Raw genomic sequence first — 72,089 nt, forward strand, 5'->3', positions numbered from 1 at the left:
CAGTAGATGTTTGAGCAAGCTACCCAAAAATCAGTATGTTAGTACAGCACAGCAGAGTGAGTCAACTTGGATACCGAACCAGAATCAGGTTTAGTATTACCAGCATGCTGTCATGAAATTTGTTAACTTAGCAGCAGTAGTACAATGCAATACATGATAATAGAAAAAGGAAAAAAATAAGTAAATCAATTAAAGTATATATAAGGCAGTTTCCCAGAGCAAATAGCTTTCACAACATTGCGTCCAGATATAATCGTATGTTCTGACACCAGTAGAGAAGTGGTTATTGGTGAACTCACAGTCCCCTGGGAAGATAACATCGATGAAGCCCATGAGCGTAAGTTAACCAAGTATGCAGAATTAAGATCAGAGTGCAGAGACAGAGGGTGGAAGGTCTCATGCTATCCATTCGAAGTGGGTTTATTGCGTTCACTCTCCAGAAGTGGCTGCGTGACCTTGGCTTCACTAGAAGAGAGATCAAGTCAACCAGCAGGGCTGTAGCTGAGGCAGCAGAAAAAGGATCAGCATGGGTGTGGACCAAGTATGTCCAGAGGGGCAGATAATCAGACAGTGTATACATATCTTGCAAACCCTTCAGTAGTTGCATAGACACCTGAACAGCAGACTATCTGTTGGATGGAAGTGACCAACAAGTTTGATAGAGGCAGATGCCAAGATTTTAAGCTCACCAGTGGGAGGTGGTGCTTTAGCACTGCTGGCCCACCACCTCGAGGGAGTCTTGATCATAAGCGGGCCAAAACTCCTGAAGACAGGTGGCAGATCAACTGATGATCCCACTGGTGATAGCACAGGACAGTTAACATCTTAGTCCACTTGTATTTTGTAACTCTGTATACTAAATAGTTAGATTTTAAAAAGTGCAAAACAGAAATAGTATATTAAAAAATGAGATAGTGTTCATGGGTTCAATGTCCATTTAGGAATCAGATGGCGAGTGTGCCTTCAGGCTTCAGTACCTCCTTCCTGATGGTAACACTGAGAAGAGGGCATGTCCTAGGTGATGGGGGTCCGTAAATAAATGGACACCAACTTTCTGAGACACGGCCCCTTGAAGATGTCTTAGATTCTACAGAGGCTAATTACCAAGATGGAGCTGACTAACTTCACAACTTTCTGTAGCTTCTTTCGGTCTTGTGCAGTAGCCTCACCCCACCCCCATACCAGACAGTGACGCAGACTGTCAGAATGCTCTCCACGGTTCATCTATAGAAGTTTTCGTATACAGGAAACCAATCTACATGTTACACCATCTATACAGATAGAGGCATAAAAATGATGTGAGGTATAGACAGAATAGACAGTAGGTCTCAGGGTAGATGTGTCCGGTACCAGAGAGCGTGGGTCTGAGGTGAGAGAGAGAGTGTTTAAAAAAAGTGCAAGGCAAGATGTGCCTGAACACACTGCGAGGACAGGCACTAGAAATCAGACTGGATAGCAACATTCAAGAAGCATTTAGATAGGCTCATGGACAGGCAGAGAATGGAGGGATGAGGACCAGGTTCAGGGAAAGGAGATCCATTTGATTTGGCATCACGGTCAGCACTGCCATTGTGGGCTGAAGGGCCTCTTTCTGTGCTGTATTGTTCAATGTTTTGATGTTTCCAGTACCTGCAGTGGTGGAAGGTTGGAAGTTGTGCATTTTGACATCAGAGAGCAGCATTTCAAGAAACCAGGTCACCAGCATCTTCTCAAAACCAACTTTTTCGGTCAGTAACTTCTGGCCTAACAATGTCCATAACTGTAAATGAGCAAAGATAGAGAAACAAAGGAGAGAAGATTCAATTTCCATCCACTCTTCAAATGAGGCCATCAATAATGGAGGAATCCTTCAATATCTACACACTCAACGACTTAATTAATTTAAAATCTCTCCTGGATTCCAACCTCCCCACCTTCACTATTCCTCCTTCCCAAAGGAGTGAACATATTGGCATGGATAGAGGACTGAAAGGTCCAGCAAATAAAACAGGCAAATTGGATCTCTTTTTGGTTGGCACGATGCAATGGATTACCACTGACTAGTGCCGAATCCCCAACTTTTGCAGTGTTTATAAATGATAGACGAAGGGATGGGAATCAGAATTATCGAGTTGCGAAGCAGAGAAATATGCGTACAGGCCCAACACATCTATGTTACCCATCATGCCTATCTATACTGATCTCACCTGCCTGCAATAATTCTCATTCAAGTACCTGTCCAGATGCCTCTTAAATGCGCAAACATGAGGAAATCTGCAGACACTGGAATTTCAAGCAACACACACAAAAATTGCTGCTGAACGCAGCAGGCCCAGCAGCATCTATAGGAAGAGGTTCAGTCGCCGTTTCGGGCCGAGACCCTTTGTCAGGACCAACTGAAAGAAGAGATAGTGAGAGATTTGAAAGTGGAAGCCTCTTGAATGTTCTGATTCCACCTCCTCTGGTAGCTCATTCTAGAAAACAACTACTTTTTACAGAAAACATCTATACTAATGATCCCCTTTAAATCTCCATCCTTCCACCGTAAACCAAGGTCTTCTAGTTTTAGACACCCGTACCTTGGGAAACAGCCTCTGGTTATCTATTCTATCTGTGCCCCTCATACTTTTCTATACCTCTATCACATCACCTCTCCGCCTCCTTTTCTCCAAGGAAAATCGACCCAGCCTATCCCCTCTCTCCGGATATCTCAAGTCCTCTAATCTCCATGGCCTGAAGGTATGGTTGCTAAATTTACTGACAACATAATAACAGAGAACTAATTTGTGCACAGTTCATACGAAAGCCACAAAAGGGATACAGATAGGTTAGATGAGTAGATACAGATCTGGTAACTGGAGTACAGTGTGAAAAAGACCTGAAAACCCCCAAATTTGGCAGGAAAAATAAAGAAACATATGGTAAGAGATTGCATAAATCTGCACTGAGGATGTAGGTGTCCCAGTACATCTGGAGTTACTGAGTACAGTATTAGTCTTATTTACTGTAAGTAGAGGATATGTTAATGCAATAGAAGCAATTCAGGGAAGGCACAGTTGGTTAATATTTAGAAAGGGCAGGTGTCTTTTGAAGTAAGGTTGGACAGTCTAGACTTGTATTCTCTGGAGTTTAGAACAGTGAAGAGGAAAATGATTGAAATTTTTAACATTCAAATGAGTCTTGACAGGGCTGGTGTGAAGAGCATGTTTCCTCTTGAATCCTTAGCTAGGGAATTTATCTTCTTCTTATATATCCTATCAAGTATTTTCTCATTGTTCTAAACCTAGAAAATGAACTCCAGCCTTCCTTATCTCACATGACAGACCTAGACTGCAGGTAAGTGGAAAACCTTGTTGAAACGTATCATGATGCAGTGGATCATCAACACAGGAGATTCTGCAGATGCCGGAAATCCAGAGTGACACACAAAAAATGCTGAAGTACCTCAGCAGGGTCAGGCAGCATCTGTGAATAAGCAGTCAACATTTCAGGCTGACACCCTCCATCAGGTCTGGAAAGGCAGGGGGGAGAAGCGAGAGCAAGAGTGGGTGCAGAGGAAGGAGTACAAGCTGGAAGATGATAGGTGGAGCAAGAAGGTGGAAGATGATAGGTGAGGGGGGTGTAGCAAGAAGGTGGGAGATGATAGGTGGAGCAAGAAGGTGGGAGATGATAGGTGGAGCAAGAAGGTGGGAGATGATAGGTGGAAAAGGTGAAGAGCTGGAGAAGTAGAAATCTTCTGGGAGAGGAGTATGGACATGGGAGAAAGGGAATGAGGTGGGGTAGCAGGGGAGGTGATAAGCAGGCCAGAGCAGGGAATTGAAGAAGAGGGAATGGGGGGGGGGGGGAGGAATCATCAGAAGTTGAAGAAATTGTTTCTGTTATCAGGTTAGTGGCTACCCAGATAGAATATGAAGTGTGGCTCTTCCAACCTGAGAGTGGCTTCATTGTGGCAGGAGAGGAGGCCACGGGCTAACATGCTGGAATGGGAATGGGAATGGGAATGGGAATTATAATGTTTGGCCAATGGGAAATCCTGCTTTTTGCGATGGAGCAAAGGTGCTCAACAAAGTGGACCCCGGACTACGTCAGGTCTCACTGGTGTGGCAGTGGCTGGGTCAGGAACACTGGATACAAGAACAACACCAACACCAGCAAGTGCTGCCTCACACTGATAGGACTGTGTGGGGCCTTGAATGGAAGTGAGGGAGGAGGTGAATGGGCAGGGGCAGTACTTCTCCCTTTACACTTCCTCCTTTGTCTCTGCCGCATCTGTTCCCAGGGTGAGCCTTTCCATTCCTGGACATCGGAAATGTCCTCCTTCTTCAAAGAACAGGGATTCCCTTCCTCCACCACTGATGCTGCCCTCACCTGCATCTCCTCCATTTCCCAGGTATAAGCCCGCCGCTTTAACAGGGATAGAGTCCTTGCCACCCCATGAGCCTCTGCATCCAACACAGCATTCTCTGTAGCTTCTACCATCTTCAACGGGCCCCTACCACCAAACATATCTTTACTTCCTCCCCTCCCCATTCTCCGCTTTCCACAGGGATCACTCTCTCCACGATTCCTTTGTCCATTCATCCCTCCCCACTGACCCCCCCTCCTGGCACTTACCCCTGCAAGAAGGAGTAGTGTTACACCTGCCCATTCACCTCCACCCCAAGCCATCCTTCCTGGTGAGGAAACACTTCAACTGCAAATTTGTTGGGATTATCTACTGTATCCGGTGCTCCCAACACGACCTCCACTACTTTGCTGAGACCCGACATAGATTGAGGACCCACTTTGTTGAGCACCTTCCCTCCATCGGCAAAAAGCAGGATTTCCTCGTAACAACGCAGCTGGGTCTAAGCAGCCAAATTACTTCAAACTTTACTTCAACAGTCAGAAAGTCAGAACCACTCAGTACAATTGTCTTGCCACATTCACTTGTTCAGATTCAAACTATAATATACAGGCAATTTAAGAGTTCACTGAGAATATATCAAAAAGGCTTCAGATAGGCTGACTCGCAAAATCCAAGGCTTCAGGAGAAAATCAGGCAAGTCAGTGGACAAAAAAAAAGGGTGGTTTCCACAGGCCAGATCACAGGTAAGTCTCTTCATAGAACCAGCACAGGAGAATGACTAACTTTAGCAGTTGATTCCAACCAGCAGAGCGAGTATCAAGACTGAGCAACTGGCAGCCGCGGCCACCAGCTTTAAAGACCTCTCGATCAGTCTCCGGTGTGTCTCGTAATTCAGTTGTATTCCTCCCAGTGTACAGGGCTGAGGATCTTCTCCCAGAAAGGTGACATCATTGCTCTTGGAGGTGTTGGCGCCGCCTGCTGGCCACTTCAGGTGTTACATTCCTGGTGGCCAACCATTTTAATTCCAGTCCCCATTCCCAGTCTGACATATCTGACCACAGCATCCTCTACTGCCATGATGAGGCCACTCTCAGGTTGCAGGAGCAACATCTCATATTCGGTCCGGCTAGCCTCCAACCTGATGGCACGGACATCAATTTCTCTAACTTCTGATCATTTTCCCCCTCTCACTTCCTGCTTCTTTAATTCCCCATGCTGCCCCCCCCCTTACGTCTTCCCTTTTCCTCACCTGCCTTTCACTTCCACCTGGTGCCCCTCCTCCTTCCCTTTTTCCCATGGTTCATTCTCCTCTTCTATCAGATTCCTTCTTCTCCAGCCTTTTCCACCTATCTCCTCCCAATGTCTTATTTCATTCCCCTCTCCCATCCACCTGGCTTCACCTATCACCTTCCAGCTTGTACTCCTTCGCCTCCCTCCACCTTTTTATTCTGGCTTTTTCTCCCTTCCTTTCCAGTCCTGAGGAAGGGTCTCGGCTGAAACGTCAACTGTTTAATCATTTCCCTAGATGCTGCCTGACCTGCTGAGTTTCTCCAGCATTTTGTGTGTTTTCCAATTCCAACATTTTCGGTGCAGCTGGAGGTGAAAGCTCATCTCCAAAAGAGCAGCACAGAAGCAAATTAACAAGTACAGGACACAATAACTGCTTGTCAAATCAAAGTTGATTTAAATAACCACTGAAGCATGGCTCCTTATTATCGCTTGCATTTGCAAGTCCACAGACGTCAACACTGACACACACTTAACAGTTTAACAGGAGATCATGGCATGTGTGAGAACTGGAGCTGTTTATTCTCTCCTCTGCGCATGGACAGTTCTGTGTTTGAACATACTCTGAATCAGCTCACCAATGCAACTGAACCACTCCATCAGTTCACAGAACACACCATCATTTGTGGGTTCAATCTCAATACATCCATTTACAGTGTTCTTGCAATGGAGTAGATTCCTGTTTAATTCGTCATCTCCTAATTCTACGAACCCCACGTTGCACCATAAATTGAACGCTAAGTTTTCCTCGATCAAGTTTCCTACAAGAATGACGTTCAGGAAGTGTTCTATATCATGTTTTCCATTCGCTGACTTTGTCCACTTGCTCAGTCATCGTGCTGAATTGAGTACCCATTGTTTACCGTTACAACACTGTTTATAATTCCATTCTACAGTATTCTGGGTGAGAGAGCAGGATTCGACTCTGGTCTTTACAGTAGGCTGGGATGTCCAGCTTGCTGTACGACAGCATCCTTTCTGGGGGGAATAGCTTCAACATGCAGTGTTCAGTGACTCTGCTGAGCATCTCACAGAATTCAGTCAACGCCTCACCATACCGGCCTGAAGGTGTTAGTAGGATGTTACATGACTCACCCTCATCTGCACCAGTGATGCCAATCTTCATAATGCACACCCCCAGTAATTTGTTTTCTCAAGTCCAGCGCTCTTCAAACTTCATCTCCTCATTGGGCATACTTAATCATCTCATTCAGTGTTAAGTATATATAAATCTGGGTTAGGCATCTTAATAGCATTAACACAGTCACTGATTTGAAACAATGGCTCTTTTTTTCTCCCTAAAAATGCTGCCTAACTTATTAGGTTTGCCCTGTACCTTCTGCTTTACTTATAATCCTCTCCACCTATTTTTCCTCTGTTTGCTGGACTTAATGAAAGAGCACAACAGCCTGTTTCCAAAGTAAACTACAATAAGAAATACTGGAACCACTCATCAAGTCCCAGGACCAGCGTTTAAGTGCCATTTTAAAGAAGGCACAACAGTGTCTCTACTTCCTTAGAAATTTGCACAGATTCGGCATGTCATCTTAAACTTTGAGAACTTCTATAGATACACGGTACACTGTCTGGTTGCATCATGACCTGGTATGGGAACACCGATGCCCGGAAAAGCCGACAAAAACTGGTGGGTGCAGCCCAGTCCATCGCAGGAGAAACCTTTCCTGGCTTTGAGCACATCTACAAGGAGCCGTGCCACAAGAAAGCAGCAAGGACCCTGTCCATTCAGTACATGCTCTCTTCTCACTACTGCCATCAGGAAGGAGGTACACAGGCCTTAGGTCTCCCACTACCAGGTTTAAGAACAGTTGTTATCCTTCAACCATTGGGCTCCTGAGCCAGTCTGGAACTCCACTCACCTCAGCGCTGAACTGATTCCACAACCTATGGACTCCACCAATCAAGTTCTCAGTGTTATTTATTTACTTAAAGTTCAAAGTTCAAAATGTATTTATTACCAAAGTATGTATCCAGTATACAACCTTGAGATTGGTCTTGTAGACAGACACTAAACAAAGAAACACAGTGGAGCCTATTTTTTTTAAAACACCATACAACGACACCATCACACACACAAATTATGAAAAAAGTGCAAACTGTGCAAACTATAAAAAGTAAACAAATAACGTTAACCGCAGAGTCCGCAGAAGTGAGTCCACGGCCACAGAGCTGCTGAGACTTCGTGACTCTGAGCCACAGAGTCAGTTCAACCTTGATCAAATCATGCAAATAGTAAAAAACAATTAAACAAAAACTTATTATTATTCTATAATAAAACCCATTATTATTACCTTTGTATTTGCACACGTTGTCTTCCTTTGTTCATTGATTGTTGGTCAGTCATTGTGTGTAGTCTGTGTAGTTTTTTATTGATTCTATTGTATTTCTTTGTTCTACTGTGAAGACCATGAAGATAAATCTCAGGGTAGAAAATGGTAACATTTACATACTTTAGTAATAAGTTTGTTTTGAACTTTGAACGTTAAGGTCAGGCGGCATCTGTGAATAAAGGAACAGGGTTAACAATTCGAGTGAAAGCCTCTTCTTCTGGACTGGGAAAAAGAGAAAACAATTCATTTTAAGTAGTAGGGAGAGTGGGGGAGGGTGAATAGGACAAAGTGGATATTTCTGATCAGGTGGCCAGGGATGCCATGCAGATAATTTATTAATAAAGTTATTAGTTATGGCTGAAAGGTTAACAAGGAAGGTTAGAGACAGCAAACACAAATAAAGGATCAGAAAACTCGGGTTGTCAGGGCAAGTCAGTGGGTTATATGTTCTTTTAGTGAGAGATTAATCAATTTTCTCTCAGGGGGATTTAAGAGAACCACTGCACTATTTTGAAGAAGTGTACATTGCTGGCACATTCTCAATCCCTGTCCGATACCTATCACTCAAAAAGCGTCAGTGAATTATCAGTGACCGATATTTTTTTTCTTATTCTCTTTCTGGAACTTTGCCATGCACAAGTGGCAGATTTGTTGCCTGTACAACTGGCTGTGCAGAACTCAGGGATACCCTGAGTCATCACAGAGCAGATAGAAATCTTGTGTAGGTTCTTCTTTATCATGGTAACATGAGCATTGGCATATAGTGTGAACAGTAACATCCCTGAACTTCATTATAACATTATCACAAAATGAAACAATATCATGTTTGAGCAAATTGTTCCACCATGTTGTGATTAACATTCTGACAGACTTACAATTAATTTTCAATTATAACTAATTACCTCATCACACAGAAGATATGATAGCTGATCAATTGTTCTGTGAACATTTAAATGGTGGAGATGGTGTGGGGTGGTGTTAACTGTATTTCCATGACAACATGTACTTTACCTGTAACACAACCTCAACACCTGGCTTCCTCTAATCGTAGATTTCACTTACATTCAAACATCTGTTGGAGCATTTCCTTAAAAATTTAATAATACACTAAACGTGAATGTCAATTTCTCCAGCTTCCGATGATTTCTACCTGCTCTCCCTTTTTCCATTACCCAGTCTGGCTCTCCCCTACTTCCTGCTTGCATATTACCTCTGGACACTGAGGCTGGTAGGTGAAGACAAGAGGAATCCTATCTCTGGTGGAGTGCAGGTGAGGACAAGAGGAACCCTAGTCCCTTGTGGGATGGCGGGTTCCAACACATAATTCTCCATAACTTCCACCATCTCCAACGGGATTCCATCAACTAGCAACTTTCCCTCCCCCTCTCCCTCTCCCACTTTCTGCTTTCCACAGGGATCACTCCCTACATGATTCCCCTGTCCATTCATCCCTCTCCACTGATCTCCCTCCAGGCCTGCACACCTCCTCTCTCACTAACATTCAGGGTCCCAAACAGTCCTTCCAGGTGCGGTGAGACTTCACCTGTGAGTCTGTTGGGGTCATATGCTGTATCCATGCTCCCACTGTGGCCTCGATGTAGATTGAGAGACCGCTTCACCAAGCACCTACACTCCATCTGCCAAAAAAAGCAGGAACTCCCAGTGACCACCCATTTTAATTCCACTTTCCATTCCCATTCCGACATGTCATTCTATGGTCTCCTCTACTGTCGCAATGAGGCCACACTGAGGTTGGAAAAGCAACACCTTATATTCCATCAGGGTAACCTCCAACCTGATGGCATGAACATTGATTTTTTGGACTTCCAGTAATAACCCCCCTTCACCATTCCCCATTCCCATTTCCCTCTCCCACTTTATCACCTTACCTGCTTCTCCCCTTCCCTTTCTTCCAAGGCCTTCTATCCTCTCCTATCAGATTCCCCATTCTCCAGCCCTTTATCTCTTTCACCAATCAACTTCCCAGCTCTTTACTTCATCCCTCCCCCTCCCTCTCACCAACTACCTTGTATTTCTTCCTCGCCTCCCCCCGCCATCTAACTCTGACATCTCAACATTTTTCTCCAGTTCTGATGAAGAGTCTCAGCCTGAAACGCCAACTGATTACTCTTTTCCATAGATGCTGCCTGGCCTGCTGAGTTCCTCCAGAATTTTGTGTGGGTTGCTTGGATTAGCAGCATCTGAAAATTTTCTCTTGTTTCTGAAACTAGCTGTTCCTCTTCTCTCCTCTCCAGTACTCTGCTCACTGTTGTTGCTTAAATCTGGGAGATATCAGGAAGCTGAATGGGTATCTTATCAAGCCCATGCCATGGTTCCCTAGTGCTCAATCATTGTCACCTCCACAGCAAGAGCTGTCAATGACAGATCACGCAGGGTATCGGACTCCACAGAGTTGAACGTGTATCATGCTGAAGTAGGATTTGGCCAGCTGCTTGTCCGGGAACAAGGACACACATGGCCTAAGATTCTCAAAGGTCATAGCAACAAGGTGTTTAGAGTGCAACATTACAGCCAATGGCAATTAAAAAGTACGCGGGAAAGTAATCATGGGAGGGCAATTAGAATGGTAATTTAGGGCCACCGGAAAAACAAGAAAGCAGGGGAGAAAATATGAAGCCATGAAGAAAAGCTCTTAAGAAAAAAAAATTATCATCCTTTAAAAGGCCATATTCACAGGATACAATCAAAAGTCTCTTCTGTTCATTTCTTATCACCTCATTATAGGATGTGGAAGCTTCAGTGAGAGAGCACAGCGGATTTACCAGGATGCTGCCTGGTTTAGAGAGCATGGCTTATGAGGAAAGGTTGAACAAGCTAGGGCTATTCTCTTTGATGACAGGTGACTTGATAGAGGTGTACGAGATGATAAGAGGCATATACGATATACAAGCAGATAGCCAAAGACTTTTTCCCAGGGCAGAAATGGCTAATGCAATGGGGGGGGGGGTAACTTTAAAGTGTTTGGGGGAGAGTATGGGGAATATCAGAGGCAAGTCTTTTTTCCACAGGGAATTGTAGGTGCATGGAACGTGCTGCTGGGGGTGGTGGTGGGTACAGATACATTAGGGACATTTAAGAGACTCTTAGATAGGCACATGGATGACAGAGAGATGGAGGGCTATGCAGGAGGGAAGGGTTAGGTTGATCTTGGAGTAGGTTAAAGGCTTGGCCAATGACCCTGTACCATCTTCTGATGTACTTTGTTCTGTGATGTCAATTTTTATTAGCCAAAATAAATTTTCTTCATATATTAAAAAAAATTACAAGAATAAACTGTGCTTTGCCTTTTCATTCTTACTGTAGCAGTTACTTGACTAAAGACTAAGCACAGGGGTTTGACGCTCCAAAATAACAAAATTCCAAACTTCAAAAGAGTACATTTGATCCTTTATTAAGAAACCACAAAAGACAAACAGCTAATGAAACTAATACTAGCGATATCACCAAATTAGCAGTCTAAGAGGTAGTGTTAGCAATCATAACATTTATAACAACAACAAAAAATATCACCCCAAGCCTACTCCCTGGTTTTAACCAGGCTAAACTGAACTTAGACAAAGCGTGAATACGTAACTATACTCATTTGCTTCTACCACACCCCAAACCATGTGACAAATCACCTATAACAAACGCGCAGAGCAAATTACAATACAGATAGAAAACAAACAATACATGGCTCCTACACTTACATTTGTAAACAATGTAGTGAATATAAAATTACGTTTTTTTAACCCAATACTATTGTTACCACTCATGTGGGCCCCTGACATGGCATACTACTACAATAATTGAGAGGCTTCATCACCCAACTGAGCACCTCCCTGCCAGAAGCGAAAGAACGCTATACTGCAATCTTTCCCCACCAGGTCCTTACAGTGTCTGCACCAAGCTGCAGAGCATTCCTCAGCACCTGCTCCACTGGCCTGGAATGTGCCAGTGGCTGCCCTCCTCCACCGACATCTCCTTGTGCTGGTAGGCCACAAGTTTCAGGCAGATCAAAGGGCGTCTTTCACTGAGATGATGATGATCTGCCAGCAGCATTTGATGCCCATTTCTATGTGTGTCCTTTGGGAACAGGTAGATCAGAGAGTCCTCGGTCACGCACCTGCTCGGGATGAACCCTGACACAGGCTGTTGCACCCTCCTTCACACCCCCTTCACAAACAACGGCCTGAAAAGAGGTGAGCACCCAGCTCATCCCCAGTACAGTCATCCCACGGGTAGTATGCAGTGGAAGTCATGGTCCAAGCATGCAGGACGGATCTGACTGGGTCAGCTACCATGGACCTCTGAGCCTCACTTGACCCAAGTCCCAGTCAGAAAACCCTTGAGGGCTGATCTTCAATAGTAAGCTTCTTTACATATGCAATGAGCTGAATGGCTCACTTCTGTGACTTCTGATTCAAATGACGCTCTGCACACTTCATCATGTGACCCAATTTGCACCTCAATGAGACCGCAGCACAGCGCAGCCCTGATGCCATTGGGCTTTGAATTTAACCTGATAATTCCTCTTTATGAACTGCCCTCCAGAGGGAACTTGAAACTGTCAGTTGCTTCTCAGCTACCTGATCTCCTTCATGGCATTTGCCAAATTAAGTCTTCCTTTCACCAGCTATTTTCTCTCAAATGAGCTTCGGGAATGACACCTCATATACCGCCTGGGTAGTCTCCAGCCCTTTGGCATGAACATTGAGTTCTCCATCTTCCAGTAATTCCCTCGCCCTCCTTTCCCCCATCCCAGTTTCATTCTGCCCCCTTCTCCAGCTGCCTATCACCTCCCTCTTGGTTCCGCCTCCTTCCACGACCCATTGTGTTTTCCCCTATTCCTTCTTCACCTTTCCTGCCTATCACCTCCCTGCCTCCCCTCCCCCACCCCTTCATCTTTCCCCTTACTGGTTTTTCTCCTGGAACCTACCAGCCTTCTCCTTCCCACCCTCCCCCCACCATCTTTACAGGGCCTCTGCCCCTTCCCTCTTCAGTCCTGACAAAGGGTTCCGGCCTGAAACGTTAACTGTTCATTTCCACTGATGCTGCCCGACCTTCTGAGTTCCTCTAGTGTGTTGCTTCAGGAATGACATGTCAGCCCTTTGCCATTCGTTTTATTTAATTATTTCAGGCACAAGGATAAGCCCTGGGACAATTCTGAATGACGTATCCTGTCTTCCCTCAATGCCCTTGCGTGTCAGCGGTAATGATCAGCTGGTGAATCACCTCATTAACTTCAGCTATTCGCCTCTTTTAAATACTACTCCAAATGCCGACAATCTTGCCGATGTTGCTAATGGGCTTCAGCTGCTAACAGCCACCATCGTATTCAGAAAGACGTGCACAGTGAGCAGATCCCATTCCTAATTTGCTGAAGTGCTGATGAAGGGTCTCCACTCGAGATGTTGACTGTTCATCCTCTCCATAGATGTTGCCTGACTTGTTGAGTTCCTCCAGCAATTTTGTGCATATTTCTATTTTGCCGTGCTTTTACACTTGGATTTCTGGAGGACCAACTACAAATCCAATTCAAACATTCTTGGAAGAAGTTGAAATAGCATTGGAAAGTGTTTGTTGGAAGTTGGGAGAACACACAGCTGTTCACATTGAGGGGTGAGCAGCTTCAAGTTCTGAAGATCTATCCTGGCCCAATGTATTGATGCAATTATGAAGGAGACACACTAGCGGCTAAGTTTCACTCAGAGTTTGAGGAGATGTACTGCAGGTGCTTGTGATGCAATTACTCTTGTAGTAATTGTAATTGTAAATAGTCATGCAGTTAGGACATTATGGATTTGAGGACAGCTATATTTCTAAATGATGCATGCATTACAGTGAACTTACAATTGACGGTGTAATACACTCCTCTGCCTCGGGTTGCAAAGACTTTACGTTCAGTAGAGAGTGTTAAAGAATCCATGATGAGTTATTGCCATGCATTCTGTAGGAGAGACACAGCCCACCAGTGGAAGAAAGTGGAAACAAGGCAGTTAATGGGATACTCAGTGAAGTAGGCTGCTATGCTCTGGTTGGGAATGAGCTACTATACTGCTGTTGGGGCTCCACTTATCGAAGCAATTGAGTATTCAATCACATTTCTGACTAACAGATGGTGGGAAGTTCTCTATATTATTTAATATTTATTATTATCAGTTTCATTTTCTTTTCGTATTTGCACAAGTTATATTTTGCATTTTGGTTATTTGTCTATATTTGTCTGTAGTTTTTCATCGGTTCTATTGTGTTTCTTTGTATTACTGTGAGTGCCCACATGATAGTATGTGGTGACTCTCATTGTACCAGAACACATTATACAGAGTCAGAAAAGCTCACTGATGTCTCTATTTTCTGAGGAGACTGAAGAGAATTAGACTATGCACAACAATGCTGATGTCATTCTACAGATGTAGAGTGGGGAATATCCTAACAAGCTACACCACTACTTGGTACAGAAGCTCTACAACAGGTAGTCAAAACTGCCCAATGCATCACCGGCACCAGCCTACCTGCCATCAAGAGATATACACAGAAAAATGTTCAAAAAGGGCCAGTAACATCATGAAGGATCCCACTCACCCTGCCCATGGACTGTTTGTTCCACTCCCATCAGGGAGGAGGCTACGTAGCATCCACACCAGGACCACCAGACTCAAAAAAGTCACTTTCCCCAAGCAGTATGGGTGATCAGCACCTCCACCCACTAACCCACCCCTCCACACCCCCAAAATATACCAGTTTCTGTCAGTCATTTTATGTACAAACGTTCGTGTGTCTAATATCACTTTATGGACATACAATCAATCTATGTATATAAGCTATCTTTAATGACATTAAACAATTTTGAATCTCGATTATAAACTTACTTTGAACTTTGAAAAGTTGTGTGGGTCAGAAGATGAATTTGCATTAAACTTACCTGATTAATGCAATGTTAGCAGGTACTTATTAGCGGTCAGAAGGCGAACTTGCTGCATCAAGGTTTAATATAATCACTGGTGGTGTAAAAGTGTGGTAGACACAGCTAACTACAAAAAGGAGCAATTCATGAACCTTTGTATCCCCTATGTTCTGAATCAGACACTACTCCCACCTAGTGTCTGTTTTCTTTTATTTCCCTGAATGTAGACTGAGAAAACTCTGCAAAACAAGCTCACAATTTATTGAGCTGTTTAATTTCCCAGCCAAATAATATACAAATGGGGCAGCTATATTCAGGACTCCACTTTCTCTGTTAAAATAAAAAGAGACACTTCAAGAAATTATTAAATGTGCAAAGTACTTTCACTAACCTTTGTGATGTGCCTGGAGCCCAGTGGAACTTGAGCCTTTAAGCCTAATAAACATGCAAGTTCATTTTAAGCTGATTTATGAGGGAGAGTTGGAGAGGCACTTAGTTCCTTGGGCCAGAAAAATGTTAACTCTCACACCTCAACTAGAGCTGAAACTGGAGGAGGTGGGAAAATGAGGAGCAGGCTTTGGTAGCTGGAAGCATCATCGGTCGGCTCACAGTCAGAGAGCTGGTCCTGGGAAGGAGGTGATCATGATTTTGTGGGATACAGTGGAGCACCTCTGACAGATCTCACACATTCAGTCCATCTCTGTCAACAGCTGGCTCAGGTTAGAACAGCACAGGGACCAACTCAGTAAGCCAGGACCCCAATCTACACAGAATTGCTTGGCTCCTACCTGGTTTACACATATGCCTTGGTCACCAGTGGAACCAGAACTGCAAGCTTGTAGGTCAGGGGCAAGGATGAACTAAGTTGGGTAACTGTCTTGTTTGGTTCCAAGTTCAAAGTAAATTTATTATCAAAGTACATACATGTCACCATATACAACCCTGAGATTTATCTTCTTGCATGCATTCGCAGTAGAACAAACACATACAATAGAATCAATGAAAAACTGCACATATACAAAGACTGATCAGCACCCGATGTGCAAAAGACAAACTGTGCAAATACAAACAAACAATACTTAGAAAGTCAGTTGTAGAGTCATTAAAAGTGAGTCCATAGTTTGTGTTCAGTGATCAATGCGGTGTTGAGGTGAATGAATTGCTGGTTCAGGAGCTGATCGGTTGAAGGGTAATAACTGTTAGTGCTGGTTTCTTATGCTCATGTAAGGTAACCATGCTGCTTGGTCAATAAGGATATTGGAACAAAGTATTAATTGCATAAGCACAGTAGAAATCTGTCAAACATCCCTTTGATCTTGCTCCAGCTCATTCCCTCAATTCCTCTATTTGTTTTTTTCCAGCCTTGATCTAGGATACTGAATTCCAAATATTCATTCCTCTGCCTTTGGTCTGTCTAAGATCGATGCCCCTAATTTAGAAGAAACAAAATCTTAGGAGGAAGATCCCAGCATCTGCAGACTCTTGTTCCTTCTGATTCTGAAACCTTGCCCCCTTCGTCCAGACGTCCCATGTGGAAAAACCCCCTCTCAGCAACCACTCCATTGATCCCCTTCAGATTCATGGATATCCCCTCGTACTCCTGAACTGAAAAGGGAACAGACTGAATCAGTTCAATCATTTCTCACAAGGCAACCCTTCATCACAGAAATCAATCTAATGAATGCCCTCTGAACCAACTCCAATGCAAATTTATCCCTTCTTGATAAGGCAGCCAGGCTGTCCTCCCTTTACAAAAAACCTGATCGGAAGTGAAATTTTAAAAAGAAACATCAAAGCAACGGCACAAAACAGAACTGATCTCCAAATATTTTAAAAATTTTTTTTAAATCGTGAACTTTGAGAACCGTGACATTTGACTTCATTTTTTCATACATTTATATTTAAAATAACAAATTTGGGAAGTAACTTTGAACTTTGAACATCCTTTACACTCAACACTGTGAAATCAATTTTAGCAGAATTAACTGGCGAGTCTTTAGAATGTATCTCACAGCAGGGCTGGAATCTTGGTCGTTGAATATGATTAATTCTTAGATACATATTGTTTGGATCAAATTGCTAGTTTGCAATATAGTTTATGCTCATTTAAGATGACAATGTTGCACTAATACAAGATTAGTGCAGGGTCATGGTGAAAAGGCAAAAGGTCTGCCAGGATTATATTGAAAGACAGTAGCTGTAAAGGAATGTTCCTACTTCTATATCTTGGGTAGAATTTTTAGGTTCTTGCAAGTTTAATTCATGTTTATTTTGAATGCATCACTTGAAATAAAAATGATAAAGAAAGCTTCCTTTGAGAGCAATTTTATTTATTGTGACAATTTTATTTATTGTGGCAATGTTTTCAGATGCCTGAAGCAGGATTTGCTGATACAGAAAAGTCAAATTCAAGCTGAACTACAGCAGTCAGCTGAAATTCGAAATGTCATATCAATGAAACACTTTGTTCATACTAACCTGAGTGACAAATTCTATTTTTTTTAAAGGGACAAGAGCATCTTAGTCACTTGGAAATGAACATAAACTTCCCATCTTTCATCACACAAGTCTTGTGCTCCCTCTCCAGGTGAGGAAAGGTATTACTGCTCAAAATAACAAAGGGAATTTATTGCAACACACATCAAAGTTGCTGGTGAACGCAGCAGGCCAGGCAGCATCTCTAGACGAAGGGTCTCGGCCTGAAACGTCAAATGTACCTCTTCCTAGAGATGCTGCCTGGCCTGCTGCGTTCACCAGCAACTTTGATGTGTGTTGCTTGAATTTCCAGCATCTGCAGAGTTCCTGTTGTAAGGGAAATTATTCCAACAGCAACAAGGGTTCACAGTTGGGCCGACATACACTTCTGTTGTTACCTGGGCAGGAGGGCAGGAGATTGAGCAAAACATCCTTCCATCAGAACTCAATCCTCTGGAAAGAAGTCTTTAATGCAGGAAGGTACCCAACAATGTTTCACAAAGGTATTAATTAAACAAAAGCAATTTATATCCTGCTAAGCAATTCATATAAAAGTACTATGTGGAACACGTACCTTGTTCACCCATGATCTACTATTATGTGCAGTATCCCTCACCTGTATGATTTACCAAGATGCTGCCTGGATTAAGGAACAACTCTTATGAGGATGGGTTGAGTAAGCTTTGGAGCAAAATAGGGTGAGAGGTGACTTGATGGATTGGTACAAGTTGATAAGAGGCATAGTTGGAGAAGACAGCCAGAGACATTTTCCCAAGGCCAGAAATAGATAATACTAGACAACGGGGTGACCCATTGGGGCACCCTTTGAAAGAAGGGTAGTGCAGTCTGATGTGACCAGAATGAACATTAAATTTTCCTGAATTTTATTGGTATCGCTTTGCTTTGGAAACTGAAGTAGAAAACCTCAGTTTATCAAAGAAGAACGACGTGTAGCAAAGCAAATATAGCTCCTCCGCGTTTAACGAAGGACACTTTTGATGGCATCATTTCTGGTTTATCTGCCACCCTCATGCCTCTTGTTGTCATTCTGGAGACGTGCAGACCTTTCATCCCCCGTCTCTTAATCTCTTCTGCTGTTTGCTGTTTGTTCTGATCCTGGAGATGTGCATGCCTCTCCTCCTCTGTCTCTTCTTCTCTCATCTTTTTTTGTCCTGACTCTTTGATTCTGGAGTCGTGCGGCCCCGGCCTCATCCGATTCTTGTTCTCTCCCTCTCCTTGCTGCTTCTGAATGATGTTTGGCGTCATCTGTTGACCCTAATGTCCCCCTTCCCTTTCCACGCGACATAATTAGGCCGACCACTTTTTTTTTACCCTAATGCTGGATAGAAGATACGAAGCACTAACACCAAAGGATGCTGATTATTCTTGATGATGTTGTTGGCGCTCTCCTAAATGGATGTGATATAGTCACCACTGTCCTTTGACTGCAGCAAAGGGTTTTATGGGTGTCTTGAAGTAGGTCATTACAATAAGATTTAATTATCTCTTATTGATGGGTGGCAGTTAGATCTGTCCCAATCCTGCACATGCTGATGGTGATTAGCAAAATGTGACCCCTCGAAATAGAGCTGCCCTGCCCTTTTGTTCCGGTAGGTGCCGCTGCTGAGGCTGGCTGTGCGCATGCGTCGGGCTGTCCGCGTCCCGATTTCCATGATGGTCGTTTGTGTTTCGGGTGAAAGCCAGCCTGTTGATTTTGGCGAATGAGCAATTTTATACGAATATATAACCCTGAACTTTGCCTGAATTCTGTAAGTTAGCGCATTTTAATTCTATTTAGCCAAAAAAAAGTGCCGCTGTAATGCACCGTTTGCGCTCATTGGAGGTCCCAAACAGACAGAGCCTGAGAGCTTTAGTAGTATACTAGACCAGATAAGGGAGCATATCTTTCAGGTGATTGGAGGAAAGTACAGAGGGTGGTGTCGAGGTTAGATTATTTTTTACAGAGAGGTGGGTGCATGGAATGTGCTGCCGGGGTGGTGATAGGGACAGGCACATCCGGAAGATTTATGAGACTTAGATGGGCAGAAGGATGAAAGGAAAATGGAAGCATTATCGATCTTAGGGTAGGCTAAAGGGTTGGCACAACTTTGTAGGCCATAGGGCCTGTACTGTACTGTTCAGCGTTCTGACCAGTAATAACATTGTCCAGCACCAACACTTAACCCTCATTTGCAAATGTTTGCTCACTGATAGGACTAAACCCAGCAACCAAGCCCTTCTCAGAGCTGATTTATCAGTATATGCAAAGTATTAGTACATGCCCCAGGTTCACTCTTGATCAAGTGTCTGCACTGAACAGAGATTAAAACGTTAATCTTCAATTACAAATGGCAGTTTAGCCTTTAATCTCCACTAATATATCAGAGTGGCTAAACACTCCTCAGTATTTTCTCTGAATTTCATTGCTGATTCTGAGCAACAGTCTTTGTGCATTTTATGCAAACTCACTGTCTTTTTGGTCTACATTGGCAATGAAAGAAGTTTAGATCGAGGTATGCACATTCAATAAACTGTAAAATTGCATAAAGGCAACAGGATAAACACCACAAACAAAGTGCTGGAGGAAATCATCAGGTCAGGCAACACCAATGGAGGGGAATAAACATTTCATGCTTCAGGCTGAAACCCTTCATCAGATTCATTAGCAAGGCAGTGACTGTCACTGAATTACACAGCATGACTATGCTTCCTAAAGTTCAGGTCTGTGGTGTCCACCCTGGACCAGTTATTATGAGGCATGGATTTAGATCTTTGCTGCTTCATCTTATGCAACTAGTTTAAAAGCAACGCCTAAGTTATTTTCCTCAAGTACGTACTTTACATTTCCAGTAATGTCAAAACAGTTCTTAAATCATATTGTCTGGTACAACAATATGCAGAAATATTGCAATAGAAACCACAAAAGGGAGGGAAATTATGTTTCCATTTTAATGTGTCCATGAAAAACTGATTCTCAGGTCATATTTTAATCTAAAGGAATGAAATACTATTTCTACAGTGAATGAACATATGTACTCACAGTGGACTCTTTGGGAGCTTGTTTCTATGTGCACGTGTCTGTAGGTCAGGCAATACCCAGAAAAGGCCTGTAACTTTAACATTACTTGTGCTGGAAACTGAAACCTCTGTGATCCTAAGGTTCTTTGGAAATTAAGAATGAGGCATAAAACTTAATGCTTACGATTGTTTTTTACTAAGTGCTACAACAGCAGAAAACAAACAAGGAAAAGATGCAGAGAAAACAAAGAAAAGGGAAACAGCAGTTATTGTCGTCTTATACTCAGACTGGAGATAACACAAATTTCAGTGATAATGGTTAATCTACAAAATAGCTAGGTTCAAGTGGTGACACTTGCTACTCAAAACCAAGAAGTTACTAGAAAAATGCAGAAGCAACTGTGCCACAATTACTCTGAAATTTACTGAACAATTACATGTATATCAGTGATCATATAAAAATACAAGCAAGCACAGGAAAGTTATAACTACAGGAAAAACAGCAATTCTTCACACCATTCCAACACTTGCATCAAATGTAGAAAAGTAATTTGGAAGTCATCCCAATGATCTAAAGATTTTTCAGAGTTTTTCCATTTGCATTTGTAAAGGCAAGTTATGTTCTTTAAAATTCCAAGTATGTGCCTGCACTATTTTCTTCTCATTAAATGAGATGATAATTTCTTTGCTTCAGTCAAGATTTAGTCAATTACCTTCATGCTCATATTTTTTATTTTAACTACTTCTCATTTCCATTTCAGTCCCTCAGTTCTGCATCAATTTCCATTTCTCATTTATGTGCTCTTCTGGTTGTGGACACCACTGATGTTGAGATTTATTTCAATTGCTCTCTACTAAAAGAAAGAGCCGTCCCAGATTATAAGAAGACTGAATCAAGCATTATGGAGCTTCATTAAAATTGTAGATCCAGTAATTAGAAGCATAAAATACACACACACACACACACACCCCTACCTCCTGGTTATTACCGGCTGCATACATAAAAACCTACTCTGAGGATCATCACCTTGCTGTGGCAAACAGGCTTGCGAGTTCCTGAGATCCCAAGAGCTGAAGGTTCTTGGGTGCCATGCCACTGGACTCCAACCCCAATCTGTCAAAGACCATGTGACCCTACCTGTGCATCAGCTTCCCCCATGTTAACGAAAGTCATGCACAAGCATTCTCCACTAAGGGAATAAACCCTTGGGAAAACATCATACTTGACTCAAAGTTTAAGCATTAGTATCACTACTACATAAGATCTTAAGAAATATTTGAAGTAGAAGTAAGAGTAGGCCAGATGCTTGTACCCCTCTGCTGGTCAACAAGATAATGGCTAGTATTTCACTTTGGTGCCTTTCCAGCATTAATAACATTTTCTTCAATGTTCTCAGTCACAAAAGTGTATCAGTCACTGCCTTGAAATTCCTAGTGATAGAACCTACATGGCCCTCTTGCATTGAAAATTCTGCAGATTATAATCTGGTTGAAGCATTAAGAGAGGGCTGATCACATTGCTAGGGTCATACCATAGGCCCCCAATAGTATTGGCAGGAATGAGAGGAATAGATATGCAAGCAAATCACAGAAAGGTGCTAGAGCATTAGGGTTACAATAGTGGGGGATTTTAATTTTTCTGACATTGACTGGAATTCCTTTGTGCAGGGGATTGAGTTAGGATGAAATTTGTTCAATGCATTCAAAAGAGATTTTTGACATAATATGCAGAAATAAATAAAGACAATGTAGTACTAGACCTCCGGTGCTGTAGAGCTTCTGTGATTGTTGGTGACTGAAGCTGGAAGAGCTCAAAGCATCAGACTGATTCAAGGTTTCAAGTTTATTTGTCACATGCACATCGGACCTACAGTGAAATGCCAACAGACACCATCTTCTCCATTGACCAGTACTGCTGTTCATTCTCAGCTGACCAGATCACAAACAAGGCTAACAATAAACTTCAGAAGTTTGCTCTGGAAGTCTCGCATAGAGCACTTCTTCAACCCCACTCCCAATATATTCAGTTCCTCCTGTGGTTGGAAATGGACTGTTGGTGCCCAAAGATTCTCAGATGACTCAGTAGGATGTGAGGTCATGTCTCAAAATCACCACAGTCACATCACCATCTGAAGCCACACTTGTGATAATGGAGAGCTAGTTACAGATCTCTTAGCAACCATGGAGGGAGCCAGGATTGTGTATTTTAGTTCAATGCCTGAAATCACATTGTATACAGCTATGAAATCAGTTAAATAACCTGATAAATGCATTTTGTTTATCAAAATATAGCAACTCTGTGGGGGTAGTCTCCTTTCAGAATTAGATCACTGAGCATACAACTTGGAATTTGGCCAGGAAATTTGTTTCCTTCCACCTTGGAATCTTTCCATTGATGATCAACAAGATAAAAAGAGGGAAGTGAGAGGATGTTAGTGTGAGATGCAAGAGTAAAGGGGAACCACCAGAATTTGGAAATCAAAAAAAAAAGCACTGCAGATGCTAGAGATAAAAGCAGTAAACAGCCCAGTCCTGATGAAGGGTCTCAACCTGAAACACCGGCTGTCCGCTTTCCTCTATAGATGCTGTCTAGCCTCTGCTGCAGTTCTTTGGTGTTTTTTTTGGCGTGTGCCTGTGTGCATGCGAGTCTGTGCGTCTGCGTGCGTGTGTCCGTGATGATGTCTTTTCCATGGCTTTTACAAGGCGCAGAGCGAGAGAGAGACTGTGTGGCGCGCCACTCCTCACACAGACATTTTCGCAGTATTTTTCCCTTTATTTTACGAGGTCAAGTTGCGATCTCGACACTCAACCCTACACAGATGGAAAGCATACTCGGGAGTGGACCTGACTGGTTTCAAACCCGGGACCGGCGCCAATGTCATTGCACCACCTGCTGGCCCAATCGTTCTTTGGTTTTAAAGCAAAGTTTAAGACAGGCTTGAGGGTTTATGGACACCCAGCGAGAAAATGTGACAGAGAAAGGGGGAACAACGACAGTAACAAGAGAAGGCAAAAACAGGCAGAGAAATTAGAAAAAGGAAGTGACAGGAAGGCTTGATGGGTGGGGCGGCATCAGCAGGAGAAGAGCCAATGGCAAAAGAATTGGAAAAGGAATTAATTACCAGTACTTGTACTGAGATACAGTGAAAGGCTTTTATCTGCATGTCATCCATAGAGATCATTTCAAACACAAATACATCCCTGTGATACAGAAGGAAAACAATGCAGAATTTAACATTACAGCTACAGAGAAAACGCAGTGCAGATAAATAAAGCACAAGGCCCACTGTGAGGTAGATCACATGATCAAAGGTTCATCATTTAGCATACAAGAGGTCCATTCAAGATTCTAATTAGAGTGGAATAGAAGCTATCCATGAACCTGGCGATATACACTCTTGAGTTTTTTTTTCTTCTTCCTGGTGAGGGATAGAAGACAGAATGACTTGGCTGGAAGGGGTCCTTAATTATGTTAGCTGCTTTCGTGGGGCATTGGGAAATGTTTATGGAGTCAACGGAAACGAGGCTGGTTTGCATAATAGATTGGACTCTGTAATTTTTGCAGTCTTGGGCAGAGCAGTTGCCATCCATAGCTATAACCCAGAGAGGATGCTTCCTGGGGTGCATCTATAGGAAAATACAGCTAGGTAACAAGAAAATTAAACTGATGAGGATAAAACATACAGAGCACAAGGGAACACAGATCCAAGACCTCCGCACAGCTTCACCCAAAACACTATCTACATCTCCCACCTTCCCGTCAGTCAAAACATCCATTGGTTAAATCCCCCGTATCAAATGCCCAGCAAAACCTGTTTAGGATCAATTGTCTAATCCAGGATTTGTGGTGTGAAGCAATTTGATATTCTATATCCAGTCTAGAGGGTTAGCGCCGTCACTGACTACATTCCTACTGACTAATCCATTAGTTTTTATTATATTGATTAAGTTGTATCAGGAACATGAGCAAACCTGGTATAGCGGGCAGATTTCCCCACTGAAGGGGCTGGAGAACTACAGAAGACTACTCACTACTCGATTTATGAGGAGTTTCAAATTGGACTGCAGTTGATCCAGGAGGTCGGGACTTCTGTGCTTACATGGGAGTTCAAATTTCCAACAATTATGGGAGGTAATTGCAAGCAGTTGTGTCCAAAAAGAGAAAAAAACAAGAGTGAATGGGAAATAGAAATGAAGAGAAGAAGGGAACCAGAACTGAAGGAGGGACAGATGTTTGATCTGACTGTGTTTAACTGCATCTGCAACTAGCGTGAAACACAGGACAGTCAGAAGCAAACAACACACATTCGATGAGAATAATAAAACATCCTGATCAAAAGATTTTTTAAAAATCCTCTGGGGTACTGAGGTAACATGAAGGGGGTGTTCAGAGAACCACCAGATTTACAGCAGAGGTAACCAACAGTTCATCCATTTGAAACATCCAGGTCCCATTTCCTGAAACACTTGAGTTTTCATTCTCCAAAATTTTATCCACTTCCCCTTTTTGTCATAGATTCTGTGCCAACAGAACTGGTGGAAAACTCCAGCTTTTAAACAACTAACAGTGTGAAAAAATGTCCATAGTAGGAATATTGCAAAAACAAAATGAAATGGTAGAGATCTTCAGTGGGTCAGGCTGCATCTGTGGAGGGAAGTTGTCGGAGGGTATTTTGAGTTGAGATGTTCAACGGAACATCTGCAGTCCGTTGTAAAGGTTTTCCTTGGATACTGGTGTTCTCTGCCTGCTGGGTAATTAACCAAAGCAAACAGATACTTCCAAAGGAAGGAATGAAGGACAGGAAAGAGGGGTAGATGTAAACGTTTAATCACGACTAACTCTTTTTATCTTCATAATTTCCAACATTTGGTCACATTTTTAAACCTGTAAATTGTTTTTTTAAGTACATACGCTGGAAGTATAAAATAGAAACAAAAAAATTCTGAAAATACTCAGCTGGACAAGCCGCATCTGTGGAAAGAGAAAAATTAAGCTTTTCAGGTTGATAACATTCATAAGACCTTTTAACCTCCCGTGCATTAGCAAGAGCGACCTTGCACCATGATTAACTGCTTATTTTTGAAGGCACCGCGGAAGATTTCTCATCCACACATAACTGCACGCTGTTATTCTGAGCGTCTTTAGCTCTCTCGGAGACCTCTTCACAATAAAACTATTAGTGCCAAGACACTCCTGCTATTCTGCTCCTTCACTATTCCAGCTGTAGACTCTCGCTTTCGGCGCCCTCTACTTTCCCGGACTGTACTACACTTTCTGCAGCTAGAACTCGGCCCGCAACTGCCAGCACTCGGGAAGAGGGCGAAGAATTCACGAGAGCCAGCCTCCTCGGAAGTGAAAGTTCCAGGAGGGAGCCGGCCTACCTAACACCCAAAGGTGTTGGACCGGGTCGACATGGTCGAACACTAGTTGTCCTGTAAGTAAATATCCTTTCATCTCTGCTGCTCCGTTTCCAGGCATCCTGCGATATACACAGTGCAATCATGTGAAATAAAAGCTGAACGACTCCTGCGTCAGGGGCTAGTGAGCGATGGGTATCACAAATAGCTAACTACTGCTTTTGACTTCCGAAGGCTAATACTTCTGACTGCCTGGGATTGGGATTATAATTAGCAGAGGAAGTTACAATGCTATTATTCTTTACGTTAATTAGTAAAACTCAGGAAGCCTTTTGCATCGTGGCACAAGCCTCGATGTTAAATTTTCTCCTAATGAAAATTAAGAGACATTGATCCAACTCCGTCTGCCCCTCCCGGACCATGCCGTAGGTTTTAGGAAACAACAGCAAAGACAATTAAGAGGGTGTGTCTCCCCTCTCTCAACTGATGCCGCCTGCTGAGTGTTTTCATTTTTTTTCTCTCTGGTAGATGCAGATTTCCAGCATCTGTAGTTCTTTTGTTTCTGTGGGTCCGGCTTTTCTAGCAGAGGGCAAGTGCGAGGTCTTTAGTAACAGGAATCAAAAAGCCGATACTATATGTTTGGAGGGAGACGGCAAATATGCGAGGTACAGGGCGATCTCGGAAGTAGGCAGATCTGGTAAATAGATTAGAGGGAAAGTTGCACTTTGACCTTAATTTCAAAGGGTTGAGAGGAACAGGGAGGTTTGCTTGCAGTTGGATAAGATGTCGGCGAGGCCTTACCTGGAAAACTGTGTTCAGTCTAGTGCCTTTACCGAAACAAAAAGATATTATAGCATTCCTGGGATGAGAGTGCTGACCTATCCAATAAAGGGTCAATATTCTTTGGAGTTCATAAGAGTGAAGATGACATTATTTAAACACGTCGGACTCTAAGGAGCTTGACAGAGTAGATTGGTTTTTAACTAATGCAAACATCACAAACAGGGGACATAGCTACAGAAGACCATAAGAGACAGGAGCAGACTTAAGCCATTCAGTCCATCGAGTTTGCTCTGCCATTTCATCATGGCCAATTTATTTTCCCTCTCAGCCCCATTCTTCTGCCTTCTGTCCGTAACCTTTGACATTCTTACAAGTCAGGAACCTATCAACCTCCACTTTAAATATGCCCAATGACTTGGCCTCCACAACCTCAACTTCTCTTCTGTGCCAACTCCCCGTAAGCCTCAATGTCTAGCTCTAGCATATTGGATATCCTGGCAGGAAGATTTGCTGGAGCTCTTCAGGAGGGTTTAAACTAATTTGGCAGGGAGTGTTACCCAAAGCAGGAGTACAACAGCAAAGTTAATGGTTAGAGATAAGTTTTATTTGTAACACAGTGAAATAGGTGTGGTTTGCGCCAATGATTGACACAGTTTGAGATGTGCTGGGAGAAGCCTGCAAGTGTTGCCATGCTTCTGGCACCAGCATAGCATGCCCGCAACTTACTAAACCTAGCCTAGCTCATAGGACTTTGGAATGAGGGAGGAAACAGGAGCACCAAGAGGAAACATATGGTCAAAGGGAGAACGTACGACCTCCTTACAAACCGCAGCAGGAATGAAACCTAGATCTTGAGAATGTAGATGCATATGTAGGTGTTAAAGCAAGTAAGTAGACAAGGACCGGACAAGGAGTGAGGGAGATGTGCTAAATAAGTTATCAGAGTATATACAATATATGTCACCATATACAACCCTGAGATTCCTGCAGGCATACTCAACAAACCTACAGAATTGTAACTAAAACAGGATCAATGAAAGATGAAGTAGATCATAGAAGACAACAAACTGTGCCTTTGAATGGAACTTCTACAAAAGCTAGTGGATTTGGGTCAGTACATCACGGGTAAAGCCTTCCCAACCGTAGAAAACATCAAAATGAAACACCGCCGTAGTTAACCAACATCCATCATCAGAGTTCCACCACCACTCAGCTCATGCTCTTTTCTTGCTGCTGACACCGGGTAGAGGGTACAATAGCCTCAGCACTGACATAACCAGTTTCAAGAACAGTTACTATCCCTCAACCATCAGACTCTTGAACAAAAGAGGATAACTACACTCATCTATTGAGATATTCTCACAACCAATGTTGTCACTTTAAAGACTCTGTGTCTTGTTATTTCATGCTCTCGTTATTTATTGATATTTATTTCTATTTGCATTTGGGCGGTTTGTTGTCTTCTATGTTCTACTTAATCTCTTATTGATCCTGTTATAGTTACTATTTGATAGGCATACTGAGCATATCCACAGGGAAAAGAACCTCAAAGTTGTATGTGGTGACATATATATACTCTGATAATAAAATTTACTTTGAGGACTTTGAACTTTGGTTTATTATAATGCAAGAAGTTTAACAGGTAAAATGTCCTGCTGAAGGGTCCTGGCCCACAACATCAACTGTACTCTTTTCCATAGATGCTGCCTGGCCTGCAGAGTTCCTCCAGCATTTTGTGTGTGTTGCTTGGATTGCCAGCATCTGCAGATTTTCTCTTGCTTGAAGTAAGATGATTGCAGTTCACGGAGGGCACATACTGTTTTGTAGTTTTTACAGAAACGTGGTTGAGGGATAGCCAGGACTGGCCCCTCAGCGTTCCGGGGTACAGATGATACAAGCCTGATAGAGATGGACGTAAGCAGGAAGGGAATGGTTGCATTTTTGATTAAGGTAAAAGATAGGTCTGCTCCACAAATTAATGTCCTAAATTAAGCCAAGACTAAAAGTGATGGCATCAGACAAAAACTTGCAAAAGTTGATTGAAAATCATAGAGTCATAGAATACTACAGCACAGTGTTCAGCATGGCCTGGTGGCCCATTTCATCAGAGCTGGCCTGATCTCTGTGTACTCCCATCTATCTGCACCTGAACCAATTCCTTCCATACCCTTGTCATCCAGTCAAAACTTTCCTTAAATGTTACAATTGAACACGAATGTACCGCTTTTGCTGGCAGCTCATTCCACACTCACACCACCCTCTGAGTGAAGATGTTCCCCTTAAATATTTCACCTTTCAGGTAAAGGGACATCTGGCAAGTTGGAGCTTTTAAAAGTGAGATAGGGAGAGTTCAGGGCAGCCTGTCCCTGTCTGATTGAAGTCCAAGGCTGGCAGGATTTAGGAACCCCAGCTGACAGGGTTGTTGAGAGATTGGTCAGAGTAAAAAGGAGGGAAAAGTCTGAGTAAGCAGCTAGGATCAAGTAGATCTCTTGAGGAGTATCAGAGGGAATTAAGGAGGACAAAATGAGATAGTAATGGTAGATGTAAAGGAGGATCCTCAGAGATTCTCGAAGTATATTGAGAGCAAAAGGGTAACTAGGGAGAGAGTAGAACTCAGTAATGATTAATATGGTTGTCTGTAAAGCCACTAGGGATAGGCAAGGTCTTAATATTTCTCAACTGCACTTACCGTGAAGAACTTCATGTATGCGCCAGAACTTGGGGAAGAAAACAGTAATGTCTTTAAACATATCCACAATACAAAAGAGGAGAAACTAGTGGCCTTAAAGCACACAAAGATGGATAAGTCCCCAGCACTTGATCAAGTGTGTGCTGGTGCATCATGGGAAGCAAGGGAAGAAATTGCTGGGTTCCTGGCAGAGATGTTTGAGCCATCGTTAGGCACCAGTAGGCTGAAGAATGGCCCATACTGTTGCCTTTTTTGAGGAAGCCAGGTAGCCAGAGGATACAGGCCAGTGAGTCTAACTTCAGTGATGGGGAAGTTACTGGAGAGGATTCTGGCAGACAGGATCTACGTGCATTTGGAAAGTGAGGACAGATTAGGGATAGTCAGCATGGCTTTGAGAATGGGAAATCATGCCTTACAAGTTTGATTGAATTTTTTTTTGAAGAGGTAAGCAAGAGGCTATACCCTGGGGGGTGTTGTAGAGCAGAGAAACAAGAACATATTTCCTTAGAACGAGCCGCACAAGTAGAAAGGGTGGCAACAAAAATATTTGACCTGCTTGCCTTCATTGATCAGGACACAGAGTGCAAGAGATGGGGCATCATGTTGCAGCTATATGAGACAAAGGTAAAACCACGCTTAGGGTGTTGTGTGCAGGTTAGAAGGATATTAAGTGCAAGAATTATTTCTGGGACTGGAGGGCTTGAGTTACAATGAGAAACTGGATAGACTGTGAATTTTCTTTCCCTGGACAGAGGTAAAAGCTTAGCTTTATTTGTCACCTGTACATTGAAACAGTGAAATGCAATATTTGTGTCAATGACCAACACAGTACGAATATGTGCCCGCGAGTGTTGCCATGCTGCTGGTGCCTATAGAGCATGCTCAGAGCTTACGACCCATACGACTTTGCATTATGGGAAGAAAGTGTGGAGCACCCAGAGGAAATCCACACAGTCATGGGGAGAACGTACATATTCCTTACAGACAGTGGTGGTGGGAATTGAGCCCCATTCACTGGTCATTGACGTTGCAATAGCATTATGCATTGCTGTGCTGCCAGAAGCTAAGAGATGACCCTACAGAGCTTTATAAAGTGATAAGGGGCAGAAATGAGGTGAATAGTCTCAACTTTTTCCCAGTGTGAGAGAGTCTGAAACTGGAGGATGTAGTTTGGGTAAGAGGGGAAAGGTTTAAAGGGACCTGAGGGTGGTGATATGCGGAATGAGTTGCCAGAGGAAGCAGTAGAGGTAGGTGCAAATATAGTGTAATTAGAGAGCCAAACACGTGCATATAGGATCTGGTTGGCAATGGACGAGATGGGCTGAAGGATCTCTGTCCACGCTGGATAACTCCATGACAGATCTACAGGAAAAATGCCTTGAATTACCCTACCGCACAGCCCTCTATTTTTCTAAGCTCCATGTACCTATCTAAGAGGCTCTTAAAAGACCTTATTGTATCCGCTTCCACCACCACCACCGGCAGTGCATTCCACGCACCCACCACTCTCTGTGTGAGAAACTTACCCCTGACATCCCCTCAGTCCCTATTTCCAAGCAGCTTAAAACTATGCCCTCTCGTGTTAGCCATTTCAGCTCTGAATTTGGATTCCGACTTGGAGTGATGCATCTTGGTAGCCTTCCCCTTGGCCCACCAAATCCAGGCTGAACATCAACCATGTATTATTACTAATCCTACATCAATTGCAAATGTCCATCTATTGACCAATTGCAAGACAGGATATCTAGGTGAAAACATATATTTTCGTCTGTTTTATTCAGCATCAACCTGTCCTTCAGGATCAAGGATGACCCGTTTCCACTATTCTCCTATGGATTCCGAGGTGGCAAACATTGTTTCAATCTCTGCCACAAGTAGGGAAGGAAGCCCCTAAGTAGTTCTAAGAGCATGTGGAGACTATTTTAGATTGGCCGCCACTTCCTCCCACTGAAGAGACTTTAAGTAATCAATTCCTTTTTGGATGCTCTTTGTTCGCTTTCTGTGGGTTGTCATGAGTCAGTGAAGATCAGAGAGTTGTCAAGTCATGAAGCATGAAAACAGATAACTCAGCCCAACGTGCCCACCATCCTGACCAGTGAGCAGGCATCTGTATCAATCCCATCTTTAAGCACTGGGGTCATAGGATATTCTGTCATTTTTCAAGGAAGCTTTGAAGTGTTGTCTCTTATCTTCAGGGAAGTCTCCCTTGCCAAGACAGAACTCAGGAGTGTATTACCTATTTGTTGTCTGGTGTCAGACTTGAGCACAGTGCAGCTCAAGCCATGGGAGGTGGCCGAACATAATCAGAGCCTCATTACTGGGAATGTTAGAATAGGAATGGACCCTGAGTTGTGTTGGATCCTGACAGTTTTGCGATCCAAAGGTTCTTTGGCAATCGAGAATAAGGCATAAAATTTATTGCTTACGATTATTTTATTAAGCTTTGCAGGAGCAGAAAACGAACAAGAAAGTAGAGCCAAGAAAACAAAGGAGAGACAATAGAAAAAATAGCCATGGTCTTCTCATACTCAAACTAGAGATAAACAAACTTAGTGATAACAATTAACCAATAAAGTAGTCAATAGCCAATATGTATTCACCTGCTACAGAAATCTAAGAAACTTGCACAAAAAAAAACAGAAGCAACTGTACTGTAAAGACTGGAAAATTTACTGAACAAATACATGTACATAGGTGATAATATAAAATTACAAGCAAGCATAGGAAAGATAAACTACAAGAAAAATAACAATTCTACACCCCAGTACAATTGGTGTTTCATTATTTAAAGCATTTTTCCAGAGATTTCATTGGTGATACCATTCCAGTGATCAGAGGTGTCAGTCTGCAGGTCACCCAATCTTCAAATCATAAAGGATGGTGTGAATCATTGCTTCTTGTTAGATCAAAAGCCTGCTTCTGAAATTGGCGTCTTGATCTTCAAGGCCTGCTTCTCACAAACAGCCAGAGGTTGGGCTAGTGCATTAGAGGTGGGGGGTAGATTGTTATCAGTACCTGCCTTCATTGAGAGGTGGCTAACAGGATGTGGGATGAGATCCACGTTTTCCAGTGTCCTCATCACGGATTTCTATCAACAGAGATTACTGTTATCTTATGGTTGTTTGGAGGTAGATCTTGTATGCACACGTTGGGTAAGATTGTCGGATAAAGAATTAAGGGGAAGAAAAGAACATGAATTAAAAGATTGTGAAAAGGAAGGAAACCAAGGGTGGAAGTTAAGATCTGTTTAGGAGTTTTTGGAAATGCATAAGGTTCAGAATTATAATGGTTGAAGCTGTGCACAGTCCTGTGTAAATTTCATTGCTCATCAACTTTATAGTTTATTTCAATGCATGATTAGACAGACCAGGAGACACCTTTGCAGTAGATAAAGTATGAGACACAGTAAAGAATTTGAGAATGAAAAGAAACTGGAGATTGATAGTAATACAACAGGAAAAGGGAAAAACTAGAGGATTGTGATACAATCCAGGGGTTCCACACAGATGCTTATAGATACCTAGAATCTTCTTGAATTTTTAAATGAGGAACCTGATGCCTGTTGGGGTCCAGTTTCAAAAATAGGACTTTGAGGTGTTGAGTCTTGTCCATAAAGTCATCTCAGCAGCTGTAGTTAAATATTTAATTTGTTATGTGTGTTTATCTCTTCTAAAAAAAGGAAAATTGAAGGAGATTGCCCCTTTTTTTGCTGTTAACATAAAGCTTACTTACTGGTAAGGATTGACTAAGTATAAAAAGCTCCTCCAATTCCATGACCAGCTTCCAGTCGATGAACTACCCCAGACTGGTCAGGGAGCTGGGACTGGCGAAGGTTAGCACAGTCTGTGGAGGAGCAAGAAAACAGTGGGTCTGCTGATTGCTTCCAGCCTGAAGCAGGTGCTAGTCCCACAGCCTCCAAAACTCAAATTAGCTTGGGTGATTTCTGTTTTAATCTTGCTCTTGTCTAGCATATTGCCTGCTGCTTTGTTTTACTAATCCGTTATAATAAACTGTTGCTAATCGTTTTAAGTGTTGTCACCACTGAGCAGGCACAGATGCTGCTGACTTGCTCCGCACATAAGTGGCACAAGGCTGCAACTGGGCTTTACTCTTTTGGCAAGAGGAGCAATACAGCCCGCCTCAGGGCTGTGTTCTTCCCTGTGCAGATACGTATCATTTTATATACCACCTGTTTATTTAATATCCAAAATGCTCACACCATTGCTTGCATCTTGATTGCACAACTGTCAGTAACTTTTTAACTGGGCAAAAAGAAACAAAACTTTTTCTGATTTGGAAGCCGGTGTTATAAATGTGAGTTTTCATATAGTCATGTAGCTTGGAACCAGGCCCTTTGGCCCACTAATTAGATGCCCACCATCATTTTACAAGTTCAAGTTTATTCTCATCTGACTGTACATATATACAACCAAAAGAAACAATGATCCTGTGGACCGCAGTGCACACACAAAAACACGTATCACAAAATATTACCGCAAATGAATTAATAAAGTATAATGTAATTCAAGTCCATCAAATAACCATTTACCCCACTCTGACGCTAATCAGGGTCACAAGAGGTTCTGCAAATGGCGGAAATCTTGAGCAACACACAAAATGCTGGAGGAATGCAGCATCTATGGAAGGAAGTAAACAGTTGATGTTTCGGGCCAGGACTCTTTCTCAGAACTGGAAAGGAAGGGGCAGAGCCAGGATAAGAAGGTGGGGGAAGAGGATGATTACAAGCTGGCAGGTGATGGGTGAGACTAGGTGAGGGGGATCATGTGAGAAGCTGAAAGATGATAGGAGGAAGAGGCAGAGGGCTGAAGAAGAAGCAGTCTGATAGGAGAGGACAATGGAATAAATGGAGGGAGGTAGAAAACCAAAGGGAAGTGATGAGTGGGAAGAGAAGTGGCGAGAGAGTAACCTGAATGAGAAACAAAGGAGGGGGGCACAGGGGAGAGTGGTTACCAGGAGTTATAGATATATACAATTCATACATTACTTGAGACATGAAGGATAGTCTCGTCCTGAAACATCAACTGGTTATTCCCCTCCATGGATGTTGCCTGACCTGCTGAGTTTCTCCAGAATTTAGTGTGTGTTTCTCTCTAATCACTTATCGTATTCTCCCCACATTTCCATCAACCTCTGCCCAATTCTACACTTACTTACTGTACACATGGGATAATACTTACAGCGGATGCTTAACCTACCAATCTGTCCATTTATATGGAGGGAAACCTGTGCCTCCGGAGGAAACCCATGTTGTTGCAAGGAGGAGAAAGTCTGTAGGTGCTGGAAATCCGAGCAACACACACAAAATGCTGGAGGAGCTCAACAGGCCAGGCAGCATCTATGGAAAAGAGTACAGTCAATATTTCGGGCCGAGACCCTAAAGCAGGACTGCTGAAGGATCTCGGCCCGAAATGTCGACGGTACTCTTTTCCACAGATGCTGCCTGGCCTGCTGAGCTCCTCCAGCATTTTGTGTGTGTTGCTTGTGACAAGGAGAACAAGGACAAACGACAAGGTCGAGATTGAACCTGGGTTGTTGGAGCTGTGGGGAAGGAGCTGCACTATTCTGCTGCCAGGCTGTATTGTTTCTGAGGTCGTACATTGGATGATCTTTTCCTGCAGAGAACGCTGTGCTGTAGCCCTGAAGCTAGTAGTTGGTGTACTGCTGTCACGTGTACTGAAGTACAGTGAAAGGCTTCTGTTTGCATGCAGTCGAGGCAGACCATTCTACACGTAAGTACATCAAGATAGTACCAACAGTTAACAAGAGTTCAAATTATCAAAGTACATGTATGTCACCATATACAGCCCAGGGATTCTGAGAAAACAGAATGGAGAACATGGTGTTAATTCTACAGAGAAAGTGCAGTGCAGGTAGGCAAATAAAGATAATTAGGCATCAACAGAGTCTGAACAGATGCAGATTACTAATTGTCCATGTCATTTTTCTAGGTGGAAGATTCACAACTCTGCAGGTGAAAATGGGTTTCCGGGCCTTTGTCTTGTGGTTAGTGGTGACTTTATCATATTTTGATACCACATTCTCTGAAAACCAATGTAAGATAAAGGATCTGGTTGCTGATTGCAGTCACTTGAAGCTCTCTGAGATCCCTCCAGACCTGCCTACCAACATAACAGAACTCAATCTCTCCCACAACCAGCTGAAGCGTTTGCCAAGCTCTACACTATCCAGATACAATCAGCTTCAAACCTTGCATGCTGGATACAATGACATTCCAAAACTCGATGAGGGCCTCTGCAAAGTTCTGCCACTCCTGAATGTGTTAGCACTGGAACACAACCAGTTATCAACGTTGGCAGTATGTTACTTCTTGTACTGCAGACACTTGACCGAATTGTATTTACAGTCCAATAGAATTAAGCAGACCTCAGAGGATGTCTTTGGCAGCCTTCAGGTAAGATCCATATCTCAGCTATTATATTTTTTTCATTTTAATACATAGAAGGACCGTATACGCCACCAATCCATTCCAGATCACAGAACAATCCTATTCCCCCACTAATTTTCCCTGTGATCTACCTTAACTCTCCTCTCCCTATGCCCTGTGGATATCATCTCTCGCCCAAGCACACAGTACGATTTGCAACGGCGTATTAACCTACCAGCCAAAAGTGCCGTGGTACTTAGTGCTCTACTTTAGTTTTCTGGCCAAAAAGCAGAAGAACTGTGGCTTCTTTGAAACCACGAGCCAAATTGAAATTTCAGCCTGTTTTTCAGAGCATCTTTCCAATGCTGTTATTAATCTTAATGCTCCATCTTGTGGCTGCAATTTGGAGTTGCAGTGGGGTTCTTTGCCATATTCCTTTCCACCTGATACCACCAGATGGAGATGTAATAACCATTCGTTATTCATTTGTTCACTCCTTTTGTACCATGTTGTATGACGTGGACAATCATGGTCTTTCCACGACCATGATTGTTCTTGGCAAATTTTTCTGCAGAAATAGCTTGTCATTGCCTTCTTCTAGGCAGTGTCTTTACAAGACCGGTGACCCCAGCCATTATCAATGCTCTTCAGAGATTGTCTGCCTAGTGTCAGTGGTTGCATTGCACGATTTGTGAAATGCACCAGCTGCTTATACGACCATCCACCACCTGCTCCCATTTGTTATGAAAACTCTGATAATCTGCTCTCTGAACATTGAAGAATCCTAATGGTTTGGAACATGGCTCAATAGATGATGTTTGCCATGTTCCTTTCTAGGTCCTCAACTTTGTAGGGATCTGCCTCGTACCCTGCAAGCAAAGCTCAGAAAGCAAGGTCCTGGTCTAGTTTGTGTACAAAAGAGACCATAAGATCAAAAGACATAGGAGCAGAATTTAGCCATTCGAACCATCAAGTCTACTCCTCCATTTCATCATGGCTGATTTATTATCACTCTCAGCCCCATTCTCCTGCCTCCTCCACATAACCTTTGACATCCTTACTAACCAAGAACTTACCAGCCTCCACTTTAAATCTACCCAGTGACTTGTCCTTCATTGGTGTCCATGGAAATGAATTCCACAGATTCCCTATACTCTGACTTAACAAATTTCTCCTCATCTCTGTTCTAAAAGGATGTCCCTCTGATCCTAGACTCCTCCATTATAGGAAACATCCTCTCCATATCCACTGTATCTTGGCTTTTTAGTATTCTAAAGGATTCAATGAGATCCCCTCATTCTTCTAAACTCCAGCGAGTACCAGTCTAGAGCTATCAAATGCTCTCGTACATTAAGACCTCCAGGCTTGAGAAGAAGCTCAGAGACCTCGGCCTTCACCCTGCCTTGTGCAGCTGGATCTTGGACTTCCTGTCAGATTGCCGACAGGTGGTAAGAATGGGCTTCCTCACCTCTGCCCCTCTGCCCCTCAACACAGGAGCCCCCCAGGGCTGTGTGCTAAGCCCCCTCCTTTACTCTCTGTATACCCATGACTGTGTCGCCACCCACAGCTCCAATCTGCTAATTAAATTTGCAGATGATACTACATTGATTGGCCTAATCTCAAATAATAACGAGGCAGCCTACAGAGAAGAGGCCATCACCCTGAAACAGTGGTGTCAAGAAAACAACCGCTCCTTGTTGCAATAACAGAGGAGCTGGTTGTGGTCTACAGGAGGAACAGAGACAAGCTCACCACTATTGACATCAGTGGGTCTGGGGTTGAGAGGGTGAACAGCTTTAAAATCCTCGGTATACACATCACCGAGGATCTCATATTGTCTCTACCAGCTGTATGGAATGTACAGACCAGACTCTTTCACCTCAGACAGTTGAAGAAGTTCGGCATGAGTCCCCAAATCCTAAGGACTTTCTACAGGGGCACAACTGAGAGCATTCTGACTGGCTGCATCACTGCCTGGTATGGGAACTGTACTTCCCTCAATCACAGGACTCTGCAGAGAGTGGTGCGGACAGCCCAGTGCATCTGTAGATGTGGACATCCCATGATTCAGGACACTTACAGTGACAGGAGCATAAAAAGGGCTGGAAAGATCACTGGGGACCCAAGTCACCCCAACCACAAACTAATCCAGCTGCTGCCATCCGGGAGATGGTCCTGCAGCGTCAAAGTCAGGACCAACGGGCTCTGGGACGGCTTCTTCCACCAGGCCGTCAGACTAATTAATTCACGTCAACACAATTGTATTTCTAAGCAATATTGACTGTTCTGTTGTATATCTTACTGTACATACCATTTGTTATAAATTTCTATAATTTGCACATTGCACATTTAGACAGAGACATAATGTAAAGATTTTTACTCTTCATGTATGTGAAGGATGTAAGAAATAAAGCCAATTCAATTCAATCTTGTCATTCCTGGGGCCATTCTCGTGAACTTCCTCTGGACCCTTTCCAAAGTCAGCACATCCTTTCTTAGATATGGGGCCCAAAACTGCTCACAATCCTCCGAGTCTGACCAATGCCTTGTAAATCCTCAGCAGTACATCCTCACTTTTATATTGTAGTCCTCTCGACAGGAATGAATGAAAACAGAGTTTCACGATAATGTAGTGAAATTTATGTTGTTCTAACGGGATTGTGTTTGTCCGTCAGGAATTAAAAATCCTGGACTTGTCTCGCAATAAACTGGTCTCTGCCAGTCTGGGAGTCCATCAGCAATTACCGAAGCTGCAAAGACTGGTGTTGTCCGCAAACAAAATTGTGCAGTTGAAATCAAACGATTTTGCCATCCTTAGCAATACCACATTGTACCAGTTGGACCTGTCCTTCAATAAACTAACTCAGGTAGAGTATTCTGTGCTGGCAGTTTATCTATTACCACAATATGCACCTTATAAATTTAATACTACGATGTTTCAGCAATGATGGAAGGAAAGTATACTGCTTTAGATTCATAAGCGTGTTAAAAAGAGAGCAAACATCATGATCTGAGAAGGCAAGCTGTATTTGGTCTTTGCTGCTAGAGAAATTGAGTACAAGAGGACACTAGATTGACATTCCATCTTGAATATATACAATTCTGGTCTCCCTGCTTAGAAGTGATATATTTATGACAGAGTGAGTACAATATTTATCAGATAGGTTCCTAGCATGGGTTATTTGTCCTTAAGGAGAGGTTAAATAGGCTGGCCCTATACTTGATTATTTGTTGTAAATGCCTAATTCTTCTTAACTGCCTAACACCATCCCTGGGCACTGTGCTTTGCGTGATTGAATTCAAAAGAAATAATATCTAAGCTTGCATTCCATACATTGTATGCTGCCACATGTAATTAAGTCTGTGTGCATATCAAAAGAGTAACTTCTTGTCATGATATTTTGCATTTATATTACTGTATAATGGCACTCAAGGTGATTAGGTGTATTTCTATGCATAAAGGATAGATTTGCACTGAGATTTAAAAATATATAACTTTGTACAACAAAGGGAAAACCACATCTGAGATCGTTAATGTGAGAAGTTGGCAAGTAAATTAAAATATCAGCATCAGTTATGAAGATAGGCTGATAGGGCTTTTCTCTTTGGAGTGAAGGAGGATAAGAGGCTACTTGATAGAGGTGTGCACGATTATAAGAGACATAGATCAAGTGGATAGGTAGAGACTTTTCCCCAGGACAGAAATGGCTAATACTAGGGGACATAACTTTAAGGTCATTGGAGGAATGTATAGTGCAGGGGGTGGGGGCGGGGGTGGAATATCAGATAATTTTTTATTACACAGTGGTGAGTGCATGGATGGTAGTAGAGGCAGATATGTTAGGGACATTTAAGAAACTTAAATAGGAACATGGATGATAGCAAAGTGGAGGGCTATGTAAGAGGGAAGGGTTAGATTGATCGTAGAGTACTTTAGAAGGACAGCACAACATTGTGGGCTGAACAGCCTTTACTGTGCTGTATATTCTATGAATACAAATCAAATTAAACATCTTTCTTTTTCTCTTTACCAGTTTGAAGGTAAATGTTTCCGCACAATTGGAAGTCTACGCAGTCTGGTTTTAGACGATGTTACTCTGCAGCACGGTATCACCAAGCAACTTTGTGAAGAATTGTCAGGAACAGATATTGCCACACTTTCTCTGAGGAACACATATCTGAAATTAGAGCAGAATACTTTTGCTGGATTAGCAAAAACTAAGTTAATATCTCTTGACCTGTCCAACAATAAGTTAACCACATTGCCAGGCAACTTGTTTCAATGGTTGCCTCACTTGGAGAACCTTTCTCTTGAAAACAACAACATCAGACATATTGGCAATGAAACTTTTACTGGATTAGGTAATTTAAAAAGTTTGAACCTTAAGAAAAGCCTCAAAGGACAGGACATCTCAGACAAAGTACAATCCAGTATTGATGACTACTCCTTTCAAGGGTTAAGGAATTTAATCTATCTCAATTTAGAAGATAGTACTATTGTAGGTATAAAGAACCATACTTTCTCTGGCTTAGTAAGTTTGAAATACCTGAGCATGTATAACTGTTTGGTGGATTTTAGGACGATAAATAATAAAACTTTTCTGTCCCTTACAAAATCTCCCCTCATTAACTTAAACCTGACAAAAACAAAGATTTCAAGGCTTCAGGCTGGTGCATTTTCCGTCTTCAATAGGCTGAGGAAACTGGACCTAGGCCTCAATTCTATTTCTCAGACCCTTACTGGAGAGGAATTCCAAGGGTTGAATGCAATAGAGGAGATATACCTATCATTTAACTTCAGACTGACTTTAACATCATCGTCCTTTGAGAATGTTCCTTCGATTAAAATCTTAATGCTTAGCAAGTCAAAGATTTCGACACTGAACTTTCAACCTTCACCGTTCCACCTTCTTCAGAATCTCACAGTCCTTGATCTTAGCAACAATAATTTGGCTAATTTACATAAAGATGTTTTCAGTGATCTCCTGCGGCTTCAGGTTTTAAAGTTACAACACAATAACTTGGCACGTCTCTGGAAAAGTATTAATCCCGGTGGTCCAGTTCTTTACCTTCATGGATTGAAGGAGCTTCAGGTACTTGACTTGCAATCAAGTGGTTTAGATGAGATTCCGGAAAAGGCTTTTCAGGGATTATTTAAGCTAGAAACTCTAGATTTAAGTTTGAACAACATAAACTTTCTTCCAGATCATGTACTTGATGACTTAGAATCTCTCAAGTTCCTATATTTGCAGAAAAATCTTATTACCTCTGTTACAAAAGATGTTTTCAACCAAGTGTTTAGCAACTTAGCAGCTCTCTACATGGGATTTAACCCTTTTGATTGCACTTGTGAAAGTATTTCCTGGTTTGTTACTTGGCTCAAGAAGACCAATAGCAGTATCCCTGGCTTGAAAAATCAATATATTTGCAACACTCCTCTGAGTTACCACAACAGTAGTGTTGCAGCTTTTGACACATCTCTCTGCAAAGATCATGTCCCATTTAAGGGTGCTTTCATAATTAGCAGTAGTGCTATATTTATATTTGTATTCACTGTGCTAGTGGTTCATTTCCAAGGCTGGAGGCTGGAATTTTACTGGAACGTTTCTGTTAATCAGATGTTTGGATTTAAAGAGATAGATCATTTAGAAGCCCAATTTGTGTATGATGCTTACATCATCCATGCCAAAAATGACATTGAGTGGGTCAATGATAACTTGATGCCTTTGGAGAAATGTGAGCAATTTGAATTCCAATTTTGCCTAGAGGAGAGGGACTCTGAAGTTGGAATTTCTGAACTGCAGTCCATTGTGGACAATATAAGCCGAAGCAGGAAAATCATCTTTGTCGTGACTGTGGAGCTTCTAAGGGATCCATGGTGCAGAAGGTATGCTCATTTTAATTACTCGTTTTACAGAATGTTACAAAGTACTCACAACACAGCACATTCAGTCCAACTGGTCAGAGCTACTTCATTTAACACCCTCATCAGCTTACTTTTTCCCCCATGTTATTCCCTTCAACTTCTTACTCAAGCGGTGTATTCCACATTCAAACCATTCTCCGCTCCATTCCAGGAAATTTCACTGGAATTTCCTGTTAATTTCATTAGTCAATCTCTTATATTAGTGAGACCTAGTGCAAAGATTTTCTCTAGGTTGATCTTAACAATAAGATGGTGAAGACTTTGATCAGGTAATCACGTAGTTTTACCTTTTCTGCAAGAAGTCCCAATATGTTAAGTAAGGGTGTCAAAGATTACAGGGTTGAGGGAGATAATATATCAAATGGCAGACAGATTCAGAGGTGCCAAATGACCTAATTCTGCTCCAATGTTTTGTGGTCTTAAGTATCAAGGTTATAACCTATCAGGTCTGATTAAATTGTAGTCAGTCTGTTTAGACTTTCTTCTGTGCTTCTTTATCCTTTTAAAAATAAGATCATTCTAGGAAATGCACAAAGCACTGTGTGGTGTTGTCATTAATTACTCTGTTGATGGTGGGATGGGATAGATAGTGAAAGGGTGCTGAGCATATCCCCTAGGACAGGAGTTCCCAACATTTTTTATGCCATGGACCAATACCATTAAGCAAGGGGTCCCTAGACCCTGTTCTAGGAATAGAAACTGAGGAAGAATTAATTCATTTGTGATTGAATGGTACAGAGGAATATTCCACCACTGCCATCTGATGAACATCTGTTTTTTCCTCCCAGGATAGAAATGTCAAATACCAGAAGGATTTTCTTTTAAGATCAGAGGGGAGAGTTTAAAGATGATGTGAGGGGCAATTTTTTATTCAGAGAATGGGTTTACCAGGAGTAGTTGTGGTAGCAAGTAGTTTGGTGGACTTTAAGAGGCTCTTAGATAGACACGGCAGAGGACCGTGTCCAGACATGGTGAAGTCCACCAATGATTACAGAAGAAGAAGAGGACACCCACGATACTAAGGCAAGTCAACATCGATTACGGCCCATTCACCATTGAGGAACTGAAGAAGGCCAAATATGCACTCAAACAGGGCAGGAGCGCTGGACCGGACGGGATACCACCAGATGTCCTGAAGAACTGCGACCTTGACAACATCTTGCTGGACATATGTAATACACACTGATGAAAGGCGACAAACCAGAACAGTGGTCACTCTCAAACATTATCCCAGTCCCCAAGTCTGGATCCCTCACAAAGATAGATAACTACCGCGGTATCAGCTTGACCTGCATCTTAGCAAAGTTATACAATCGGATGATCTTGAACAGGATTTGCACCACCATTGACCCTAAGCTAAGATTCAATCAGAATAGTTTTTGGCAGAAGCGCACAACAGTAATGCAAATACTTGCTCTCCATAGAATCATCGAGGAAGTCAAGAAGAACAACCTACCAGCCGTGCTTACATCGATTTCCGCAAAGCTTTTGACTCCATTCACTGAAGTAAAATGCTGAAGATCCTGAAAGCTTACGGAGCGCCAGACCATCTACTGAGAGCAATAGAGTCCAGCTATACCAAAACCATGGCGAAAGTTGTATCACCAGATGGAGAAACAGCAGTGTTTGAGCTCCTAGCTGCTGTGCTGCAAGGAGACACTCTGGCACCCTATATCTTTATAATCGTCCTTGATTATGCTCTGTGTCAAGCTACCAAACATCAGGACAAGCTTGGTTTTACCATAAAACCAGGACGAACCAAAAGAGTCAAACCAGTTAGGCTCACAGATCTCGATTTTGCAGATGACATAGTCCTGCTCTCTGACCAGATGGAGGAAGCACAGCAGCTACTGACAAAATTGGAAATTGAGTGCAATAAAGTTGGACTTCACCTAAACGCTAAAAAGACGGAGTACATGGCATTTAACTGCGACGAAGGTACTCTCAAGAACGTAAAGAATGATACCATTAAGAAAGTCTTTGACTTCAAGTACCTCGGGTCAAGAATGATGAGTTCAGAGAAGGGCATTGTGACAAGAATACACATAGATTAAGATGTTAGCTGTCCTGTGCTGGCACCGGTGGGATCAGTAGTTGGTCTGCCACCTGTCTTCAGGAGAGAGAGAGATAAGGAAAACAATGGAGCAGCATTTGGAGATGTTAATGAAGGAGAAGGAGAGCTGTCAAGATCGGTTCCCCCTTTGAACCCTGAACTGTTTGAAGTGATGGACAGGCGATACCCCAGCAGGGGTATAAAAAGGGACAGGTTCGCTAAGGCAGGACACACACACGACACCCAAGGTAACAAGACCCTGGAAGTGGTGCGTCTCTCACAAGTCGATGGGAAGTACCGGGCCATAGACGCACAGGGTGGAAAGGTACGATCGGCGGGAACCTGGTGTGTGTCCACCCTTGCTTGAGTGCCAGGTTCACCGCAGGGAAACGATCGTATCTGGAAACGGAGGGGTCACGGTCGGTGACCTCAGATGACATCACAAAGGACTCGCCCAAAAGCTGACTGCGAAGGTCTGTGTGGAAGCCTTGAATATTCATTCGTTTTTGCTCTCTTTCTCCTTCCCCCACACTGTCCATCTCCCACGGCAGCGATTACTGCGAACTAAATTGAACTGAACTTTGCGTCACTTTGAAACTGGTCATTTACCCCTAGACAACAATAGAGCTTGATTGATCCTGTTATCTTAATTCTGTGTACATGTATGTTTATCATTGCTGAACTGTTGCATTCGTTATCCTTTTGATTAGAGTACTGTGTTGCTTGTTTCTTTAATAAAACTTTCTTAGTTCTAGTAATCCAGACTCCAACTGAGTGATCCATTTCTGCTGGTTTGGCAACCCAGTTACGGGGTACGTAACAACATAAAGATACGGAAGGCACTGGCGTGGAGGCTATGAACGACATGAAGGAAATCTGGAAGTTAAACCTGACCAGAGGGCTTAAAAAGAGGATCTTCATAGCAGTCATAGAGTCCATTCTCACGTACGGATGCGAGACGCGGACACTCACCAAGACTATGCAAAAGTCTTTAGGTGGTTGCTATACACGAATGCTCCCGATGGCTCTTGATGTGAGTTGGCAACAGCACATGATGAACGTCGAGCCCTATAACAACCTACCGATGCTCACCACTAAAATCAAGTCAAGAAGACTGCAACTAGCGGGGCACTGTCTACGCCACCCCGAGCTACCTGCCAGCCTAGTCATCATATGGGAGCCCAAGCACGGGAGGATGAACCCTGGGCGCCCTCCCAAGACTATGGTCAACACGCTCCTAGAAGACAGCGGCACGGCTAATGTAGATGAACTGAACACACTGATGAGGGAGAGGAAGAAGTGGAGAGTCCGTCATCATGCCTGTCGCTGGCCTGCTAGGTCTGAGTCGACATAGTAGTAGCAGTGGTTAGATAGACACATTAAAATTAAGGGAATGGAGAGATATGAGTGAAACACAGGACGAAGCTATTTAGTATAATTTGGTATTAAGATGAGCATAACATCATGGGCTAAATGGCCTGCCCAGTGCTGTACTGTCCTATGTTCTACATAATGCATACTCAGTTCACTGCTATCATATAGATGAAGCCCATATTAAATGGAATAACATTTTTCTCACACTGTTGATTGGGGGTGGAGGGTTAGACACAGTTATATAATCTGAGTTTACTATGACTTTCATTCCAACCCCAAATACTCCTTTATCCCTTTTATGAGTAAAATGGGAATTGGCACTCTGTGAAGTTGTCAGAATGTTTATGTGGGTACTGCAACGCATAAATCTTAAATCATAGCAGGTGCTCCTCTTTTAGTGCAAAGACACATTACAATGATTGAGTCAAGAGAGAGTTTACTGTGTGCACTGCTTCCTATGTGAGTTTTCAATTACCAACATTAGCTCCCTGAAAGTGATAATCAATTTGAATGTGTAAGTTAACAATTAGTACTCGTATTTTTCTCAGAAAGGAGAAAATACCCTTATACAATAAAGATTGTGATTACCACTTTGATGAAATTTCTCTGTCTGTTTACTAACTGCAGGTTCAAGGTCCACCATGCAATGCAGCAAGTGATTCAGCAAAGCAGAGATTCCATTATTTTGATCTTTTTGCAAGACATCCCTGATTATAAATTGAACCAGATGCTTTGCCTCCGAAGAGGAATGTTTAAATCACACTGCATTCTTAACTGGCCTGTCCAGAATGACCGAGTATCAGCCTTCTACCAGAAGTTTAAGGTTGCACTGGGCTCAAGCAACCGAGTACAGTAATTTTTTACAAATGTATAAAACCAGTGATGATGGGTCTAAACCTCAGGGTAAAAATTTTAAAAGGTTTGTTTTGGGCAAAATTAGCATCAAATGCAATTGTTTTCCCAATTTGCTTTACAAATTCAGTGATCAAATTTTTTTTCCAGTTACATTGTACCTGCTTGAAACTGTTGTCGAAGTGTCAATGGACGAAGTTTTATTTTGCTGTACAAATGCATTGGAGGTTAACTAAGGAGGTTAATCAGCAAAACATTCTTTGCTTATCTCAACACACAGAAATCTCCATTCAAATTGAACCACCCTACCCCCAGATGGTTAGACATTACATACAATCCTGATCCCTAAAAGTGTCTTGTGGAATGATGTGGAACTGAAGAGAAATCAAGTAAAATTTTCATCATTTCATGAAAGCAGCAAGATTGAATCTTCTGAAACCAAGAAAGAAGAGTTACCTTTGGGAATATAATTTATCTTTTTTCTTGTAAATGGGAAGCAGGCAAGACCAGTATTTATTGTGCAGGTTTAATTGCCTCAAAAAAGGAGATAGAAATAGGTTTATTCAACTGCTCCAGTCATATGGCGAAGGTCCTCTCACAGTGCGGATTTGTAAGAAGTTCCAGTGATGAAGAAGGAACTTTGGTATAGTTCCATGTGTGTGCCTTGGAATGAAGCTGACAGACAGTGGTGTTCTCATATATGCCCTACGGTCACCTGGATTGAAAACTTGCTGTTTCAAGAAATGTCGTAGGAACTTAGGCAAGTTGTCGTAGTCCACCTTGTGGATGGCATATGATGTAGCTAAGGTGCACAGGTGGTGGTGAAAGTGAGTAGTTAAGGTGAATTTGGGTTGGTGATGATAAAATCAACTTCAGCATCAAGCTACTGAAATGGAAGTGAAGTTGCATCTATCCAGCCAAATGTAGAAGTTTTTATTTACAAACCTGAACTTTTGGTTAAATGGGGGTAATGGCTTTGAGAGGGTCAGGGAGAATCATTGATTGTCCGATGCACAATATTTCAGGGGCTGTTTAGTTACGTTTCCAGATTATGATCATCTCTGGGTTGTAGATGGCTAAGGATTCGATAATGATAATGCTATATAATGCCATGAAAAGGTGGTTTTGGTAAAGTTCATTGTTAAAAACAGTTTAAAACATCTCTATATATGTTATGTTTTGGATAAACGTTGATTCATTGTACATAAATGTCTGTGAAAATATCCTCCATTATTAAGGCTGAGCTAATACTTGTTCTAGTGTTTCTGTTTTGAACTTGTGTTTTAACTATTAAGTTCCTCAAATTCCATAATTGTCTGTGATCGTAGAAGAAGCAAACATAACAAGTTTGATTACCCATCCATCACTCTTGTGATGGCTGCTATAAAATTGCTCCATTTTTCTTTCATTTGTACTTAACTGGTTCTGGAACAATCCTTATAAACCACAGAAACACCCAGTGTTTTGTGCCCTGAAATCTGTGCAGCTGATGTCTGAGTATAACCATAAACTGCAAAGATCTGACTGATGTTGACCAGGACTCATGGCTTTGTTAATGTTCTGCTTAGAACAGAAGCTGTGATATTCTTGAATGCTCTGAGATAAGGTTAAGTAAGGTTTGGAGAAATATGTACACTATGAATGACTTTTCCCCTTTAATTTTTGTTCTCTCTCCTTCCTTTCTCTTCTAATAGCTCTTGAGATAAAGTTTTCTTCATTGATGAAGCACAAGAGTTTGAAACAAAGCAATGGCAAGAGGCAGAAGTCAGTTGCCGTGACTTTGTGCTTCAGGCCAGCTGAATCGATGCCTGGCTTTAATTGGTGGACCATCCTTCATATGTCAAACACCATTTTCCTGCTATCTTCCCCAAGTCCTTTGATGCCTTTCATATCCAGCAATGCAACGACCTCTGCTTTGAATGAACTTCATGTACCTCCAGTGCAGAGAATGCCAAAAGTTCATCACCCTTATCAATGAAGAATTTTCTCTTCATTTGAGACCTAAGTGGTCTTCTCTCTATTTTAAAACTGTATCCCTCTAGTCGTTAGAGTCCCTAGCCAGAGGAACGTCCTCCCATATCTACCCTGTCAAGCTATTTCGAAATTTGGACTGCAGTCAGTACTAGTGTTGAAAATAATTCCTAGAGTTCATTAATAAAGTTCATCCAAACTGATTCCACAAAATCACGTTGTTGTATAAGTCTGACTTACTCATCTTGGACAGTCCCTCGGAGCTGAGGGGTGATTTGCTTCCACTCCATTTTGGGAAGATACCCATACGTGTATTATTTTCATGTGGAGTGGCTGTTGTACCCCAACTACCACGTGGTGGTGACAGAGTAAGATATTGCCTCAGTGACAATTGGAGTTGTACTGCACTGAATTTGTACACCTGTACATGGACATAGACACAGCTACAACCATCTGCTCAACCCTCATACTCACCCACCCTAATTTACATTAATTACCTTCATCTCATTCACCACCTTCCCTCTTAACCCCTTCTTTCCTCATTCCCTTCTTGCTTCCTCCACTCTTTCACCTCGTTAAAATGGTTGCCCCCCTGGTGCTCTGTGTATGGGGTGGTGGGTTCCAGAGAATGATTTCCCAGCCCACTGAGATGGATTCAATCCCTTGGAAGTGGGAGCAGCTCACTTCACCACTAGCTTCTCTGATGTCCTGGCAGAGACAAGGGTTCGCTACCAATTAGTTTATAGAACATAGCTGATTACAGAAAGGAATGGGCCCTTTGGCTTTCGATGTCTGTACTGAACAAAATGCCATGCTAAAGAAAATCTCTTCGATCCATATCCCTCCATCCTGCATATTCACGTGGCTTATCTAAAACCTCTCAAAACTTCACACGATCTAAAAGCTGATCCCTGAAAGTCCGTGAGCAAAATAACAATGGCAACAAACACTGTTAGTAATTTAGATTATGAGAACACTCAGTCCTCTTTTATTGTCATTTAGAAATGCATACATTAAGAAATGATACAATGTTCCTCCAGAGTGATAGCACAGAAAACAGGACAAACCAAAGACTAACACTGACAGAGCCACATAATTATAACATACAGTTACAGCAGTGCAAAGCAATGTCATAATTTGACGAAGAACAAACCATGGGCACGGTAAATAAAGCCTCAAAAGTCCCCGAGTCAATCGACTCCCGAGTCCCCGATAACAGGCGGCAAAAGGGAGAAACTCCCTGCCATAAACCTCCAGGCAGCGTCAACTTGCCAATGCCTTGGAAGCAGCCGACACTGAGTCCATCCGTCCAAAAACTTTGAGCTTCCGACCAGCCTCTCCAATACAGCCTCTGGAGCGCCATGCTCTGCCAAGCGCCTTCAACCTTGCCCCGGCTGCTAAAACACGCAAAGCCGAGGATTTCGGGGCCTTCTGCTCCAGAGATTCCGGTTACCACACAGTAGCAGACAAATTTAGCCAAATCTGTCTGCTGAGATGATAAAAACTCATGGGGGAAAATACTCTTTTGTATTTGGTGTAACACCATGCCGTTTGTGGGCTTTGAGAAAATAAAGAATGATTTCAAATGCAATGTAAAAATTTTTTAAAGCAAAAGATTGCAAATGCTGGAAATCTGAAAGCAGCATCTGTTGAAAAGAGAAAAAGAGTTAACGTGAAGCATCTCAAGGTTTTCACTGCCTTTATTTACTGCCCCCTTGTCCCTGAACTTCAGATTCAGATTTATTTACCACATATGCATTGAAACATACAGCGAAATGCGTCCTTTGCATTAACAACCAACATATTCATGGATATGGTGGGTCCAGCCTGCAGGTGTCACTACACATTCCAAAGCAAGCCCATTTTCCAGCCTACCCCCCATTCACACATGCAGGACATGTCTCTGGGCCTCCAGTCTTTGGCTCCAGAACTTGCAGCACTCTTCTCAGCAAGGAATGACTAGAACCAGTATTGCTATCAAATCATTGGTGTCATTGCTGACCTCTATTTATCAGATACTGAACATTAGCTTCTTGCACCTCTAGACCTGTAATGAGCCCTGCAGACCTGTTGGAGTGTTGGGCTCCGAGATTTCTAGAGAACCTGTATTTTGTCAATTGTTAGCTCAACTAGAGTTGTTAAGATCTTGTGCTTTCAGTTTACTGTTATCAGGTTTACTTTGCCTGGCATGGGTTTTCCACTTACAGATTATTTAAAATGGACTCCTGGTTAGCACTTATCACAGGGTCCTTGTTCTGAGAATGATTTGTCTCGTGGCGTTGCTCAGCTGAGCTACCAATGTTCTGTTGGGATGGCTATGTATAAACTCTTGTTCTTGTTTCTACATGAGAGTCTGTCGTTCCACCATACCTGGGTTCGGCCAACGCACACTGTGACAAGACCACGAACCCAGTCGCCAATACAGATACAGATTTTGTTTCCCAACAGGATCTTCCTTCCTCTGTCATGATCCACCAACCCACACTTCCCTCCTCTATTTCCTTGCCAAGATCCACTCGCAGGACTGCCCTGGTGGACCTGCCTTCCCTTGCCCCAGAGATTTCAATTCTTCCTACCTTTTTCCAGATTTTTCTCTCTTTGACCACTTTCCATCATCTGTGAAGATTCCTGGTCCAGATTTGTTCATTTCTATTCTGGATGATCAACCCTTCTACACACTCCCACACAATGACAACTTGAGGGTCCTCCTCCTACAATATCACTCTCCATCAACTGGCCCTTGAGGGTACTCCTCCTCCAATATCACTCTCCATCAACTGGCCGAAATGTTTTCTCACATTCAGCAGCTTCTATAGCTCCACTCATACAGAGTCAGAGCACTACAGCAGGGAAGCAGGCCCTTCAGCCCTTCTAGTCCATGCAAACTATTCTGCACCTGGCATCATAGCTCTCCCTACCCCTTCCATCCATGTACTTGTCCAAACTTCCCTTAAATGTTGAAATTGTACCTGCCTCCACCACTTCTGTTGGCAGCTCATTCTACTCTCCCCAACCTCTGAGTGAATAAGTTCCCCTTTGTGTTCCACTTAAACATCTCATCTTTCACCCTTAACCCATGACCTCCTGTTCTAGTCTTACCCAACTTCATTGGAAAAAGTATAATTTGATTTACCCTGTCTATACCCCTCATAATTTGATATACCACTATTAAATCTCCCCTCATTCTCCTACACTCCAGAGAAAAGAAGTTCTAACTTATTCAACCTTTCCCTATAACTTAAGTCCTCAAATCCCAGCAATATCCTTGTAAATTTTCTCTGTTCTCTTTCAAACTTATTGATATCTTTCCTGTAGGTAGGTGACCAGAACTGCACACAACACTCTAAATTAAGCCTCACCAGCATCTTATACATTTCAACACAACATCCTAATTCCTGTACTCAGTACTTTGATTTATGACAGCAAAATATGCCAAAATCTCTCTTTATGTTTCTACCTGTACCTGTTCCCCAAGTTAAAAGTGCTGTCATATCCAAGCTATGCCTGGCTATATGTCCTTTGTTTCATTTCTATGTAAGGCCAACCTCATCATTTTTCTTTTCTCCAGTGCTGATGCTCTTAGATTCAGATTCCAACTTCTCCATCTCAGGGAATCAAGATTGTGCCTTCTTCCAACTAACCAGTTCTGATAAAAGGTACTCAAGCTGTAATGTAACGTTCTTCTCTCTCCACTGATCTAGATGTTTGCATCTATAATTTTAGCTAATCACTAGAAAAAGTAGCTGCCCTTATTTTCCGTTTGATATCAGAGTTATTAACATCATTTTTAAAAATGTTACAAATTTTATAAAATTGTGCGATTTTTCACTATTTTATATATTTGCCAGCTTTTTATGCATTACTAAAATTAATATATTAAACATTTTAACATACAACTTTGGATTTCTTCCATGAAGAACAAATAATGTGACTTTCTTGTTAATTAACATATTCAGTAAAAATTATTTTCAGCTGCGGTTTTTGCAACCTATCTCCCACTAGTTTTTGCTCCATCCCTCCCCCCCCCCCGACTTGTTATCACCCCTTTTTCTTTCCAGTCTTGATGAAGGGTCCTGACCTGAAACATCGACTCTCCATTTCCCTCCATGGATCTTGCTTGACCCATTGAATTCCTCCAGCGTTTTGTGTGCTGCATCAACTCTCTAAAACTGCTCCTTCAAGTGACTAAGATGAGAACTAATGAAAATCATAGGATCAAGCTGGGCAGATCACTGTGGGGAAGTGTATCCATCAATAAGCTTAGATAATGGCTTATCATGGATGCCAGTAGCAGAGAAATCTGGATATAGCGTATCTCTAAGGTCACGTGGTTTTAATTTAGGTACAACTGCTTGCATTTATGTTGCACCGTTGATGCTAAACAATGTCTAAGATGCTGCATTTCAGCAAAGGTAAACAATTGGAAAGATTTGGTGAGAACATCACAAATCTTAGGACCTTGACAGCTGAACAGAAGAATGCCAATGGTGGAGGAATGCCCATTACCACAAAAGGAAGGTTTGCAGTCTTTCCACATATTACAGGAAGTACAGATGTCTTTTGCACATTGATTGTTTCTCAGTCTTTGTGTGCAGCTTTTCATCGATTCTATTGTATTTCTTTGTTCTACTATGAACACCTGCAAGAAAATGAATCTCAGGTGACATACGGTACTGTATACATACTTTGATAATAAATTTACTTTGAAGTTAAGACCCTCTCTTTTCTACCCAACATAGTCAAATAAATATATGTCCTGTATTATTCTCATATTATGCTTATTTCATAAACATAATATTTAAATACTTGAAAGTAAATTAGTTAACAAACTACTTACAGATAATGTATCAATATTCAACATGCAATGGTCAGTTTTGGATTAGAACAGCACACAGCAGGGAGCCAGTGGACTTAAAAAAGATGAACTTTATTTGTCACATGTAAATTGAAACATAGAAACATATGGTGAAATGTGTCATTTGCATCAATAAGCAACACACGATATGCTAGGGCCAGCCGGTAAGTGTTGCCCTGCTTTCACTGCCAACATAACATGCCTACAACTTACTAACCCTAACTTGTACGTCTTTGGAATGTAGGAGGAAACTGTAGCACCTGGAGGAAACACATGCAGTCACTGGGAAAAGGTACAAAATCCTTACAGACAGTGGTGGAAATTGAATTCTAATCACTGCTGCTATACTATCATGCTGACCACTTGGCCTGGAAAACTAACCACCCTATTCAGAAAGGTGATGATTGGGTCCTCAACATGTTCTGTACAGGTATATACAGTAGATACATTTACCCAAAGAAATATGAGGTGCAGTCAGGTACCCACCTTGTAAGTACACTGATTCATGGATAACAAATCAGCAGCTGACAAGGACTAAGTGTGAATGCAGAAATGATTCACTTCAGAAGTGTAAGACTGTTAGTAACTGAGAAGACTTTGTGCTACAGATTTGGGGAGGGGTGAACCCTTGAAGGAAGTTGAAATTTTCCGGGAATTTTTAAATCCAAGTGCTACTTATGTGTCATCCAGCAGTACAGGGATGAATGGGTTTTGGAACAGATTGAGACACAGATGAAATTTTAGAGGAACACAGATTAATGAAGAGAGGAAAGCAGAATGCACGGACCAGGTGTATATTTGAATACAAAGACTAGAGTCAGAAGATTTCAAGGCAACACACACTAAATGCTGGAGGAACTCAGCAGGTCAGACAGCACCAACAGAAATTAATAAACAATGCACATTTCAGGACGATGCCCTTCTTCGAGACTGGAAAGGAAGAAGGAAGATGCCAGAATAGTAAGGTGGAAGGAGGTTAGCTAGAATGTGATAGGTGAAGCCAGGAGGGTAGAAAAAGTAAAGGGCTGGAGAGGAAGGAATCTGACAGGAGGGGAGAGTGGACCATAGGAGAATGGGAAGGAGGAGGGAACCAAGGGAAGATGATAGACAGGTAAGAAGAGATAGTCCAGAGAAATTGATACTCATACCATCACATTGGAGGCTACCCAGATGGAATACAAGGTGTTGCTCCTCCACCCTGAGGAGGACCCCACTGTGGCACAAGAGGGATCTGTGGGCCAACATGTCGGAACAGAAATGGCAATTGGAATTAAATTACTTGGCCACTGGGAAGTTCTGCTGTTGGCATATGGAGCAGAGGTGCTTGACAAAGCAATCACCCAATTTATGACGGGTCTCACAAATGTAGAGGAGGCCCTAGCAGAGTCACAGGTGAAGTGTTGCCTCAACTGGAAGGACTGCTTGGGGCCCTGATAGAGCTGAGGGATTAGGTAAATGGGCAGGTGCAGCACTTTCAAGGCCAGGGTATTGAAAGATAGTGAAGGGACTCACAGCATGAGAAGAGTTGTGGACGTAGGTGGGAAGGGACTGAACCCAGGGGGATAGAATAGCGTCGAGGTATGAGGACATGAATTCAGCGAGGCAGGAGCAGGCAGAAACAATGGGCCTACCCAGACAGTCAGATTCAAGAGCATCTGAGCTGAGGCAAATCAATCAGATGACATTGCAGGGACAGAAGTAGGTGATCATAGTGTCAGCGTGGATATGTGATCCAAAACTTATTTTTCTGACTATGTAATTCCTTCCTCCCAACACTATTTTCTTTTTAAATTACACAGTAACAGACTTTTAGGAGACCATGAATATTTAAGACATTAGACATCTTTTTCCAAAACTCAAATATGTCAGTAAGAAAGAGCCACACAGTGATTATCCCGGCCCATTGATGCGCCAGTACTAATGTTCTTACCCTTGTGTTTAACTCATCTGTAGTTCTGCCCCTCTCTAATTGGAACTCAGGGTAAGGCAAGGATAGCCTGGAGCAGTTGTAGTCAAGTGAGCCCTTTGAAGTGACACCTCTGTTTACTACAGACAAGATAGTGTGTACCCAAGCCAAAAGAGTGAGGCTCTGTTGTGAGACATTTCCAGAATGGTCTTCCTAAAACAGAGATTCCCTTTACAGAATAGGGGGTGCCCAATTATGGAGATCACAGAACAACATGAACCGTACCCAAAAGCTAAGTCTCTGTTGTCTTTATTAGCTTCAAAATATCATCAGCTGTCCACTGGAAGTTTCCATTGACTTTAACTATCATGGTCCAGTCCATGAACTCCGCATTCTGGTTCACGGTCTGGTCCATTGGCTCCTTATTCCGGGTTTTCCTGTTTTCCCTTGTTCCATTGGGTTTCTTAATTGAGGCTCCTGATTCTCATTTTGGGCTGGACTGTTCTCTCTCTCTCTCACCCCCTCCCTCCTCCCTTCTGAATCCCTGGCAGTTTCTTTGGCAGTTTATCTCAACAGTTACTTTGGCACTAACCTTCACCTGTAATCTTCGTCTGTTACCTTCGCCTGCTACTTTGCCAGAAACCTCACCTGTATTGCCATCAAGTTCAACCACCGGAGTGAGACCGGAGTCTTGCCATGCCAAGATAAGAAACATCTATCGTTGAGTTTGGAACCTTCTCTCTGTGACCCGGGTTTAGTATCCATGTCAAAGAAGGGTCCTGGCCCTAGGTCCTGTTCCCAAGGAGGGGTCCTGACTCTGTGTGGAGCCCCAGCCCTAAGTCCTGTTCCCAAGGAGGGGTCCCGGCTCTGTGTTCTGTGTTCCTGTGCTCAAGTCCAAGGCTCCGTGTTCCTGTGCTCAAGTCCAAGGCTCTGTGTTCCAGCCCTGTCCAAGTCTGAGCTTTGTGTCCTCATCCAGTTCTGGTGCCTCTTCCAGTCCATGTACTTCACCCAGCCCAGTGCTGGAGTTCCCTTGTCCTGTCCAGGAGTCTCTCGTCTCGTCCAAGCCACGTCCAAGAACCTTGTCCTGTCCAAGTCAAGCTTTGTGTTCTCATCGTGCCCATGTGCCTCATCCTGTGCAGGAGTTCCACGTCCAGTCCTGTAGCCACATTTTGTCCTCGCCTAGATCCAGGGTCCGAGCCCGAGTCAAGACCCAGGTTCCGGGTCCCTGTCCAGTCTCTGGCTCGGAGTCGTAGCCCAAGATCCTAGTTCCAAGTTCCTTGTCCTGGTCCCGCATTCCTAGTCTTAGTCCTAGCCCAGGCGGTGTCCTTGTCTTGTCCAGAGCCTGTGTCCATGTCCAGCGTAGTTTCTTCCTGACTCCCCTTGCTTTCTTGATAAACCTTGTCCCGTTCCTAGCACCTCAGTGTCTGTGTCTTGCATTTGAGTCCGCTCCCAACGCCCCCTTATGACATTAACACCTTTTATTGTGAATGGGAATTGATCTTGCCAGTAAGGAATTCAAACATAAAGAATTTACAATGATCAATTATCTGTAACCAATAAGCCATTTCTGGATAAAAATAGCAGTTTTCTGTTCAGACTTCGGAACAGTGTGGGTGACAGGAGCTCAGCCTGCTCTCCTTGTACACGAGTAAAGTAAAGGAAATGCTCGAATCGTAACAGTACGTGTGTTCTGGGCCCAATTATTTTAGTTATTTTAATTATTTTATTACCTGCAATGACAATTACTTGGAGGTTTCACCACGATGGCTAACACTTGGCTTCGTTATATGGGAGAAAGGTATTCAGCCCCCGTAGCCGATCAGTCCTAGGCTGCTCATGTTTGAGCAAGGAACAGAGTTTGCAGCTGGAACGCATATTTCCTCCAGTGCAGAGTAGTTAAGGTACGCCACTCCTTAGTCACTGACAGAGGAAAGATGCAGCATTAAAAGATGAAGTTGCCATGCCAGTGGCGGTGCCAGAGATTTTTTCTTGCTGGTGCTACAGTGGGGCTGAATTATTCAGTGATGGTGCTGAGGGATGTACTGTATGGTAATATGTATTTGCAAGGCCAAATGTGTGGCGTTCAAGCATTATGCATTCATGCAGTTTCAAGCATTATGTGCTTACTATAAATGCCTCTGTTGATTCACAAGCAACAGGAATTGATAGATATAATATAGAAGTGAACTGTGACAGTGTCAACAGCATGGGAGACAACCCGGGCTATACAGAGCATAAACAAACAAACCAACAGAGCATCTGACCCACAGCGCACAATGTGAATCACATAACAATCCCGCAATCAGTGTCAAATGCATGTTTTTCAACTGAAAAACACAACACTAACCCACAATGTCCACTGCGATTTGCATTACATAGACAGACAATGCCAAAAGATACACCGTTATTAAAGTCAAATAAGGCAAACAACAGATGCAAGGCTTTACCAGGATTTGGACAAATTGTACTCTGACCATGCAATACCTCAATTAATTTGGCTATTGAACTTAAAACCCAACAGAATCACCGCTTGAAAGTCTAAGCAAAACCAGTAGGCTTAATAGCAGGAAATGTAATATTTTAGGATTACAATAGCAGGAAACATAAGGGCTATGGGGTATCCACCACAAAATAATAATAATAATAATAATAATAATCAGCATTAGTCTTGGCCCAAATTTTTAAAAAATCAACTGCACCCACCATTGATGTTTTCAGAGAAGCACAATCTGTCGGTTGTTGTGATTGGTGGCGAAACCATCAATGATTTTCTGAGTGTCAAGTGCTTTGGTCCTCCGGCTGTTTATGGCCAACAGAGCCAAGTTGCTGTTCTGAGCATCGCCGCTGCTATTCCTTAGGTAGTTTTTGAGGCAAGAGAAACTCAGTTTGCATGAGGCAGATGTCACAGGTAGAGTCAGTGATAAGCAGATTAGTTTGTATAAATCTATAAATGCATCGCGGTAGAGTCTCATCAGAGCTAGAAATTCCACTGTGTCATTCACTGTCTGTCCTTGCTTTTGTTTTGTTTCCAGCAGACGCCGAACCTGATGTAGCTCTGCAGTCAGGTTCACTTCAGTCACTCCATAGTATTGGGCCATTTTCCAAAGACAATTCTTGTCTAGGAAGAATTTGTGTTGGGGACTCAATGCTGAGACTCCAGTCAGAACACCCCCAGTCTCAATTAAGAACCGTCTTTTCATTTCAGTCAGAAGTCTGTCTATAACCGGATAGAAACAGTGCTTGCGAAGGTCATCAAAGGATGTGACAGGTGTGTGTTCAGTTGAGGCCTCAACAACAAAATCATGTAGGCGGCGGGGTGGCTGGGCCTGTCTCCTTTCATGTGGTCTGCTCTGTATACCGGCCTTGACACACAGGTCCCGAGCTCTTGCCTGAATTTCATTCCATGATTCCTCCCCCCGTTTTGCTGAGGATGCATCGATAATAGACTGAGCCAAGTCCAGAGCAGATGAAAGCTCCAAACTGGGAGATTATAGTTGGTCTGACATGAACTTGGTGACTCGGAATAAATTCTCAAACAGACTGAGAAGTAAAGCAAACTGCTCGTCAATCAGTCCATTTACAGCTCTGGCCTCCGTTTTGCTCCGTGCATTTGGTTGACCCATAATATCCTGTAGTGTAGCTAGAATGGCAGGGAGTGATTTCCTTATAGCCCGCAAAGCAGTATACTGCCATGCCCAGCGTGTATCTGACAATTTCTTCAACTCCACGGGCTGTGCAGTTGATTCCAGTTCTCTCTGTTTCTTCATGAAAAGATTGTGGGCAGCAGAGTTTGAAAAGAAGTTGTAAAGCAGCTGCACAGTTTCAAAAAACTCACCCGCTTGTGGTACATTGCTCACAACATCCACTAAAACGAGGTTAAGTCTGTGAGCATGGCAGTGTATATATAATGCCTGCGGGACCTCTTTCCTGAACCTCTCTTGTACCCCATTATTGCACCCAGGCATCACTGCCGCCCCGTCATAACACTGACCTATACAGGCGTTCTTATCAATAACACACTGGGCGAGTGTCCAATGCTTTTAAGAAGCGACTCTGCGTCCAACCCTCCTGCTGGAGTGAAGTGCAAGAATTCTTCAAGCACCGTTTCGCTATTCAAATACCGCACCACCACTGATATTTGCTCCTTTTTACTCAAGTCGTTACTTTCATCCACCATCATGGCAAAGTGTCCAGCCTCCTTGAATTCTACACTTATTTGACGTCTGACCACATCTGCCATGATACCCATAATTTCATTTTGGATATCATGATGGGTGTTTTTTTTTCCATTTCCAGGATTGTCCTCTATTTTTTTTTTAGCTACAGTCTTATCAAACTGTCCAATTACACTGAGCAACTCAACAAAGTTTCCCCTATTGCCAGATCCATCATTCTCCCGGTGTCCTCGCTGGGCAATGCCTTGGCACGCACTATAGCGTAGAGACTCAATCACTGCTCTCATATACTCACGATTTCCTTGGACAATTTTTGCATGTCCTTTGTAAAGCATATTTCCCAATCTTGAACCGTCTTGTTTTCTCAGTCTGAATTTGATACATACCTCCATAGCAAACTTATGAGCTGCACTTACATGGTGGGTTTTGAAAGCTGTTGTAGCTTTCCGCCAGTTGCGGGAACCAGTGACAGTGAAGGTAGACTCAGAATGGAACCCATGTCCTCCACACAGGAAATGCCTGCATGCAAAGCAAAACGTAGTATCTTTCGTGATCGAATATTCCAGCCAGTCAAACCAGCCACGAATAAAACTTCTGTGCTGATTGCCAAACTGTTGCGAGCAGTGAAGGGTACTTTTTCAATGCTGGCCGATGGGGTCCTTCCTCAGGTTGCCGGCTAGCATCGTTAACAGTATTCCCACTCGCACTAACAGCAGCTTCATCCACGTTCTCTTCCGAATCCCGCTCCATTTTCATGTTCCTCTACTTCGCCTTCACACTCCTTCAATGAACTGCTGTCGTCCTCATCCCCACTTACTTCTTTCTGCATGTCACTTTCAATTAAGACATGCTCAGGCTGAGACACCACTGATTCCTCTGGATGAAGTCGTTTTCTCACTAAAACTCAATCCATTTTTCACGCCAGCCAAAATAATGCACATGCCAGGCCCATGCTAGCTTGTAAAAGCACAATGTGTGTGTGTGTGTGTGTGTGTGTGTGTGTGTGTGTGTGTGTGTGTGGGGCATCCATTAGTCTCGCGAGACCATGGATCTGCACCTGGATGTATACTATCAATCTCTCGCGTGAGTGAGAGTGAGAGACATCTCCATCTTAAGTCATCTTAGATCAGCTTAACTGATCTGAGAACAGCAACGGCAAGACATTGACAACGAACAAATAAGCAGAAGTGTAGAGTGGACAAATTTCAGTTAATTTTTTGATGGTGCTATGGTGGTGTTATTGTGATTTCTGCTGGTGCTATGGCACCAGCTAGCACCACCTTAGCGCCGCCCCTGTGCTATGGTGTGTGTGTGTGTGAGAGAGAGAGAGGGAGAGAGAGAGAGAGAGAGAGAGAGACACTCATCGTGACCGAGATGGGAAGTACGATGTCGAAAGACTGTTCCACACTCCTTAAGGCAGGGGTTGCAACCTGGGGTGCATGGACCCCTCGGTTAATGGTAGGGTCTGTGGCATTAAAAAAGTTGGGGGCCCCTGCACTTGAGGGGACCGTGGACCCCAGGTTGCAACCCTTGCATGGTATATGTTTGTACATTAGGGGCCAGAAAGGGGTAAGTACATTGGGAAGTGGGTGAATAGAAACATAGAAAACCTACAGCACAATACAGGTCCTTCGGCCCACAAAGTTGTGCCGAACATGTCCCTACCTTCGAATTTTTTTCCCGTCCCCATTGATGATGCAAAGATCATCACCAGAGGCTCAACAATCTCCTCCCTTGCCTCCCGCAGTAGCCTGAATAAACCTCCTGACGGTACGTTTAATACAGACCTCAACGGAAGGCTTGCAGAAGGTGTTATCAGAAAAAGGAAAAGGTGGGAAGACCGTATGGTGGTCTGCGTTTGTTCAATGGAAGGGCGGTTAGATGAATCCCATGGAAAAGGTAGAGGAAAAATACAAAAAGAACAGGCAAAGATGATCGTGTCAGCTTTAATGGGATAAAACAAACAATTTGAACGGTACCATAATCTGAAGATGAATGAGATGACTATAATCCTCCATATCCCCAATTACCATTACTACAGAGTCCACATCAGCAGCTGCCGCCGAAGTATTTGCGACCGTCTACGCCAGCCAGTGCTCCAGCACTGCCTGGATTTTGACCACCACTTCGAAAGATAGAGAACAACAACCGGGTGCGGGAGGGGGTACTGATTCACGAGATAAATGTCAGGTGGCAGAACGTACGAGATCTCACAACTCTAGTTCGGGTCTGTAGCCTATGCGCGCTTTTCCAATACCGGACGTGCAACCGGTTGAAATTTACAAATCATGGACTAGCTCTGGATTGCAGGCCATTACAGAGTCGACTCTTGATCCAAAGGAGAATCTAGAAAGATTTATTCATTCAATGAAGATCCTCCATAAATGTCAAAATCCAAAAGTAGATGATATCTATGTAGCAATGGAAGCCTGTTTGGGGACGGTTCAATGGAAACAAGTTAGAAAGCATATTAAATGGCCAAGACAGATGGTGATCTGAACGCACTCTGGGATAATTTACTAGAAGTTTCTCTCGCATAAGATGCACCGTGTCATGCAGAGAAGAAGAAAATGTTGATGAATACACGGAATGTGTGCATTTCGAAAATATTTTGGACTACCCTCAGAAATTGGGACGCCCACCTTCCTTGTATCTTCTCCAAGCACTACATCACAGGGTCGGGGCAGTGGACGCGGCAGAGGGCTGGGAAGGAGATACCCGCAGGGGTTGACATTGTGTTTTGTTTGCGGACAGCCTGGTCACTGGGCTCGAAAATGGCCTTCGCGCCACGGCAGCTAGTCAGCTCCCGCTGCCACCACCACCAGCTCAGCGGACTACATAGTTTACTGTACATAATGCATTCGGACAATATCCCCAGCCTCTAGGATAGAGGTGCAATACCTATATCCTGCCCGTTGAAGAGATTTCTGAGTCTGTTATTCAGTAGATGGATGTCAATTAGACTTTTTGATTGATACTGGAGCCACTTTTGCTGCATTCCGTGCTTCCGACTGGCCACAAGCATCTCTAAGTGATGAATCAGTAAATGTCGTGGGACCGCAAGTTTCTCTACCCCTTTCCCGTAAGGTCGCTTATCAGCTTTTTTGGACATGAAGGGGAACGTCGGTTTCTAATAGCACCAGAATCACAGACTAACTTATTGGGCCGGGATCTTTGTAAGTTCTCCAGAAGGGATACAACTCGAGGGGCCTGAGACAATTGTTTGGAAGATTCAATTAGAAAACGACTGGAGTTCTGGTGATGGAATTTCTCTGATGCATTGACGACACTAACTACGGTTAAACAACTATTGAACTATGAGAGGCCCCTGTCGTGCCAGAGGAATGCCCACACGTGACAGCTGAGTGACGCTCGGCTGTTTGTGGGGCAGAGTATTCCGCAGAGGCTCTGGACCTCCAGTATGAGAAAAAAGCGGAACAATTGATCCAAGATCGTAACAGTATGTCATTCACTCTTGTTATTTCGCCTTCTTTGTGGGTCCCGACGGCATTGCTGCTGTTGTTAAGCTGCCACCCAATGCTGAACAGTTTTGTTTTAAAGCCGCCCAATGTTAGTCCGCACATTACCCTTCAGGTTGCACCATCAGATCGCTCATGGGATTTGGGATCCATCTCCTGCGTAAACCATTACACCCAGTCGGAGGGAACTCTTTCAGTATTTCCCCAGACAATTTTTTTTTAGGTACAATAACCATATTTCCTATTCTGATGAACACACATAAAAGTTGCTGGTGAACGCAGCAGGCCAGGCAGCATCTCTAGGAAGAGGTACAGTTGATGTTTCGGGCCGAGACCCCTCGTCAGGACTAACTGAGGGAAGAGCTAGTAAGAGATTTGAAAGTGGGAGGGGGAGGGGGAGATCCAAAATGATAGGAGAAGACAGGAGGGGGAGGGATGGAGCCAAGAGCTGGACAGGTGATTGGCAAAAGGGATATGAGAGGATCATGGGACAGGAGGCCCAGGGAGAAAGAAAAGGGGGAGGGGGGAACCCAGAGGATGGGCAAGGGGTATAGTGAGAGGGACAGACGGAGAAATAGGAGAGAAAGAGAAAAAAGTATAGTGTCCCCCACTTTTCGAACGTTCGCTTTACGAAACCTCACTGTTATGAAAGACCTACATTAGTTACTTGTATTCGCTAACAGAAGGTGTTTTCACTGTTACGATAAAAGGCAGCGCGCAGAAAAAAGCAGCCGCTCTCCCCTGGATTCTCGCCGGCATTGCTTAAACACGTGCCTGTAAGCAGCTGTTTTCAAGATGAGTTCTACTGTATCGGAAAAGCCTAAAAGAGCTCGTAAGGATGTTACACTTAGCGTAAAACTAGACATAATTAAGCGTTTCGATTGTGGTGAATGAAGTAAGGACAAAGTGAGTTTGGCTTGTGGAAGCTGACGAAGATGATGTTGAAGAGGTTTTGGCATCCCATGACCAAGAACTGATAGATGAAAAGCTGACGCAATTGGAAGAGGAAAGAATAACAATCGAAGCCGAATTCAGTAGCGAAAGTGAAGTCATCCAGGATCTGAACGTGAAGCAACTGCATGAGATTTTCGCTGCAATGATAAAGTACGACTTTAATTTTGAAAGGGTACATCGGTTTAGGAGATATTTGCAGAATGGTTTGAGTGCTTACAAAGAATTGTATGATCTAAAAATGCGTGAGGCTCAGCAGTCAAGCAAGCCTTCCACATCAGCCACAGCAGACGACGAACCTCGACCTTCGACATCAAGGCAGGCAGTCATAGGAGAAGATGAGCTGCCTGTCCTAATGGAAAGAGAGGACAATGAGATGACACCTGAGTGTCCCACCACCCCAACCCCCGGGACCGATACCGATTCGCAGAAAATGCAGTGATAGCCGGGACGCACCTAACACATCTTTAAGAAAAAAAGCCAAAATAAACAAGCTAATTAATTACGTGCCAGGCGGCACCTAATCAATTAGCTTGTTTATTTTGGCTTTTTTCTTGAAGATGTGCTGGATGCATCCCAGCTACCGCTGTACCCCTGCATTCTTCGCGGATTGGTATCGGGTTGCTGCCCAGAGTGTGGGGGCCACTGCACCACCCCAACCTCCGAAAACTCAGCCTAACACACCATCATCAGTGTGCTCGATGTCTTCCTGATTCCCGTAAGTGATACTACACTGTACATACATGATTTCTACTTTATATAGGCTGTGTATTCATCATATCATTCCTGCTTTTACTTTATGTTACTGTTATTTTAGGTTTTATGTGTTATTTGGCATGATTTGGTAGGTTATTTTTGGGTCTGCGAACACTCACAAATTTTCCCATATAAATTAATGGTAATTGCTTCTTCGCTTTACAACATTCTGGCTTACGAACTGTTTCATAGGAACGCTCTACCTTCGGATGGCGGGGGAAACGTGGTGTGTGTGTATATATATATATAAAACGGATGGTGTACGTTATTTTATGAGTGTTGCTTGAAATTCCAGCATCTGCAGATTTCCTCGTGTTTGCGTTCCTATTCCGATGAGTTCGAACACCAAGTCCTAAGTCTCTCCCAGAAAAGCTTTGTCAAAGTGCATTATTTGGGGCATGTTTTGAGTGGGGCTTGTCGCCTACTTTCTGACAAAAGAGTGAGTCCATTGTCAGTTTGCCTTAACCAGTCCTCCAGAAGGATCTTGTCCACTTCTTGGACGTGACCGGGTATTGCCAACAGTGGTTTCTTATCCCTGCCGAACTTCAGAACCTCACTTCACATCAGCTGAAACTGATAGGTCCTTTATAGCTCTGAAGACAGCTCTCTTCTCACCAGTCCTCGGTCTCCTAGGTTATGGTAAGCCTTTCCATCTGTTTGTACACACAACCAGTGTTTTTTTTCTCTCTCTCTCAAGCAGTATTTACTCAACGACATGGCTGTGTCGCCACCCACAGCTCCAATCTGCTAATTAAACTTGCTGACGATACTATCTCAAGTAATAACGAGGCAGCCTACAGAGAAGAGGTCATCACCCTGACACTGGTGTCAAGAAAACAATCTCTCTCCCAGTGTCGCAAAAACAAAGGAGCTGGTTGTGGACTACAAGAAGAATGGAGACAGGCTAACCCCTATTGACATCAATGGATCTGGGGTTGAGGGGGTAAACAGTTTTAAGTTCCTCGGCATAAACATCACCGAGGATCTCATGTGGTCTGTACATACCAGCTGTGTGGTGCAAAAAAAAAGCACAGCTGTGCCTCTTTCACCTCAGACAGTTGAGGAAGTTTGGTATGAATCCCCACATCCTAAGAACTTTTACAGGGGCACAATTGAAACCATCCTGACTGGCTGCATCACTGCCTGGAATGGGAACTGTACCTCCCTTAATCGCAGGACTCTGCGGAGAGTGGTGTGGACAGCCCAGTGCATCTGTAGATATGAACTTCCCACTATTCAGGACGTACACAGAGACAGGAGCGTAAAACTGGCCCAAAAGACCATTGGGGACCTGAGTCACCCCAACCACAAACTGTTCCATCTACCACCATCCGGGAACGGTACCACAGCATTAAAGCCAGGACCAACAGGCTCCAGGACAAATTCTTCCACCAGGCCTCTGCTCCGGTTCCACACAAGCAGCTGAGCTATCTGCTTTTAAGAAGAACTTGCAGCCGGCACTACTGTGAATATTTACACAGACTTTCATTATGCCTTCGAGTGGCTCAAGACTGTGGACAATTGGAAGCTCCACGAATTTGTCAACTCTTCGGGAACTCCGATAAAATATTGCAGGTTGATTGCTAATCTTCTTTCCGCTATTCTCTTACCTTCTGCTGTTGCAGTTAAGTGCATGGCTCACACTAATGGAAGCGATGAAATATCTAAAGATAACAAATGGGCTGATTACGTTGCCAGTGCAACAGCAGCGAGTTTTTATGGGCATGTGGTACCCGAATGTGTTCAATCTGCCAATTCCTTTTCAAATTCTGTTGATGAACATACTCAATTTCGGTGTGAAGCACCTGGAACCGAAACGATTTTATGGACTAAAGCACAGTGTGTACAAAGCTCTAAGGGCCTCTGGCATCACCCTGGTATCATATGGCAACCTCAACGCTCCTCCCCGGGCTTGCCCATAACGTTACATGACTTGACACGTGGAAAAAGAGGGAGTGATGGATATGAGTTGTACGCGCCAGTATTTCCGGTCTTAGAGAGAAAAGCAGCAGTGAACTGTATGTTTTGCCAGAGACATAATCCTGGGGAAAACATGGCCAGTACCAGCCGCTGTTGGACCTTACACCTGGGAACTATTTGTGTATCTCCAAAAGGATTTTCTGCATTTACCCAAATGTATGCGCTATACAGTAGTTATGCGCTTGTATGTTTATTTTCTCAGCGGGTAGAAGCGTATCCAACTCGTAGAATTGATGTTATACTGTCGCTAAACTCCGATTACAACAATTTATTCATAGGTTTGGAATTATCGAAAAGATCTTGAGTGATAAAAGACCCACACTTCACAGACAAGGTGATACAGGAACTAATGAAATCCTTATAGTGTCAGCACCATTTCACCTGTCCTTACCACCCTCAATCTACTGAGGTGGTTGAAAAACTGGAAGGCTCCTGAAAAGCAAGCTAGCTACCTGGTGTGAGGAAACTGGTCTAAGGTCACCAGAGTGGTTCCACTGACCTCATGACAATGCACTGTGCTCCGAACGGTGCAACGGGTCTACCTCGGCAAGAAGAAGTATTAGGACATCCCATGTGCTTGCCCGTCATTCCGCTTCAGTAAAACAGATGGACATCCAGACTGTGAGTGAATATGGTACAATATCTGTGCCATTAATGCAAACTCTTAAAGGTTTCCATCACCAGGTATCAGCCGCCCAAAAGGTAGTGACAACTGCAGAGTGTCATACGGAACAACCAGGAGAATGGATACTGGTTATAGCCTACCAACGAAAGAACTGCCTGGAGCCACACTGAGAAAGTCCGTTCTAAGTGTTGCTGACCATACACACACACACACACACTGCCTTAAAGGTCAACAAAAGCTGATGCCTCACACATTAAGCCAGTGGTGCTACCTGACCAGGAAAGAAATGGTCAGAAGAACCTTGATGGCAAGGACTGCTGGACTGAAATCTTGATCTTTGCTTTTTGCCACCTTAAGAAATCGATGAGCATTATACAAACGAGAAAATCTACAGATGCTGGAAGTCCAAGCAACACACACAAAGCGCTGGCCAGCAGGCCAGGCAGCACCTATGGAAAAGAGTACAGTTGACGTTTCAGGCTGAAACCCTTATTTTGGGTAGGTTGGACATCCATTTCCTCCCTAAAGTATCTCACAACACTAATACTCCTGACACTTTGCTTTGCCTTAGTTATGAATATGAGTCATCTACTTACTCGCCCAGCTGTGGTTGTGGTCTACAGGGCCTATACATTCGGAGGGTAGATTGGCAATAAGGCCTGTACCCCTCAAGAGAAGTGAGTTTGATTCTATGTTTTACTTTTGATAACAAAAGTAAAACTGTAAAAGGAGCAGGGAACGGCATTGCCCATAGGAATGACTCCTGCCAATGCTACTGTTTTGAGGGTAGGTATCAACCTACTTAGAATGGAATGCATTACTCCCCTCTCTGAAGCTTCTTTGTGGGGATAGGGTTGATGTATGTTGGTGTAACCAGCAAGGAATGGGAATCGACTTTGGTAGCAGTGTGTGCAACGCCTATACTACTGGTGACCAGAGTTCCCTCTATGCTGTGCGCATGTGCGTGCACACATATGTGTTTCAACCAGCGCACAAAGGAAATTACTGTGCACACAAAAGGTTAGTTACCTAAAATAATGTAGTAATTAATAATTATACTTATTGAAAATAATCTTTTAGCTAACTGTTTCTGTTAACTAGTTAGTCGGTTTTACAAATACCACAATGCACGTCACTAATTTACGTCACCTCATCTTTCCTATTCCACTTTGTACAGCTGCATCACGTGTTTATATCGTAAAGTTTACAAAGATCTGTTTCAAATCCTGTAGATAGCTTACTAAGTTTTTATTGGAAAAAATGTTGATTCACTATGTCGAATTCAAAAGAAGCGAAGGGCGTGAAGCACAAAAGAACTGCAAATTTGTTTAAAGTTGAATGGCTTAACAAAATAGTAGAAACTGTTACACTGAAAGCTCATGAGGTCATGAACGTTCAGCTACAAGAAATATTTATGTATGATTCGGAAACTGGAGTTACCTGTTTGTATTGTTGTGATGCGAAAGTTGCTGGAGAATTTGCTAGCGGAAAGGATTGGGATGATATTTGGAAACTTGAATTTTTGAAGCGTCATTTGGCAAGTATATCGTATTTGGACGGTGTACAAAACCTCAGGCAACAGAACCCGTCATTACCCGTTACAGGAATGCTACACATGTTACGGTTGAGCGCAGATGAGCGAGAGCAAAAACGATCAAACCCAGAGTAGATCAAGGTTGAGGTACAAGAATGGTCAGCTTTGCTTTCACCGCAATTACACATTGTGACTTCACATTTGGCGATGAACAAGTTAATGCCTTATGTCTGAAATGTCATGATTTTCTAGCTGAAAATATTGTAATAGTTAAGACAGTTCAATGATTTCAAATTTTCCGTGCAAGAAAAAATTAAATCCAAACCGATTTCAAATCTTGCTCAAATGGTGGCATTTGTACTTCAAAATGAACAATCTTGCGACCTTGCACAGTTGATGGACATTGGGGGAACCTTTCTTGCGTCTAGTGCGGACTGTGAGCGAGGTTTTAGCCTAATGAGTCAACTCAAAAACAAGCTGAGAAACCGTTTAGGTCAGTGGTCCCCAAGCTCCGGGCCACGGACTGATACATTGCTGTGAAGAATGCGGTGGTGCAGCAGTAGCCGGAGCGCACCCAGCACATCTTTAAGAAAAAAGCCGAAATAAACAAGCTGATTAATTAGACGCCACCCAGCACGTAAACGTCGGGTTCTTCATGGCAATGTATTGGTCCGCGGCCCGGAGTTTGGGGACCACCGTTTTAGGTGAATGTCATTTCAATATGTTAATGGGAATCAAAAGCTATCAATTGGATGGAAGTTCTATTACTCTAGATAGAGCTTACAAAGAATGGGTAAATGCCAAAGACAGGAGAGAGAAAAAATAACAGTGACTTAAATATGTATATTATTTTGTTGTTATTCTGTGCAGTTTTATGTCAAATATTTTGTAAACCTACATAAACTGTTCCATGTGTGCATTCAGTACGCACATACTTTTGTCACAGGAAAAAAATTTGCACAACATAATATTTTTGTGCGCACTACTAAAAATTAGAGGGAACATTGCTGGTGACCCTCCAAATCCTGTTAATGGTACTTACTGGGTGGGTGTGTGGCCACCAGGCTTATCACTGGCTTCCAGGAGTACTCAAAAAAAATGGCATCTTTGGCCTGAACCAAAGCTGTGGATGTATTATTGTTATCTAGCCTTTGTACTGCCATATATGTATCACATGCCCACACTCTCTCTACATCCCACTGTGCATCGAAAGAGCTTAACAGAAACCGAGCATTTCTGGATAAAAGCAACCCTGTTCTGGGCATCTGGCAGAATAGCTCATGAGAGTATTAATATGGCCTCAGTACTGGAGAATTTGGCTAATGATATAGTGTTAGTGCTACATAATCTGAGTCAGGCCATCTATGTCATTGCTGTCAAAATACAAGCATTCCACACTGTGGCCCTTTAAAATCAATTAGCATTGGACTTTTTGTTAGCTAAAAAGAGTGTGCTATCATTGGCCAGGAGTATATCTCTGATGTGTCTGAGAATATCACCAATTTAGCAATGCATGTCTGAGTAGAAGCAGATAAAGCTAGGGTGATTGAGAAAGAGATGTACAAGATTCCATTCTCACCTCGGGGAACCTTTTAACTGGCTTCGCTCTTTACTCGGGGGCTGGGGCAGCTCCATTGTACAGAGGGCAATGGGAACTGTATTGTTAGTTGTCGTATTCCTTTTAGTGTCAAGCCAGAGGTTACGCCGTGGAATTTTAGCTCATAGAGCAGCCGCCTCCCTCAGGACACAGCAGCCAATCGCCCCTGATGAAACAGTCGCAGAGTTTCAGAGACTCTGCGCCAATGAAATTCAGTAAGATTTATGTTGTCCTCTACAGGACAAAGAGAAGGGAGTGTGGAAGTCCTGTTAAGGGACATTGTAGTCAAGCGAGACCTTTGAAGTGAGACTGCCAGGGGCACCTCTGCTCATGACAGACAAGACAGTTTGAACTCAAGCCAAATGAGTGAGACCTCTATAATGAGACCTCTCCAGAAAGGTCTTCCTAAAACATAGCTTCCCTGTTACAACACACACCTGACCACACCAACCTCTGGAGCTTAGATGCTCTAACGCCCCAGAATATGGGTAGCTGGTGCGGCCCCTTTGAAAATTCATTCCTGCCCCGCTAATGGACAGCCATATTTTGCCACCAGGGTTTTAATATTTAAGGAGCACCTGAACTGAGGTTCAGCGCTCAGTTGTCAGTTCAACCTTGGTTCTTGTCTAGTGTCTAGATAAGAACCCTGCCTTTGTTTCAGTCTTGATTCTAGTCTCAGATACTCCAGCACTTGGGTCCTAACTATCCTCACCCAGGTCTCTCATCACATTCCCTTTACACAATAGGGGGTGCTGGAGCAGACAAGATAACAGGGGGATGTGAAACATACCCAACAAGTAAGGCTCTATTGTCCTTACTAATTTCAAAAATATCATCAGCTGTATGTTCAAAGTTTTGATTGACTTTAACACCTCTATTATGGATGGCATTTGATCCTGTGAGTAAAGAATTCAAACATATACAATAATCAATATCCCTAACTGATAAGTCAGTCCTATATAAAAATAGCGGTTCCCTGTTCAGACTTCAGAACAGTGTGAGCGACAGGGGCCCAAGCCGTTCACCTTGTATGCAAGTAAAATGAAAAGAAGGTTTGAGCCGTAAGAATGCGTGTGTTCTGGGTCCAGTTATTTTATTTATTAACAGCAATGACAGCTACTAATTCCCGCTAGACATGAAACCATCCAAGAACATGACCTTCCCCCTTCCTGACCTCTTATATGTTCAGACCTCCATTACCACTGCACTGGTAGCTGTCTCTTCAGAACCTTAAGCTCTGAAATTCCCAACGTAACTTATTTTTCTACATCTCTACAGTATCTTGTAAAAGTATTCAGCTCCCAACCCTTTGTTCACATAAATAAGTATTACAACCAGGGGTTTTGATCAATTTAATTGGGAATTTTTATTTGTTTATCACATGCTCCGTTTTTTTCACAGCAGAGCGCAAAAACTAGGGAAAATTGTAAAGCATGAAAAACTAAAAATTCAAAACCTGGAATGTCAGCAGTTCAAAAGTATTCATCCTCCTTTGCCCAACACTTAGTTGAAAAATCTCTCACAGCTGTTACAACCAGTAGTCACTTTGGATAAGTCTCTATCAGCTTTGCACAAAGTGATGGAACTAGATTTGCCCATCCCTCCTTGCAAAATTGCTCAAACTGTGCCAGGTTAGTTGGGGAGTGGAGGTGGACAGCAATCTTGAGGTCTTTCCAGAGATGTTCGATCAGGTTAAGGTCAGGACTCTGACTGGGCCACTTAAGGGCATCAATTTTCTTCATTTGAAGCCACTCCATGGTTGATCTGCTGAAAGACGAACTTCCTCCCCAGTTTAAGCTTCTTAGAAGGGGTTAGCAGGTTTTATACAGGATCTCTCCGTATTTAGCAGCATTCACCTTTGTATTAATCCTGACAGATTTCCAGTCCCTGCTGCTGTAAAACATCTCCATAGCATGATGCTACCTCCACCATACTTTACAATAGGGATGGTGTTACCTGGCTGATGTGCAGAATTAGATTTATGCCACATATACCACTTGGTGTTGAGGCCAAAAGGTTACACTTTAGTGTCATCCAATCACAAGACCTTCTTCCACATCTTTACAGTATCTTTTAAGTCTATGGGCAAGGATATGTACTTTTTTGGCCAGGGCTTCTTCCTTGCCACTCTTCTATAAATACACTTTTTGTGCAAGGCCTTGGAGATTGGAGCCACGAACTTCATCTCCAGTTGCAGTCACTGACTTCTGCAGCTCATTCTGAGTGCCTGTAGGTGTCACAGTAGCCTCCTTTACCAGTGCTATTCTTCTCCAGTGACTAGGTTTAAAGGGGCAGCCTAACCTAGGCAGTGTGGCTGTGGTTTCATATTTTTCCACTTTTTCACGATGGACTGCACTGAGTGCCAAAGTATGTTCAGTGCCTTTGAGATGGTCTTGTACCCGTCCCCAGATTTGTGCTTCTCTGTTATCATTTCCCTGACTTGCCTTGAATGCTCTT

General features: G+C 43.0%; 1 protein-coding gene across 2 annotated transcripts; it reads left to right on the forward strand.

The window, feature by feature from the left end:
• The first annotated feature begins 19,042 nt into the window (after positions 1-19,042).
• LOC140197594 (toll-like receptor 3) lies at positions 19,043-51,588 on the forward strand. Of its 2 annotated transcripts, none has more exons than XM_072257773.1 (5): positions 19,043-19,113; positions 35,162-35,625; positions 38,274-38,465; positions 39,633-41,485; positions 45,579-51,588. In XM_072257773.1, the coding sequence occupies exons 2-5, from the start codon at positions 35,191-35,193 to the stop codon at positions 45,805-45,807; spliced, it is 2,709 nt and encodes a 902-aa protein (XP_072113874.1). In that variant the 5' UTR covers positions 19,043-19,113; positions 35,162-35,190; the 3' UTR covers positions 45,808-51,588. The 2 variants fall into 2 exon arrangements, with proteins under 2 accessions (XP_072113874.1, XP_072113872.1); XM_072257771.1 differs by lacking the exon at positions 19,043-19,113 and adding an exon at positions 25,663-25,797.
• The last annotated feature ends 20,501 nt before the right edge of the window (positions 51,589-72,089 follow it).

Source organism: Mobula birostris, chromosome 5 (genome assembly GCF_030028105.1).
Source record: "Mobula birostris isolate sMobBir1 chromosome 5, sMobBir1.hap1, whole genome shotgun sequence".
In the NCBI taxonomy this organism is placed as follows: domain Eukaryota; kingdom Metazoa; phylum Chordata; class Chondrichthyes; order Myliobatiformes; family Myliobatidae; genus Mobula; species Mobula birostris.

Bases quoted from the DNA above. Each gene is read 5' to 3' on its own strand.
- LOC140197594 (XM_072257773.1), top strand. From the start codon at position 35,191: ATGGGTTTCCGGGCCTTTGTCTTGTGGTTAGTGGTGACTTTATCATAT. The intron at 38,466-39,632 runs GTAGAGTATTCT...TCTCTTTACCAG, and splicing joins CCTTCAATAAACTAACTCAG to TTTGAAGGTAAATGTTTCCG. The intron at 41,486-45,578 runs GTATGCTCATTT...TACTAACTGCAG, and splicing joins AGGGATCCATGGTGCAGAAG to GTTCAAGGTCCACCATGCAA.